This window comes from Pelmatolapia mariae, linkage group LG16_19, assembly GCF_036321145.2.
Source record: "Pelmatolapia mariae isolate MD_Pm_ZW linkage group LG16_19, Pm_UMD_F_2, whole genome shotgun sequence".
In the NCBI taxonomy this organism is placed as follows: domain Eukaryota; kingdom Metazoa; phylum Chordata; class Actinopteri; order Cichliformes; family Cichlidae; genus Pelmatolapia; species Pelmatolapia mariae.
The window spans coordinates 65,195,577-65,253,083 of NC_086241.1; the positions used below are offsets into that span (position 1 = coordinate 65,195,577).

The following is a 57,507-nucleotide window of genomic DNA, read 5'->3' on the forward strand; positions in this document are numbered from 1 at the left end:
TTGTGTTGTTGTCAGGTGAACACATTTGTTCTAGTCTCCCCTGTGTATAGTATTTGTCCTGCTGGTTTCCTCATGTGTCCTGCACTTTCTCTGAGTGTGACTGTAAGTAACAAAAGTCATTAATTTCATGCCAAAATAGTGAACTAGCATGCCTTATTCATTTTCATGCCAAAAGGTAAATAAAAAAATCAAAACAATATCTCTGACTCTCTATTACTAAAATACCTAATTATGAACTGTAATAAGGTTAAATAACCTTGTTCTGCCAAACTTTTTTTAATAGCCCCCGATTTCATCTAAAGATCACCAACTAGCACTTTGTATATATACAATGCAAACAATATGACTGTTTACAATGGTGGTAAAAACATTTAGGCTAAGATTATCTCTAAAGCTATTTAGCAACCGTAGATGACAGTTCAGTCCCTGAAGTTTAATATTTTACTGTTGAAGATGTACAGTAATAAAGTAAATCCCACACTATATAAAACAGTGTCTGTTTGAATATTATGTATTATTTCTACTAAATTGTTAATTTTATATATTTTGCTCTGTTGCTCCAGCTACAAATTGAAACGCAAGCCGATGTCTTTGGAAATATATTAATCATCTCTTTTTCCACTTAGGATATTTTATTTTCCTGATTTAGTGGCATATCCATGTCTTTAGGTTTGGTCCTGTGTTTTCTAAGTTTGCTTTCACAAAGATACTCACCATATAGTCACACACAGGGTTGAAAGCATTTGTCCCACACACAAGCATTTTACTGTCCTCCATTGTGTGCAGCGTCCTGATAAAGTTATCACATTCCTGTTGGAAGACCATACACAAATAAAGGAATGAAGTCCCAAACTGTAAGTTGTGTTTGGGAGTGAAAACCTGCACTTAGAGTAGATGATATTCGCTAACTTTTTACTATACCTCAGCACTCTTGCCCTTCATCTGACAGAGGTCTTCATCTGCAGAGCTCACAGCCCATTTATTCTGGAAGAAAAAACTATTGGTAATGACCAAGACTCTTTCATGTTTGACAAGCTTCTTAGGGTGCTCTGTTTGAGTATTTTGAAACATGCAGATTAATTCTTTCACATTAAAAAGGGGTCACCATTCTGAAATAGAGCACAGCGGTCTACTCAGACAAACAAAGGTCATACCTCGCTGGTCTGTTTGGTGATGTCATCCAAGCTAAGGGTGAGCACTTTCCCTCTGGCACCAAGGACAAGCTGACCAATGTCTTCTCTTACCATCAAAGAGCTCAAACTGTCAAAGCCAGACTCTTTGAACTGTTTCAAGTTTATGTCTAGGGCAGACAGGTGGACAAGGAGCTTGAGGTTATCATTCAAACCCATGCATTTTAATAATGTCCACTTTGATGTGTTATGCTGCATAGTCTATCAAGTTTTCAACAAAAAAATGCATAAATGCCTGTTTTATTATAACTGTGTGCTTTGATTTAGAATATTCTTAATCATATTCAATTAGCTATTTTTTTCTGTATTGTAATATATATGTATGTCAATGCTTTGTCAAAGGTGACCCTACAAATATTTGCCTAAATTAGGTCAAAAAGCTGAAATTTGGCTGCATAATAATGGTTATAATAATAATAATAATAATAAATAATAATAATAATAATAATAATAGTGACATTGCTCCAGAAACGATGGTGTATGCAATAGATCTGAAGGAGAAACAAGAACCCTTGACACCTAAAGTGAGGGGATCCAGTGGCTCTGATATGCTCTGGCATGATGTGGGTGCACTGTTACCAAAAATAAAAGGTCACAGCATAACAATACAGGATTATTCTGTGATAACCTTTCATCATGTGATGAAATATTACAATCCTGCTAGAATTGGTGTCTACCAAGATGACAGCCAGTCTATAGACACAGGGCTTCAGATTATAAAGTGCTGTGGAAAAAGCCCCCTTCCTGATTTCCTGTTTTTTTTGTATGTTTGTCACACTTCAATGTTTTAGACCATCAAACAAATGTAAATATTAGACAAAGATAACACAAGCAAGTTTTTTTAATGAAGGTGTTTATAACAACATCCAAAGAACTGCAGGCCCCACTTGCCTCAGTTAAAGTCAGTCAAGACAAAAACCACTGCTAAGCAAAAGGAACATACGGGTAAAGGCTCATCTCAGTTTTGCCAGAAAACATCCTGATGAGCCCCAAGACTTGGGAAAATACTCTGTGGACTGACCAGACAAAAGTTGAACTTTTAAAAGGTGTGTCTCCAATTACATCTGGAGTAGAAGTAACACAGCGTTTTAGAAAAGGAACATCATACCAACAGTAATATATGGGCTGTTCTGTTGGCTCAGGACTTGGACGACTTGCTGTGATAAATGGAACCATGAATTCTGGTGTCTAGCAAAACATCCTGCAGGAGAATGTCCGGCTATCTGTTCATGACCTCAAGCTGAAGCGTACTTGGGTTCTGCAGCAGGACAATGATCCAAAACAAACCAGCACATCCACCTCTGAATATCTTAAGAAAAACAAAATGAAGAGTGAAGAGTGCCTAGTCAAAGTTCTGACCTTAATCCGATTGAAATGCTGTGGTGTGACCTTAAAAAGGTGGTTCATGATCAAAAGCCCTCCAATGTGAATTATAACAGTTCTGCAAAGATGAGTGGGAAAAAAATTTCCACAGTGCTGTAAGACTCATGGCCAGTTATCACAAACGCTTGATTGAAGTTGTTGCTGTTAAGGGTGGCTCAGTTAGTTTTAAGGTTTAGGGGCCAATCACTATTTCAAACAGGGTTATGTAGGTTTGATTTTTTTCTCCTTAATAATAAACACCTTTATTTTGAAACTGCATTTTGTGTTTATTTGTGTTATCTTTGTCTAATATTTAAATTTTTAAATTAATTTTTAAATGTATTTAAATCTGTGTGACAAACATACAAAAAAAGGAAATCAGGAATGGGAATAACACATTTTTCATACCTACTTATCCGATCACCAAATCTAAACCTGGACTGAAATGTTAGTCAGTGATCTCTGCCACCAACATCTTCTGTTAATATCTTCTAGAAAGATAGTATTCCATCTCTCCAGCAGAGCTCCTTTAGTGTTGAAGTACCAAATGTTTAGGATCAGGATAGCTAAAAAATAAGAACATTTAGCATTTATTTAAAATATTTTATATTCCGCTTAGCTGTAGCTTCAGAGTCCAAATGCTTTGGGGGAGTCACAATATATATATGCTATACATATATATATATATATATATATATAGATAGATAGATAGATATATATATATATATCACTGCATAGTATATAAAATACTTTGCTCTTCATTTAGTCACCGTGTACTGCTGTTAGGCTCTCTTTCAAACCATCATGTAAATAAGATGTCTTACCTTGGAAGGGAACGCTCCTGCGGGGTGTGTTGCTTGATGCAAGCCCTTCACTCATGACGAGGAAGCAGTAAAAGAATGTGATAGGATGTGTCATCGTAACCTATCAGACAGGGAGAATAGCGAAATGGCCATCGAGTTGAAATGACACAGATTAGGTCAAACGTTCAGTGTAATGCATGCTGCTTATTTCCCACTGGCACGGTAGCTCATTTCTGAGAAGAAAATAGTGAGGAAATCACAGTTTCTGTTGTAATACATAGCCATCACAGGCTCACTGCAGTTGCTGGTGTGTGGCAGCCGAACCAGAGGAATCACAAATGCTCCAATACCATAGAGGAATCATTGTAATCACGTATTTGGAACTTATTTTGATTATTTTTTGCGGGTACATGCAATTACTGACATCAATAGTGCAATGCAGAGTGATAATCTAAATGGTATACCAGTGTCAGGGCCTTGGCACCATGTTTGTCCAAATGAAATGATTGGAGAGAGACAAATGACTGACAGAGAACATTAGGTCATTAGTGGCAATAATGAGCATTTAATTAAAGCCATGTGTCGTTTCCTTGTAGCCATCACTCAGGTGCAATGCACAGTCCGAACAGTTATAATTAGAGACTGGGCAGATTTCAAAGTAAATGAAAGATATCAAATTATTATTATTATTAATATCATTATATTGTCTGGGTCTTCAATTAGCAGCGCCCAAACTCTATCAACATTTTCACTGACATTTGTTTTCCTGACCCTTTACTATGTGTTCCTGAGGTTGTCAGTCTCAGGTCTTCTGTCTGTATTTTTACACAGCAATTTTCACTTGTTGCCATTCCAACCTTGTGCCACAAGAGGGGGTAGCTAGACTGTATTTTCAGCAGAAATGATCGCAGTCACAAGGACAGTGAGTCAGAAAGGTGGTTTGATGTTTAACTCGTGATCTTGTAGAATGTGTTCTGAAAGCCTTTAACAGGGCAGTGCAAAGACATGAATCCACAAAGAAATCTGAGAGACTCCAAAAACTTGCACCACCTTTTATCTCATATTAAGTGGATGATTTTTTTAAGACTTGTCAGCATGTTCATGTTTCTATTTGCACACATATGACACAAGCTACAGTTGCATAATTAGTTAAAAATCTGATACGACACATAAGAAGATTGTTGCATATCATTTATCAAGCTCATTAAAGATTTCTCTGCAATTTGTAATTGTGTTTATTAAATCTGGGGCTGCAGTGGAATAATAAGCAGCTTACTTAATGGGAATTTTTGCTCCTGTGCCAACAAACAGAATACGTGCCTGAAGATATGCTGTTCAACCTGAACTCAGACGACTGGGAAGTGTTTTCAGATTTTTCTGTTTGTCACTGTGTGTGATGGACTACAGACAGATGTGACACGTGAAGGAAGGTAAACACGGCCAAGGTTTAAATTAAAGTCTAGTGTTTCTTTCTTTTTTCCGTCAAACACTGAGAGTTTTGTATTGTTTAAAGAATGTGGTGCCATTTGATATCAAACCATCTTGCGCTTGTGACGCCATAATAAGTACTTCCACTAAGGAGGGGATGTTTTTTTCTGGTAGCGTTTGCGTACGTGCATGGGTGCAGGCGTGTCATTCTGTCTGTAAATACAACAGCGTGAGTGGTTTTGAATGAATTCTGATAAAACTTGGTAGTATAAAGTAAGGTCATGTTAACAGACCACTGAAATTTGGCTTACATCCACCAGGGTCTTTAAGGTCAAATCTATGACCTTAAATCTATGATTTATTGGAAGAAAATTGATCCCAAAAAAGTCTTATAACTATAAACTGTGATTTTTACAAGTGCACCGTATAAAGGTTTAAAATATTAGGTCACATTTGACCTCTGACCTCTCCTTCAAGGTCAATAGATTGATTTCAGTGCCAAATTGATATTAAACATATATATACAACTATTTAAAACAGTTTCTTGCATATAGCCATACAGGGAATAATCTGTGGGGATTCTAGTGAAGCTTTCATTAAATGTCTTTTTATCTTCAAGACTATGCTCAAAATTCTACTGCCTTTAAATATCATCTCACATTTCACCTTTGAGTTAACATTTACATCTCACATTGCTTTTCTGTCAAGTTGACCTGGAAAGTATATAGCTATATCTTTAAAGATAACACATAAGATAAGATAAGACTATAGAATAATATTATATCGTTATATCATAACCTCAAGTTATTCATTTCCATTTATTTGCAAATCACTGCCTATTATCTACATAATGTTTATATTCAAAGTGCAGTACTATTTCCAGAAAATGAGGTGCCTTCACGTGTGTGGACTTTATATTAGAATTTGTGTTTTGCGGGGAGTCTAATCATTTCAAATTTGTTGTGAAATATTAACACTTTAAGTTTAGTTTTTAATTGTATATAATTTCTGTTAATCCTCCTGAAACTCATGTACTTATGACTAATTTGTAATATTTTATTTATTTATTTTAAATGACATTAAAAACATCTGTAATGAGTTGTAATCAAATGTACATAATTTAAGCCACGCCTCTCTGTAGACATTATGGCCCCGCCCCCACCAGGACAGGCTTCGGTTTACGTTGGTTTACGGGGCGTTGTTTTCCGGTATTGAGTATCTAGATTTTCAGGTTATACAGGGAGTGGGCTGTGCGTGTGACTGCTGTACGTGGATGTGAGCGTGTCAGGGTGTTGCGTGTGCGTGTGTTTGTAAACGTTCACTGCTCGGATACTGTCACCGCTTTGCACCGCGGGCAGGCTCCGTGTTCCTACATGCAAGTTACTGTGGCAGCTCCACTATTCCTGCCCAGCAATGACCGAAAGCCCCGAGACCAAAGCAGCCGACGACGAAGTGTGTCGGCGGGTGAAGAACGGGCTGAAGCCGGAGAGAAACGGCTTGGCAAAGAGCCTCTACCCCCGCCCCTGCCATGAGCGGCCGCCCAAGAATCGCTGCCACACCGCCGAGGAGGAGGTGAGGCCCGGGATGGGACGGGGCGGATGGGTTGGTGAAGCCGGGGAAAGCATCCACTTTGTGGACTCGTGACACCGAAGGATGCCGTTAAATTCCTGTTATTATGATAAAGTCCTGTGGTGTTCGGGTATGACAGCTGACCGAGTCCTGCTGCTGACAGCAGTCTCACAGCATGCTGTCATCCAGTTCTGATGTTTCCCGGCTCCTGTACAAAGTAAACGCCGAACTCCATTTTTTAAAAGTCCACTTTAAAAAGTTTCAGCTTATTTGTCAGGTTAGATACCTCGTTAGAATGTGAATGCTGTTTTTTCTCAATGACTTACAGCAGCGTTTTAATTCCCCATTATAATATTTGCGCCAAGCAGACTTTTTATTTTTTAAACAAAGTCTAAACTTTGTGAATGGCTCATTGATGCTTTCCAACCCATTTTAAGAGGAGTCCAGGTTTGTGACTTTGATCAGAGGCTCAAACTGGGAATGGAATAACTCCAGACAATGTGAAACAAATCTAAAACTCATCCACTCAATTGATTGTTCTTTAGGGAGATTGTTGTGTTTATTTCGTGCAATATGTCAGCTTTTTCTTTCTGTTTTAGTTTTAAATCTCTTTCTTTGGTTCTGTTCATCTTGGCTGCACTTTTCTCTCACTTGCAAATGTTTGGCAGTAAAAGTCTGGAAACATTTCTCTTTCATGAAGTGGTTGGCTTCTATTTGCAATCCACACTGAAACTGTGATGAGTTAGTGATTAGGGAGACACTGAACCAGTGCACCTGTTCACTTCAAGCTGTCCACTGAGACTTGAGTGCATGCTGCAAAACAGCTCTTCCCAAATAGGCTAATGAAATTTCCACCCTTGGGTGCATCTTCTGTAGCTGGCCCAATTAATGGGCCTCCTCTGACTGATTAGGTGCTGCTACACACATTGGCATTGAAAATACAGAGAATTGTTTTCCCCCTGTTGTTTGAGTCAGATTAATATTTCTTGAGAGGAAAGTAATCCCAGTTTTCTCCAGCGTGTGGTTCTTAAGTAAAATAACGTGAAGCACGTTGCTGTTTATTATCTGATTATTCTAGTCACTAAACAATTTGGTGCAAATTGCACAGAGGGTTTCTGCCACACTTGCTTTTCAGGCTAAGAAACTGAGTGCCTGCTGACTAAACCTCAGCTGATTAGGGTTCATGCAGATGTCAGCGTTGCTATTCTGTAAGGAATTTGAGGGAAAGGCATGACCGGTCACATGCAATGCCTAATAGCCATGAGCGTGATAGGGAAGTGAACTGCACAGTGCCCATTAGGTTTCGTTGTCTATCAGATTACTTATCAAGATGTAGAAGAAAAAAACATTAGAAAGCGAATTCTATCTGCTCAAGTTTATCAACACAACCTTCTCCTCCCTTATTTGGCAGTCAAATCATCGCTCTCCCTGTTTACTTTCCTGAGTACAGAGCTGAACCAGAACTTAATAGTTTGGTCTTATCTTCCTTTTTCATACAGTCTGGCTTTGAATAAGTACCTCTAAGTGAACCATATAAATGTCAGCCAATAAAAACAAAAGTTTTTTGTAAATAAGACAAAGGAAGAGGCGAAGTATATTTTATGCACTATGACATGGAAGTTTATTCCTTTTAAAGTCTTAGTTAGGAAATGTTGTGAATCTCTTTTTAGGCTAGGTTTGCATAAATACAGATAGCAGCGGTTGGGTATCACTAACAAAATCCTGCGTAGTATGGCTTCAGCTACTGACTTTTTTTTTATTTTGAAGTAATCAAAGGATATTTTTCACTCAAAGGTTTCATATAAATTGGAAAATGGTGAAGAAATTGAATAAAATGTAGTTTAGCACCAGATATGACAAAGACAACTATATCTGAAGACCAGCAAATCAAGTTTGTGGATTTTTTTTTTTTTTAATTTTCAGCTCTTTGATGTTACACAGCACAAAATATCAGCCACTGCCATTATTAAGATACTAGCGGGCTAATTTCAGTCAAGAAGGTGGATAAATCGGTGCATCTCTACTCAAAATATATGTTTCATATCAGAGCACTCCCAGGTTAATTTCAGCTAGATCAGCAGATTTGTCAAACATATTGTTGCAGTTTGATTTCCTCATTTCTTTTCACTTTGTTTTTTACTGGCACTTTGGCTTTCAGAGTATCATCAGGTAGACACCATGCAAGCTAGCAACGCTGGTCTCGTATACTAACTGTCAAAAATGTAAGTCTGTTTACCAGCATCCATACAAACTGATGATAAAAAAACACCATTCACAATGAACAACACTGTGCAGAACTGAGTTAAAAAGACTTTCAAAGATAAAATTACAGTGACATGGCAGGGAAAGATGAGCCAATATGACAGGCAAACCTAATTCTGAAATAATTCAGTGGTAATTCTCCATATTAATGCAGACTGATATCTTATCAGTGAGGAAACTGTTCCACCATGGTAGCTAAGAGAAGCAGGGCTTTTTGCAGAAATAACCAATCAAACTGAAATAGGGACTCACTGCTGTCAGAGCTGCTCAGAATTTGTTTGATTTTACGACTTTGAAACACAGAGCGGAGGCTTCAAGCTCAGATCACAGCACATCACAGTGAACAAAAAGAGATGTTATCTCAATGTGGAACACATTATAAACATGCAATGAGAGCAACCTGCTACGTCAGTGACAGAAATGGCTGCATTCAACATTATGGAGTGTTAAAAGTGAAGCGACCTTTCTTTGTACTATAATTACAAAGTGTAGTGTATACGGTACCTGCGCTTTGCTTGTATGAACTCCTCTTGAAAACTGAAGCATTTTAAGCTCTTTTTCCTGCTTGACTCACCTCTGACCACATGCTCCCACTTACATTTAAAGTTGTTATTTTTTAAATGTGCTGTTTGAACGTGACAGATTCAAGTATAAACACAATTTTTCACAGCTTCTTACGCACCCATGCACATTGAAAGATGCTTTTTGCCACAAGATTATTATAATAGATTAAATTGGTTATTTTTATTCAGCAAAGTTTTGAATCAGTTGTCACATTTCATTGCATAACTTGTATGACCAAATGTAAACCATGGATGCTGTGGGCTGCAGTGTGAGCCTTGTTCTTTAGCTTGGACTTAAAAAAAATGTAACAGAACATTTCTTACGCAACGTCCTGTTACATTTACTGACAATAAACTACTTTAGTGAAGAAATTCAAACCGTTTTTTTTGTTTTGTTTTGGGTTTTTTTGCATTGGCTCCAATTATGCACAAGTAGTAGCACAGCGTGATGTGAAACATGCTAGTACTAAATATTGATAAGTCACATTGCTGCCACTTGCAACACAATCATCAGTATGCCAAACTTGTATATATTTTATTTAAAAAGGAATAATTCTACCAAAATTTCAGCATTTTTTTTGCACTTCTTTACCATTTTTCTCTGTTCAGCAATGCAGATGATAATGTTTCATGAGTCTTGAAGTTAATTTAGTGTTGAAAAATTGTTGTGATTGTATTGTTTGGATTGTTTTAAGTTATTTTGTGATTCCTAGTTTGCATAGCAGATATTATTTCATGTCTTTCATTAAAATAAGTAAACCACTTGCTTCAATTCTGTGCATTTTCTGATTTACATAGGTCTATGCAGCGTCATACAAAAGCAGGCTGTACAGCCGGCCCTTCATCGAGTACTTTGAAGAGACCCCCATGATGGTGGCTGTGCTCACATACATGGGCTACGGCATCCTGACCATCTTTGGCTACCTCCGTGACTTCCTTCGTCACTGGAAGATTGAAAGGTGCCACATCGCCAGAGAGAAAGAGGAGCAAAAGGTAAGATGAAAAACAAATGCAACAGTAAATTTGCAGGAACACAAAATCAATTGATCTAAAAGGTGGTAATCAAAGTTATGGCTCATGCTAAGAAATTCCAGATAAAGGCAGCAGTTGAGAAACTTGGTTGCCCTTTACCTAAACGCAGTAGCTGTAGCGTTATGATTGCTTTTGGCAGGGATTCATCTCGCATTTCAGGTGTTGAATGGTTCTTATCTGGGAGACTGAGCTCTAATTACATGTTGCCTGGTGACCAAATTGTTGCAGTGTTCGTGCGGGAACAGTAGTGATAACAAAAGGGGAGGGGAAAAAAAACCTTTTGTAGTTTCATTAATCAAAGTAAGCCAATGTGATATTTGCACACTACAAAGCAAGCATCCATCCCAATCACTAGAATCTGCAATGTAGGTTGTCATATTGCAAACATTTTAATCAGGATTGCTTGAAGCTTGGTGTTTTTTAAAGAAAGCAAGCATCAGTTGTTTGAAATGAACCTGTCAGCTGTAATTATGTCCAGCTATGGGAAACTTTACATAGAAATATTCTTTGTTGCCTTTAATCCAAAATAGTCTAGTGTGCATGCTTAAGATTGTATTTTTGTTAGAGGTGGAACATGTTTAGAATGTCTTCTGTGTCACTCACTTTGTTTCCAACATGTTATGTAATGTGTGAAAGTAAAGCCCATTGTTCTCAGAATTTAGTTATGTCAAGGAAAGGAAGCCTTTCGTGGGGAAATCATTAAATGGGCCAGAAAATATAGGACGGATGTTTTCCTCCATGAAACAAGGAATATCAGCTCCCTTGATCATGTGTGTTCTTTTAAATGTTGTTGTAATGCTTAAACTGGATGAGATTAAATTCTTTCCTTGTGAGCTTTTGAAGAAACTTGAAACTGTGAAGATCTAGATATCGTTACAGGAAATACCAGTGATGTAGGAGAAAATTCCTACATGTTGTGCTGCTTTTTACTTTCCTTTATTATCTACCTTTCCATCCATGTGTAGGATTTTGTACCACTCTACCAGGATTTTGAGAACTTTTACACCAGAAACCTTTATATGCGGATAAGAGACAACTGGAACAGGCCTATATGCAGCATCCCGGGAGCCAAGATGGATCTGATGGAACGAGCCACCTACGACTACAACTGGACTTTTGAGTGAGATTAATGTAGCTTTCATTCAAGAGCGCAAATATTGTTATCATTAAGCTAACCTTAAGGTTTTCAGGCACACAATAGCAATGGGAAGTATGCTTTATAACTACTATGTTACCAACATCACACAAAGTTGGTCAGGTTCCAGACGTCTCTCACTGCACACGGCTTTTTAAAAGCTCCCGCAGGCCTTTCCATTACCCCTGATTAAATAAAACACGAAAACTAATGTACAGTACAATACCACTAGACTGATAAATCAGCCAGGCCCATATCAGGTGACATTTGCTTAATGTATTTGCATAATAGACACGAAACTACCTTAACTGAGTTGTGGAATTCAAAAGATGCTGGAAACCTGCCTTTGAGATTCCTGACTGGTGTTGGCATGGTTTTCATAGAAATATTTCACCTGGACATTAATATTAATACACATCCCCAAAGTCTGATATGATGCGACTGTATGACTATAATAGGAGTTTTGGTTTGTGACTTGGTGCATTAATTCGAAACAGAATTCAAGATTTATAAGACCAGGTTGCTTTTCCTTTGAACTATCCTCTTTTGACAGAGTCTGTGCCCACTCCAGCCTTAGGTTTCTGTTGAATTTCTCTTTTTATCAGCACCAAGTAATAAAAGAAGCTGCTCACTGGAGGTTTGTTACTTGTGTTTTACACTGAAGGCTGTTGTGGTGAAAATCCTGTTTTAGCTGATTGGATAAGTGACTCAGAAGGTGTAGAGTTGTTCCTAATAAAGTTTATTTCTCTAGATCCTAATACAACTAGAGAAATCTTGGACACCTCTTGGACACATTTATTACAGCATTATATTGCATAGAGCAGGTACGATTCTCACCTTGTTTACCTCTGTGTTTAGTATGTAATTTCTATGAACAGACAGCTCCATGAGTACTCAGACAATGTAAACATGAGACAAGACCTTGATACCAGAAGCTTGTTGTTTAGAGTCCATTGACCACTAATCCTTAAGTAGGGTTTGGTTGCATGCACATGAACAGTTAAGGTGGACAGGGAAGGTTGGATTGCATTTTTAATTTGTCTCGTGGTGTGCTTTGGAAATCATCCTGTTGCTGCAAAAGAAAAAAAAATGCTATTTTCTGCTTGTCAGACTGTGTTACCTTTGGCCTTTTTGTAGGTTTAACTAAAGAAATGTGAACAAATTCTGTGGTTTTGCAGCACGGTGCTAATAACAAAGCTACAGTTTAATAGTTTAAAGTTGCCTCTTTGCCAAGTTGTCTCTTTGTGTAGACACTGGCTCATCCAGCGAGTTAGGTGCCTTTTTATGCTTAAGTGTTTATATTTCAGTGTTAAGTGGCTTAACAAAGAAGGCATGTGTCTGAAAATGTTCAGGTACAAAGACTGGACTGAAAATAAAAACCATTTAAAAACCTTCAGGAAGCCTGGAGAATTGTTCCTCAAGACAACTTTAAAAATTGCACGTCATTCTGGTTCCTGGCTGCAAAATATAAAAACATGTTGAATGGCTCTAAGACTTTAGTGCAGAATTGTATATGTAGCCGTTTTGTCTTTTTCTTTAATCTTGCTTATGCATTTCAATGATGCTGTGGTTCAGTCATCCTGCAAGCTAATTCAGATCTAGAATAGAATATTTTCTGATGTAAATGTAGTCTCAGAGGTGTCGGTTTAAATTTATCGAGGTTTGAAATGCAAATCGGGCTAATATTTAACCTCTGATAAACCCAGTGGACCCAAATCTAGTTTCCTTTTTATGTGATTTATGTGACTGATGGTGCGAACAGATAGTTTTTGTTTCTGTATTATATGTATACTTTATATTATGAAGGTGATAACCCCAGAATGAACAGTCATGTAGGCGTTCATCTCATATTAAAATCGGTCCAACTTAGGATCAGTAATGTTTGTGAAGTCAGACAAAACACACAAGTGAGAAGATGTGGGAGAGACAGAGATCAGAAAGATTGGAAAAACAAAGAGCACGCTGATGCTATCCAACCTTCCAGTCTTGTTTTTAATTACTTCTACCAATCATTACTATTAATTATACCAATCTGTTTCCCAAATCATTAGTTTCTTCTCATTGATTGTTTCCTGTGTCTGTTTATCTTCTCCTCTCACCCTCTCTTGCAGATACACGGGTCGGGTAGTGCAGGATGTGATTAACTTGGGCTCGTATAATTACCTCGGCTTCGCTGAGAATACAGGTCCATGTGCTGACTCCGCAGCTGAAGTCACCATGAAGTACGGTGTTGGAGTTGCGAGCACGAGGCAGGAATTTGGTACAAACACATGGCAAAACACAGACACACCCGCTACCTTTGCTATCACTACTGGGTCTTAAATGGCAAGAATGTGCACAGCTGAACTCACCTCGGTAAACAAAGTGTCATAAACCAGTTAGTTTAGTAAATCCGTTGGAATTAGTATGATGATCATCTGTGCGCGGTGTTTGAGCCAATTGCAAATTACTGTGACTTTTCGGTCTTTAATTTATTTGAAAGCATTTCTAAAGTGTCACTGGCCACTTTCTAAAGTACATTTTAGGCATTAGTCTGGTGTTGGAGCACCTTTAACCTTTAGAAAGGTTTTAATTTTTCTTGGCATAGATTCAGCAAGATGCTGGAAACATTCAAACACATCTATGATGCAGATCTCTCCCTTGGTTGTAACGAGTAGTTATTTGAGTTACTGTTGCCTTCTTATCAGCTTGAAGCATGCTCCTCTAACTTCTGACAAACCACAACCAGTGAACTGCTGCTCTCATTGGATATTTCCTCTTGTTGTGTGGGAAAATTCCAGTAAATTAGCAGGTTCTGAAATGCATCGGACACCATGCCACATTCAAAGTCACTGAACTCACCTTTCTTCCCCATTCTAATGCTCATTTTATCTTGACTATGTTTACATGCTTAGGCATGTAAACAACATTAGGACATTATTAACATTAACATTATTAGGCATGTGTTAATGCTGCCATTTAAATAACTGATTTAATATAGTTGAACACATCCCTAATAAAGTGGCTGGTGAGTGTAGATGGCTGTAATGCTTATGTACATTACAGGATTAGATGTCCAACATATTATATTGTTTGTTGAAAAATATTAAGTCATAATTGACCACTTAATTAGAGCTTGGATCTTGGATTTGTACAAATACTGGAAATGGAGCGAAACACAAAATATAACAGTTACTGCTTAATGTTGTAAACATGTTGTATCCTGTTTGTTTAATTCATACAAAAGCAAAGAGACAATATTTTAAGTTTTTGTAACCTCACAGGATGTGAAGAAGTCTGTGCCCCTATGTGGGAAATACTACATGTATCATAATAAAATCCACAACTTGATGTCTTTACACTTGGATGTTATATGAACTGGACAAACAAGATATATCATGTGAACTTTAAGTATCTGAGTATCGGCAAGTTCCCTTTTTTAACTCCCCAGACAGAAGCGCAAATTGATTGGAGCAGAATGTGATCAGTGCAGGTTGTCAGTCAGCACGATTATGCAAAAAATCTCAAGGTGACGATGATTAAACTTGGTGGAGAGGAGAAGCAGGGGCAAAGGAGGAAGCTGTTATACTTGGTGAATATCTATCTCACCATCTTAACCGTGAATTAGGGAATTGGCTTTGGCGGTGGATCCTTGAGTTCTCTTGTTTTATTTAACTTAAACAAAGCTGGGGTAGCTGTTTCCCTCCATTTCCAGTCTTTATGCTTATTTTATTGATCTTCTGTGGTATCATCTCCCAGCGGAAGCAAGTAAATTTTAATACTAAAAAAAATCTGTCAGTTTTAGAACTTCAAGGTATTCAGTGGTATCCGTTTATTTTAAGCTCCCATGTTTTTTGTGGGTTTTTTCTTTTAATTCATGTATTTATTTATTTTTTGTTCCTCAGGTAACCTGGACAGACACGAGGAGATGGAGAAACAGGTGGCTAGGTTCCTGGGTGTGGAATCAGCCATGGCGTTCGGCATGGGATTTGCAACTAACTCAATGAACATACCAGCACTCGTTGGCAAGGTAAGACCCCAAGTGACACATGGGACAAGGCTGAGCTTATTTCCAGCAAGATATCCTGGATGTTCATGGGTCTTTTCTAAGTATGTTTACTTAATAGTACACTATTGTAGGTCACCAGTTACACCAAGCACATTATCTTATATCAGGAAGAAACACTTGCTGGTGACTGGCTGGCTGTGTGTGTTAAAGTGAAAAAGGAACAAACTAAGGAAGTGAAAGCCAACAGTGGTGAGACTGCTAAAGACTTCTGCTCTAATAAAATGATTCAGGCCTGCTGTTATAAAGGCGTAGGGTTAGACTCAGGCAGCGAGGTATGAAACAATGCAGTTCTACAAAGCAAGCTGCATTCTCAGTGTAATTCTCTCAGCAAAGGTCGTTCTGTATAATTGTAAAAAAGGATTCTCCACCCTCTTACAAAACTCACCAGCCAATAAAAACAATGTTGGCTAAAAAACATACCGGTCCATCCAAATCCTATATGTATGAAATATTAATGCTAATTAATCTTCTGCAGGGTTGTCTAATCCTGAGTGATGAGCTGAACCATGCCTCTCTGGTCCTGGGAGCCAGACTATCTGGGTCCACCATCAGAGTCTTTAAACACAACAGTGAGTCTCCTATTGGTTCCTATCCATCTGCCTCCTATTTGCATTTATTCCCATGCATTAGCCATGTCGTGAAACTTCCATTGCTTCTTAAGGTCTGTAATTATAGCACTTTTTATTAGTTTGATTGTCTGATCTAATGTTTGCCAGCTTTAAAACTACGTCATTATACAAGCATTATAATATATCATACAAAGGAAGACCACTGCTAAAACCACAGCTTTCATTTTGAATGTTAACACTTCAGATTTATTTTTTTTCCTGTCAGATATGCAGAGCCTTGAAAAACTGTTGAGAGAAGCCATCGTTCATGGCCAACCCAGGACTCACAGGCCATGGAAGAAGATCCTAATAGTGGTTGAAGGCATTTACAGGTACTGCTTTGATTTCCTGTATATGTCATACATGACTTCATGGGGAAAATAAATATTTAGAACTTTTCAGTCTGTTAGATGTGCGTATTTAATCTATTGGGAGTAAATTTAAATCTTGTCTTTGGTAGGAGAAAGTCTCAGCGCTGACTTTATACAATTTTTGCAACTGTACTGAAAGTGTCTTTGGCCTTATGCAGTAGGAAAAAAAGGAGTTGCCCACTTTTAAAATTCCCTTTATTTTCCTTCCTAGTTTCAAGTTGAGCAAGACCTAAAAACTTTATTGCATAAGCAGCAATTCCATCTGTGGCCAATGCCCCTAGCTGGATTATTAAGAGTGATCGTTGATGTATTTCTGGTGCAAAGACGTACAAGCCATTAAGCACATGCAAGAACAGGTTCAGCTTCCTCTGATGGTTCAGTCAGGTGAGAATGTGTCAGTGCTTAGTTAGCTAACCTGATTCTGTCTGACAGGGTGCTACAAAAAGCATTTGCAACGTGCAAGACAGTTTCTGCTGTCTTTTTTTGTTTTTTAATAAGTTTATCTTTTTTTATTTGAGTCAAAAGTCATTTCAGCTGTTTATTCTATGTTGACAGCTGTTTGATGGATAGTCTCTGGTGCAAAAGCTGAATTTGTTGGGAAAAACAAAGCTGTAACATCTCAGGAGATGTAATGCACCTTCCCCTCTGCCTGTTTCCTCCCTGCAGCATGGAGGGCAGCATAGTGCGCCTGCCAGAAGTGATTGCCTTAAAGAAGCGCTACCGGGCCTACCTTTACTTAGATGAAGCCCACAGTATAGGGGCCCTGGGTCCAAGAGGAAGAGGTGTGGTGGATTACTTTGGCCTCGACCCATGTGACGTGGACGTCATGATGGGCACTTTTACCAAAAGCTTTGGTGCTGCAGGTGGATACATCGCAGGGAAAAGGGTGAGCTTTATCTCTTTGTTTATTTTTTATTTTTTGAAGGAAAAGAAAGGGGGGGAAAAAGAGTGCATTTTCTAGCATAACATCAGTTTAAACTCACTCATAGTTTTTCAAGAGTGCACTGATGCATGGACTCTCTAAGCGTCACTTGTTACAGAAACGAGTGCTAGTCATTACAACAGTGCGTGTTGCATTCTTGACATTTCAGCACGACACCCATCAAAACTTAGCAAAGCTTGCTTATCAAGATGGTTATCAAGATAAGACACTTTGTCTAAATCATCATGTAGTGGCGTCTTAGAACTGCCGAAGCCCTCAAGCAGAACAAAGGAGTCGGAGAAAATTGGTCATGAATCACTTAGGAATGTGTTAACAGGTTACAGGATGTAGCTCACATTATGCTTTTAATGACTTTCATATCCTTCTAAAAATGTAACGGGCAGATTGACAGGTTTGAGAGCGCAAAGCGAAATTCAGTTCTCACTTTGTGCTTATCAGACTGTTGAGGTTTTTAATGTAAATCTGGTGCTTCTAAAAATAAAAAAAACATTTTCACACATTCATGAAAGAGGGAAGCAACAAGCAACGTTTTGAGGGACTGAGACTGCAGCTGTTCATGCGTATCTGCTTATGTCTTCTGTGTGTCTCCTGGGTTTAGGAGCTCATCGAATACCTGCGCTCCCATTCCCACAGTGCGGTCTACGCCACCTCCATGTCTCCTCCTGTGGTGGAGCAAATCATCACTTCTATGAAGTGCATTATGGGAGAGGATGGCACAACAATAGGTAAGCCTCAGTCCAGATTGTTCACTTTTTTATATGTGAGAAAACTGCATTTCAAGATAAAGTGTAAAAATGTTTTGCTTTTAAGATAAGATAAGATGACCTTTATTAGTCCCACAGGTGGGAAATTTGTTTCGTTACAGCAAAAGTGCAAAGTTATGTAGCAGAAATTAGAAAACACTGGAATCCAATAAAATACTATATATATATATATATATATATATATATATATATATATATATATATATATATATATATATATATATATATATATATATATATATATATATATATATATATATATATATATATATATATATATATATATATATATATATATATATATATATATATATATATATATATAAATAAAAAATATGAGTCATTATGTTGGATGTTGAGACAAATCCCACTTTCCACTTACATATAGTGCACTTCACATGCACTGCAGTCCATAGGCACACAAAGATGTTATGTTGAGGTCAGAAAATGTCCTCTACAGATCGATCAAAGAGTGATAAACAACTAAACTCTGCAGCAACGTCAAACTACAAAACATTTTTGGATTAAAATTGTAAATCATGCAGAGTTAAACGGCCAGTTTCAGCAAACTTCAGGCTGTTCTTGCATATTTACTATAGTGCATAATGGTGCAGGTCCTTGGTTATTTGTTTTCTTGCATTGCGTTTATAATTTGGTTACGTCTCCACTTCTGATGATTTTATGTCAGAAATAGTTGTTGTAATTGTTATGATGGGCCACCAGGTGTCACTGCAAAGTTAAGAATCGTAGGACTGGATCCAGCATCTGGTTTTTTTCATCAGATGTTATATAAAGAAAAGGAGTAGAAGGGGAAAAAAGAAGGATGTGCAGTTATAAATATGTATGTATTTTGTTTTTATAATGGTTACTTGATTTAAAGAGGGTAAGGAATATTTTATGATGATCTGTGTTTATAGACAAGAGGCAATTCTATCTCCTCTACATGGATTGTTTAATCTAACCTCAACCATTTTGCTAGAACAGTTCAAGATGTCGCTAAGCGAAATCTAAAGTCCACAGTACACAGTTTGATTCAAATGTAGACGTGCAGAACGTTTCTTTTTCATCTTTGGAAAGCATCATTAAGTGCTCATTTTATTTTTTGCACTTCAGGAAAGTCAGATTTAGTAAAGAATAAACAGCCCTCGGTAAGAGAATCACCTTTGTGTAGTTCTAAAATTGAGTTGCAGTCAGTTGCAACCAGTGACTGACAAAATGTGGATGTAAAGAAAAATTATTAAAAACCCACAAGACAAAATCAATCCAGACGAAAATAAATATGGGTAGTTGATACAAGCATGACACAATTTAAATAATGCAAATGCAGATTTAAACCAAACAAACCCGTTATTATAAACAAATCGTAAAAAAACTTGTTTGGTTACAAACCCAGAACAACGATAAAAACAAAAACATTTAACTGATAAAGCAGTAAATGAAGCCAGGCTTCATTAATGAGTTTGCTATATCCAGTGAGTGTGAGTAACAAATTACACTAAGCAGAGATGAGTGGATATCACAGCCCTCTGTGAATATTCACATATTGTCCATTAACTCATCAGCATGTGATGACTTGTGTGTCTAACACGTTAAAGTGGCAAAGCAAACGGCTGTCATCACACTGCAAAAAACAAAACCTAGATGATTAAATATAGAATATTTTAGAACGCGGGACATCCGTGACATCCGCTTCCTATCAACTCTCATGTCTCCAAATTTCTTCATCATCCTTAGGCAGTGAGCGTGTGCAGCAGCTGGCAGAGAACACGGTCTATTTCCGCAAGAGGCTTCGAGAAATGGGCTTCATCATCTACGGCAACAACGACTCTCCCGTCGTACCCATGATGCTCTACATGCCCGCCAAGATAGGGTGAGCCTCCATCTTTGCTGTTTACTACTGCTCTGATTGCTGGAACTCTTAATTGAAGCCTTTAGATCAATACAGTGTGATCAATTAGATCATTTGTTGATGGGTATTGGGTTTTTTTTCCCCTGAAATATTATTAAGGTAACAAGTTTAAAAACTCTGTTATAGCAGTGGACAGTAGACAGTGTCCCAACGTCACATCACAAGAGCTCATGGTGTTAAACTGACTGCAGAAACTGAGTCTAGGTGCACACATGCTTCTTTAGTATCAGTACAAGGACTGTACCTCTGCAGCTTTAATTAATCCTGCTGTAAATATCAAGCAAAACACTGGGACCAAAGCAGGTTTGGGACCATTCCTTTTTTCTTCTAATGAAGAATTTTTCTGTCTTGGTAAAGCTTCTGCAGACATGTTTTCATAGAAGACTTTACCCATCTTTTTTTGTCTGTCATACTCTTTATTAAACCTCTACGGTTATTTTTGCTATTCAGTTTTTTCAATTCAATTCAGTTTTATTTATACTGCACCAAATCACAACAACAGTCGCCTCAAGGCGCTTTATGTTATATGGTAGACCCTACAATAATACGTGCAGAGAAAAAACCAACAATCATATGACCCCCTATGAGCAAGCACTTTGGCGACAGTGAGAAGGAAAAACTCCCTTTTAACAGGAAGAAACCTCCAGCAGAACCAGGCTCAGGGAGGGGTGGGGCCATCTGCCCTGACCAGTTGGGGTGAGAGAAGGAAGACAGGATAAAGACATGCAGTGGAAGAGAGCCAGTGATTAATAACAAGTATGATTCAGTACACAGAGGTCTATTAACACATAGTGAGTGAGAAAGGTGACTGAAGAAGAAACACTCAATGCTGGGAATCCCCCAGCAGCCTACACCTATTGCAGCATAACTAAGGGAGGATTCAGGGTCACCTGATCCAGCCAGCTTTGTCTCTCCCACCAGAGCGTTTGGCAGGGAGATGCTGAAGAGGAACATTGGCGTCGTGGTCGTGGGTTTCCCTGCTACACCCATCATCGAGTCGCGAGCACGCTTCTGCATCTCTGCCGGCCACTCGAAAAACATGCTCGACCAGGTAAACACACACTTAAAAATATCTTAACATGTGTTTAGTATTCAGCATGTCTAATTTAGCACATTCTAGATACGATATTCTTTTATGGTAATACTGATAGGTAAAAGTCGACAATGATTTCTCAAAATGGGACAATTTCTTTCTTTTTTCGGTCTTTAAGACCAAGAAGAAGAAGCTGTTACACACCACTGTGTGTCATTAAATCCTGCTAAATAATGACCACTAAAAATACTGTTCTGCTCTGTTCTGATGTCTCAAACATGGCAGTTAATTGGATGTAATATTCTGCAGCTTGTACTTAGTATGCAAAAGCTGTCATATTTTTTTTTTCTTTAAAGAAAGACTGCAGCACCTACAGCTGCAGATGTATTGATCTTGACTAGTCTTGCGTATCCACTTCTCACTGTCCACATAGGCAAACGGTCAGGCTGAAGCCATTGCATTTCAGTGAAAAACATTCCCCGAATTCCTCTAATTACTCAGAATTGTTAGACCCGAGTCTCTCTGAACTAAGCTCACTGGTGTTTTGCTAAGTGTACTTCCACAGGGGTTATGGCTAATTACTGGGCCTGCACACAGATCAGGTTTTTGTCAAAGTTTTTCCAGCATGTAGCTTGTTAGCTAGATTTGCCGGCAGGAGTTCACAAGGACGAGAAGGGTGCAATTACTAATAGTCTACCAGTGGCAGGCTTATCTGAGTGGTGCTGGCTGCTACTAGCCAGGCCTGATTTGTTTAGTTATACTCTCTAAAGTTTGTTCATTCCTGTTTCACAGCAGTGTAATGACCTTTGAGCTGTTTGAATCTAAGTGGAGAGATCAAGTTGACATTAAATAAAGTGGAGCAGTCTAACAGGGGCAAACACTGTCTGCAATTTGAGGGACGCTGATATGATCTCTTTTGACCTCAAATGTCTACCTTTGCAGGATGCCTTGAGTAACTTACAGCATGCTGAGTCCCTTGCAGCTTAATGTCTGACATCCCATTGCCAGAAATCCATCAAAGGACAAGAATGCCTCACTGGGATTTAGAGAGTGTCAGGAAAAGTCTCCCAGAAGAGGCTCCATATAAAAATAAAGTGTCAGCCGTATCACTCTGCAGGTTAACGTACTGTTTGTTCCCTGTGTTTTGAGTGTAGACCTCAACATTGCTCTTTGTGTTGGCCTGTGTAAGCGCAGACAGTTCAGCTTTGATTACAACACATCTAAAACCGCCCACTCTTCACAGCGAGGGCTCTTCTGCGTCGCTGAAATGAGCTCACTGCAGACCTGTTTGCTCTTCACTACGGGCCACCGTCTTAGATCCTCCACGGTTCTTTTCTTATTTTGACACTAATGTAAATCATCTCACACAGAGGTTGAGCTTTCTCCTGTGCTTCCTGTCTAATTTGTGTAGCTCAGTTGGCGCAGATACAAACTGTGTCTCCAGGAAGTTTTGTATATCCAGGGTTATGTTATCTCTTCCTATTATTCTCGGTGCACTTCAAAAAATTGAACAAAATAAGCTGAAGACAAGGAGTGGGAGTACTGTACCGTAGTGCTTTTATCTGTCATGGTGTAAAATCTGTCTCCGTTAGCCGTCTTCTCTGTATTATTCTCATGCACTTTGAAGTGTCATCTTGGTTTGTGTGTTTCTTTTATCTGCTGGCGAGCTTTCAGAGTATTATCTTTTCACTCTCTCACACCCACACTTACATCCCGACCTAAATCTTTTTATTGCCATCATTATTTCATTCTACTGACCGCAATAATCTGTCAACCTTAAATGTCAGGTTATAACTAATGTATCTGAAAATGTGGAGACGGTTACAAAATTGTCCACCTAGTGTTGATTTGGAGGAGCTACTTTGACATCTGATGGCTCAAAATGTTAAAAGAATCAGAGGTAGAATAGTGATTGATTCTTCCATGAAATATATATATATATATTTTTTTTTTATTTCATTTTATTTTTTTAGTCTACCTGAAAAGCCTTACTTGATTAAGGAGATGAACCAACTTAATATTTGGCCGAAATGACACAGAAAGATACTTTATTGCAGTCAAATCATGAGTATTGCTGGACAGGCTGGCAATAAAGCATTTCAGTTCCTTTTATACTTTAAGATGTGATACAAAGCCCATCTGTCATCCGCACAAAGCTTTACCATAAACAGAAGGTATATATTGCTTTACTGGCAACCTACACACATTGAAACATTGAAAAACTCCTCAAGCCCCATAGCTATGCTACATAAATAGTCACTTATCCAAAGTTGCATAAGTCCAGGAATTGGTGAATAAACATCTGGTATAACGGGAACAATGTACTCCACGCATGTTGCGCACTGCTGGCACGGTCTCTGCGCACACAAAATCTGCGTTGCGCACAAAAAAATCTAACCTGAATTGAAATTAAAATTAATACTTTAACAATTCTGTTTTTGCAGTGTTAGTCAGTAAGTGACTGGCTGCTCCTGTATGGGATTAGAACGATGCCACCTTATCCCATAGTTCAGCCAATAATGCGTATTGTATTGCATATTATACGTAATACGTAGCCAATCAACGTCGTTGACAGGCTATGTGTGGACGTCATAGCCTGTCATAGCCTGGTATAAAGTCCACAAAAAGTGTGGACTTTATACCAGTTTTTAAATTGTGTTGATAGGCCACGTAAAACCAGAGTTATGATAAAAATATTTGCAATGTTTGGTTTTCTTCCTGAATACTATCCTTGTTTATATTTACTGCGGGAAGAAACGGTAAAAACGGCGTTTTATAAGAAAAAAAACTTGAAAGCACTCTCCGCCTGTGAGCAAAAACAAACCCCCACCCCCTCTCACTTTCCTATTCGTCCAAAAATGTACCATGTCGACCAATCAAAAAATCATACGGCACGTGGCATCTAGTTGTTAAGAAACGGGAGGAAGTTTTAGGAGTGATGGCGGTGCTTTGAGATGTGAGAGATTTGCGATGTTTAGCGCAAATCTTGTGTGGTTAGTGTGTAGTGTAGTCAATAGTTTTGTTGTGTGTGTCAGAACAATGAGGCGACTGCTGAATGTTACAGGTGTTACAGAAGTGATACATCTCCTGTTGTCAGGCCTGCAGGTATCAGGCTGTTGTTCTCCTTTATCTCATAGTGGACAGAAATTATTTTTTGGAGTGGCACAAATAATTTGTGTGGCATCAGATTTGATGCAGAACAGCTGATTGTTCTGTAAATAGTTTGAGATGTTTATTTTAAAAAAAAAAAACGCCTTGGTTGCATTAAAAAAATAGCTGCAAAAAACTTTGTTGTTTGCATAACTTTTTTGAAAACGTAACTATATAATTAATATAATTAATTGCCCAGCATTGGTCATTATATACTGTATTTTGCAGACAGAGAGTTACAGGACTCTCTCCCAGACCACAGACTCATACTCATAATAAGTCAGAGCTTTATAAAAAAAATAAAAATAAACAAAATTTAAAAAAAAAAAAAAAAAAAAAAAAAAAGAAAGTTGGGTTTTCGAAATTGGAGTTCAAGTTATTTTTACTTCCAATAGTGTTAACATACTACACAGGTCAATGACTAGATTTTTTTTTTACATTTTCATTGTAAATGGGCTAAAGCAGTTAATTAAAAGTAGTCTAAAATAAATGTAAACACTGCAATTTGATTATTTTAATAAACCCTGTAACTTGGATGGATTTGATGCTGGCGTGACTGATGTTTAATGTTCATGTTTAATGCGTCTGATGTCGCTCACAGTGGTCCAAGGGATCGCTCAGGGAGTTAGTGTGTTCGCTCAGACACGTGAAAAATTAGAGGGAACATTGCTCCAGAGCTCTAATTTCAGAACAAAAACTCGTTGTATAAGGTTTTGACGCACTGGGAGAAACCTAACTTTACTCTGAATTTTTGGAAATTCTCCGCTCTTTTTTTTTTTTTTTTCCTTGTATTTCTTTTCCAGCCTGTTATTTTATTATTTCCGGTTAATGTCACCAGTGTGAGATGTGAGACGATAAATCTCGTTTCCTATTTCAGAAAAGCAGCTGTGTGCTGCAGGACTGAGGGATTTAACAAATAGCTGGTGAACAAAATGTAGCATTTGCAATCTTGAGAGAGAAATATTAATTTTAAAAAGGAAACTGTAGATTCATAAAAACGGGAGTCCAGATTTATGCCAATTAATCCATTAATGTGCTGTTGAGCTGACAGTATTGAATCTTAAAACTTTTTAAAAGGTTGTTTATTCTGCAGCTTGTTGCTCTGACCTCAAGTGAGCAGAAATCTACTGATGAAGCTTAAAGTTAAAACTGATGAAACAAACATGCATGATGCAACAAAGCAAAACCACATTAAAATTTAAAGACTCATTTCAGCAATATATACTCATCCCTACATTGTGTAATTATTGTCGACCTTACGCTATAACAGCTTGAACTGTAGAGCACTTCAGTTGCATTAACCAGAGCTCATGCACTCAGAGGCTGAATATGTCCCCCTTGGTTGAAGAGCTTTGGATAGAATGAAGATTTGCTGCTGTTTGGAAGACGTGTCTCTATGAACTCATCACTTTGCTCTAACACCCAGGTAATAGAAGTGAAAAATGTAAAAGTTCAAACCAGAGATCTTTCCTGCTTCGGCCCCAGTTTGCAATTTGGTTTTACGAGGCTGGTGTCTCTGCATCTGTAAACGTCCTCGCTCTTCATGTTGGCCTTCAGACTGACAGCATTTTTATGTTCTTCTTCATTGTATAAATGTCTCCACAGGCGCTGAACGTCATCAGTGAGGTTGGAGACCTCCTTCAGCTCAAGTACTCCCGTCACAGACTGCAGCCGTCTTCTGCTCGGCCTTTTGATGATGATGTGTATGAGGACATTGACGACTGATGAATCACTCTGCTGCTTAAGTGGCATGAACCAGAACAACCCCGGAAAATACAGAGCGGGTCGGTCAAGATGGATCACAAGTCTTCCTTAAGGAGCGACATGTGCGTACGTGCCCCCTGCCATCATGTTGCCAACACGTAACCTCCCCAGACGAAAGCAAAACGCTTAAAAATACCCTCAGATTTTACTTTGCCTTACTACACATGCAGAGATTGTGAACATTGAAAATGGCACCTCTGCTTCTTCCTGTGTCTTTTTTCACTTCTTTTTTTTTTTTTTTTAAGATTTTTTGTTTGTTTGGTTGTGTCTTTAGTATTTGTGGTTTTGGCCTTTGTTAAGCTTGTAATTACAGATCCAGTGTGCACGTCATCTTTTTGTTTTTTCTTCTTTTATGACATGAATCTAACATAAATCGAAAATGTAAGGAGACTAATAAGGAGAACATCGTTACCATCTATCAATGAACGGTCCTTTCTTCCACTCCTTTGAAAGGAGCAGTTATTGCCATAAGTAGAAATCACTAGATGCATTTCCACAAGACCTAATTTGTCACCACCAGGAGCCTGTTAGCATGCAAACATGACTTTTTTCTTTTAAAGCCAGTTCCTTCCGTTTTTTTCGAGTACTGTAACAGGGAATCTGTCAGTTTAGAGCTAATTACCTGACAGCTTTCCATTAAAAAAAAAAAAAAAGAAAGAATGTTTTGATCAATTTATTGCTATTATTTAGAAGATTAGATGGACAAAGTCAGCCTCAAGTCTTAAAGCTAGGCTCACCTTTTACTAACTTTCACTTCATATTTTTCCTGCTGCATAGCATAGATCTCCGTATCTGAATTTAAGCAACAAAGCAGATGAGCACATTTCCCAAAATCCCAAATACTGTCTTTTATTTATCTCCAGCAAAGTTAAATATCTGTCTTCAGTAGTAAGATGAAGGTATTGCCATAATTTCGCGTTTAAAAATCACGTTTGGCACTGTTCTACTGACCCAGAGCTGATCTAAGTGGAGGCAAATAAAATTCTCAAAGTGAATAGAACAGATTATCTGTGATGTTTGTATGTGTGAGGAAATGTTCCTGAATGGGCCGCATGGCTCAAAAGAGTAAATGATTAATATCCTGTTCAAGGCTTCAGTAAAAATCACAAGTCAAAATAGAAATCAAAAACTAATTACTCTTCCAAACATTAGATTTTATCTTTTTTTCAGTAATGAAATGATTGCAATGATATTACATGTTGTTTTTCATTTGGTTTTACAGAGGACCTGCTCTCTGTATTGTTACTGTTAAACTCTTATAGAGTAGTTTTGCATTATTCACAGTTCAAAATAATTTTTATTTATGTGATACTGAGCCTTGGAGCCGCCTCTCAATTCATCTCAATTTGTTAGAAAATGACCCATTTTAGCACCCTTTCATTGAAACTGCCTTTCTTCTGATTGGTCACACCTCCCTAAGTGTTTGCTGATAACAAGTGGGCGTGGTTTCTTCACTCAGCGCGACACTAGTGATGATTATAACAAAGACATCTTCTCTAAATGAGACAAGGAGTAGAAAATGCTGTTGATAACTGAACATTCAGAGCAGTCTAACGCTGAGGTTTTGGCTCACAGAGATGACGTTTACATTCACTGACCTTTTTAGTTGAAACTTTGGGTAGAATTATTATAAATATCCACTGCTGTAGCTATTTTATATATACAAAAAAAAGGAAAAGCTTAAACGCGCCGCTTTAAGTGAATAACACTTTTATAATAATCAGGTTTCTGTTGCAAAACTATAAACATGATTTCTTTCATTGACAGAACTACCACTTTCCATTTCAGAAAAAAAAAACATTTAAAAAGCCATGTTGAGATTTAAACACACTCGAGTGCTGCTATTGGGGAAAAAAAAAGAAAAAGAAAAAATGGAAATTTAACCCTAAAACATAATACACATTATACTGTTACAAAGTCAGCGTCTTTTCCCCCCACCAGGACCAGAATTACTGGGACTGTGTTTGTCCCCTGTTTGTTACGGGGTGGTTCCTCTTAAGTCACGTGAGGAGGTTCAAACTGAAGAATATCTATTAGCGCGGGTAAACTAGTGTGGACAGGATCCAGCTCTTTGCTGCTTTGTGCCTGATAATTGTTTTATTGCCTTGAAAAACAAAATGCTTTCTTTGTGCTGGGACTAATGAGTCAATAATGATGTTAACAGTCTTCTTAGGATAGGCGAGTGTGTTTTGCCTTTACGTTCTTCCACATAAACAGCAGCTGTATTTGGAAATGTGGGCATTTACATTGTACTACTGAGCTTTGGGACAGCAGCACTCCTTAGTGAAGGCAGCTCATGTCCCACGTGTATATGCTACCGCTTGCATGTGTGCACACTGACGAGTGCTGTGCAAGCGCTCGTCCTTCATACTAATGCACGCACAGGAAGAATTCATCCCAGAAGCAAAGTGAAACACTGTTGTTGTTTTTTTGTAACCTACTACGTTCTGTCTTCATGTCTTTCTGGGCTTTCTGGGTTGGGGTTTTTTGTTTAGTTTTTTTTTTTTTGGTCCATCTTTGCTGGTCTTCTGATGTGTAGTGTGAGGTAGTTGTGTAACACGTCTTATGTAATCCATTTGGCTTCCTTTCTGCAGAAAATGGATCACAGATGATCGTTCGTGAGCTGAAAGTTTGGTTGCAATGTTGTTCATACAAATACAGAATGTATCTATGTATTTTTAATTATGAACCAAGAGAAGCTGTACCGTTATACTCACAGCAAATATTTAAACATATGTTTACATTATGTAAAGATTTTATGTCCTGACATTTTAATAATGAGTTTCTGAACATTAATTAGATCAGTTTCCCTTCAGTTCATTGGTACTTCTCAGTAGTCCTCTGCAAAGACGGCATCTGGTTTCAACCATAAAATCCACTTTATTTAGAAAAAACTACATAAAAGCAAAATAACCTCTTTGTTTTTATTCTTTGTTTTGGTAAAACGGCATGAAATGCTGTTCTGGATGATGGCTCGCTACAAAGTTTATATTGTTTCATTAAAAATTAGCTGTTGGGACAATTTTGTTTATTATGTAGCAAGCAGGAAGGTGTGTGTGTGTGTGTCGTTACCACACATCAGAGATCGTTGTTCTCTGATATAAAGTAGTGCCTTTGAAGCAGATTTTTTTTCTAAGAATTCTGGTTCTAGTGTCATAACTTCAGTTGTTCATCTTTGAACATCTTAATTGTTCTCTTCAACTACTTAGTCTTCAGCAGTACTCAACTGTATAATTAGCACTGTGTGATATCCATGTTAACTAATTTCTCTGCATTTCATCATAGAAAATGCACTATTTCAACATCGGTAAAATATTAAAACGTAATGTTTCACCCTTGTCAGTTACACGAGTAGATGAATAAAAGAGTTTAAAATATTTGGATTTTTCTTCATTTTTTTTTTATACCCCAATGTAGTGTGTCATGATTGTGTATTAATTTGGAGGGCAGACTTTTTGTTTTTTTTATTTTTTTAAGTGTTTTTGTCAATAGTTCTGCAGGTTTCCTGAAAACCTTTTAAGTTGTTCTTTTGGACACTGGTGGCTTTTTCACTCATTTTCAGTCCTAGTGCTTGACCATTTTCAGAAGAGCATTTTGTTTAAGCCACTTAACCCATTCCAGTTTTTCTTTTTGTCAGATTAGCAAAAAACAATGCCAAAGACAACTGTTTGACAGGCATAACAATAGTATTCTTTGCAGTAACAAAGTGATTACCAATGTGTTTTTAGTCCAAATCCTGGTGTATTTCAGCATGATTTGCAGTGCAAATTTGAGGAAGTTGGTAGTGGCAGGGTTAAAAATGACCTCCAGTCAATGGTGTGTATCTAGAAGTCTGAAAGCAAAGACTGGATACAGGAGCTGATGCATCTGATCCTTCAGTTGATCAATCTGTTATTGACTGAAGCCTTATCAGAAATCGTCTCAGTGGAAGGTTGGCTGTCAAGATGCTAGTCTTAAGGAAGGGAGACAAGTTAGTTTATTAAAACTACCCCATCAGGAGACAAACATCACTGATGAGTTGGTGGCCAGTGAAGTGAAACAGAGATTGAGCAGCCTTTACTGCCTAGAAGTAAGAAGTAAACTGCATCAAGTGCTGATCTTCCTTTGTGAGCAAATCAATAACAGTAGGCTGCAACTAAGAAAGCAGAGCATGCAAGTATTATCTGCGCCAAATAGCAAATCCATTCTTGCAAATGGGGTCAACAGGAAATCATTTGACCTTACAACATCAAGTGAAAGTCAGTGTTGTTACTTAAATGTACACCCGACCTCATCACATGGACTGCAGCAACAAACACACCACACCGCTTTGCAAAATCTCTAGTAGTCAGCAATCAAAAATCAAATTAAAGCATGAGAATCAGCCATAGTAGCATACCAACCAAAACATCCAAGCTGCCAACAAAGAGGGAACCAACCTACAACCAAATTCACGCCAATTCAAAGCTCAGTCAATGTTGTCTACACCAAAGCTGCCAGACCAAACTACCAAATTTAAAACATAATATTATTCAAGTCATACCAGTTACACTTGTGGCACAGTTATGCCACAACCAATTGTGAAAACTCAAGCCATGTGTTTCATAAGGCCACAAACCACAAGAAAATGATTTCAACCACATTTTCTGCCAGACTAAAGAGAAAGCACGCTCCTCTGTTGAGGTCAGCAACTTAAGCCTATTAAAGGGGATGCATGGCTCATGAAGCTAAACTCATCCCAAAATACAGGTGTTTAATGGCCAGGCAAAATGGAGACTATTGTTGTTCTCCTCCAGCATAAACCACAGAACAGCTCAACCTTAATGTAACCAATCCAAATGTTATCTTATGCGGAACTTATTAAGATATTGGTCACAGTGCTGAATACCATACCTTCAGGCTGTACTCAAAAAGCGGAACAGCTTTAAGCTATGTTAGCAAACAAGTTAGCACTGACCCAAACTTTAACCTTACCAATGGATTGAACATCTCCCATTTGTCACAACCTCACTCAAAGTGGGTGACAAAGGGCAATTTCCCATAGTTCACATAAAAACCTGTCATAACATAACCAAGTGGCAATTTGGGTGCTTCCAGGAAGGGTAGAGTAGAGACTGGATAGTACATCTAGACCAGCTTTTATAGCCTGGAAGACCCATGTGAGCTGCATTAGCTGACTATCCTCTCATGCCGGCCAATCACCAATAAAAGCAGGTCAGGACTTTCTTGATAGTGGGAAGGTCATCACAAGTCACACATTAGAAATAACAAAATGACATTAGCTCACAGTAATGTATTTGTTATTTGATTCCTAATGACCAGCTGCTGTTTGTTTCTTCATTCCCCCAGGTGAACAGTTAGAGCCCATATTTACAAAAGGTCCTGTTCAGGTGCAAAAAGAAACTATTTGGAAAACTTTGTGCCAGACCCACAGTATGCTGGTGGGTGAAATGGCCTTTGAATAATGCATTTTGCTTGCAGTTAAACTTCATCATAACCTCATCTTTTTAAGTTACCAGCTGTTTGTGAGGTGATTGTTTCACAACCTTTGGAATACTCTTAAATAGTTGGGGGACATTTTAACAGGGATGATGTCATGGATGACACAGGAGGCACGCAAAAAGCTAAAAGTACGGAATGCTGCTTTTAAGTCTAGTGATGAGGCTGTGTTCAAGACAGTTAGAGCCAGCCTGAACCGTGCATTTATGCTGGAAGGTTCAGTTTCTTCTGTGACCCTATAACACCAGGTGCATGTGGCAGGAGATTCAAGCAATAATAGCTTATAAGGCTACTCCTACACTGTATGACAACAACCCACACCTCCTCAACGACCTCAACAAAATTTTCTGTAGATTTGCAACAGACAAGATCCCTGCAATTAAAGCCAGTCTTCACACAGATGAGAAAGCGCTGAATCTCAATGCGGCTGATGTCTGGAAAACACTGGGGAAAGTGAATGTACGGAAAACATTCCAGGATGGGTACTGTTGGAATTTATTTTTATCTTTAAGGCTAATATCTCATAATTAGTATCACATATTTGTGTTTTGTCCTTTGTTGCACACAGTGTAATGTAAGAGTTTTGGAAGTAGACTTTTACTCTGATACTAACAGAGACAACACTTCCTCACAACCCCCTCACAGGAATGTGGCCTTGATCATAAATCTGCTGTTATGGTATGCACTCTACACCCCTTCTTTAACTCTACGGGCCTGACCGGAGGACAAAACGTGGTTTCATCGTAACAGGAGTGTTGCCTGCAAAAGGGCGTCCCCAAATAAGGAGAAGTCCAGAAAGCTGCAGAGCTGGTGATTGGCCGTGAGCTGGTATCAGACCTAAGGCCACCCTCAGCTCTTTCGACCAATCATGTCAACATTCAGTTTCTGTGACCAGCAGTAAAAAGTGTATACTGCCTGGGTGCGGCAGCCTTTGACTCTGAGCCTGAGAGAGGCGGTCCACAACGCCATGTAAAACTAATTTGAAATTTTAAATGTTTTATTAATTAACTGTGAAAACTTATAATTGGAGCATATTTGTCTTGTCTCTCGTAATAAAAACCCCAACAGTACTCAGGGAATGTGGTAACCAGCTAGCACACGTCCTTAGAGATATCTTTAACAACTCCTTGGAGCAGACTGTGGTTCCATCATGTTTCAAGTCTGCCACCATCATCCCTGTGCCCATCACGGGTGTTAATGACTACAACCCTGCTGCACGAACTCCCATAATGATGAGGAACTTCGAGAAGTTGGTAAAGGACTACATATCTTTAATGCCCCCCATATTTGACCCATTCCAGTTTGCTTACCAGCCAAACCGCTCTCCAGAGGACGCCATTTACTCTGTTCTCCACCTGAGCTTGGTACATCTGGAGTAGAAAACAGTCAGCACTCCCATGGTTAACTGGCTGCTGGACTTCCTCACCAACAGACCTCAGTCAGCGAATGGGAAACAGCATCTCCATCTCCCTCTCCATCGGCTCCACTCAGGTCTGTGTCCTGAGCCCACTGCTGTTCACGCTGTGACACATGACTCCAGCGCTGCATCTGCTTCTAATCACATCATCAAGTATGCGGACGACACAACAGTGGTGGGTCTCATTAGGGACAACAGCGACCTGTCCTATAGAGACAAGGTGAAGCAATCGGTGGACCTGTGCAGTGCTAACAATCTGTTCCGAAACGTCAAGAAGACCAAGGAGATGATCATCGAATTCAGGACAAAACACTCATCAATGACAACAGTGCTGTGGAGGTAGTCAGCAGGGATTTTCTGGGGGTACAGATAACTGACAGCCTGGACTGGTCACTTATTGAGCATCATTTGTTAAACGGACTCAGCAGCGTCTACACTTTTTCTGCTGGATGAGGAGAACACACCTTCCCCCTCACATCCTCTCCACTTTGTACCGTTGAGAGCATGCTGACCAGCTCTATCTCCATCTGGCTTGGAAGCTCCAGGACCTCAGAGAAGAAGTCGCTGCAGAGAGTGTTGAGGACTGCTGAGAAGATCGTTGGGATTACCCATCCACTATCCATCTACCCAGGATGTCGCACACAGACACTGTCTAAGCAGACCCCAAATCATCAAAGACTCCACCCAACCTGTTCTCCCTGCTCCCCTCTGAAAGAGGTTTTGCAGCATCAGGTCCGGGACAGCCGAAATCTGCAACAGTTTTACTCCCCACGCCATCAGACTCTTGAACTCTTCATAACACACAGTTACCTCTCTAAGCTGCAAAGCCACCCTGAGCGCCCCAAACATATTGCACATTATGGGATATTCTATCCTGTTCTAGTTAGGCATTTTTCTTGAACAGCCCAGCTCTTTGTATGTATGGTCGACTTAGTCTGTCATTTCAGCTGCAGGCAACTGCAACCGACAAATAAAGCTTATCCTTATCCTTTAGTGGCTAGAAATTGCCTGGTGAATTGATCTGATTCTGCAAGTGCTGTCCTGAGTTCATGTGTCAAAATAACATTAGCAGAGATGAGTCAACATGGCGTGGTCTCTTTGTACTCTTAATCTTTAACCATATGAACTTGAGAGTTTGTAGCAAGTTTTATTTCAAGGTCTTGAGAAGGATAGTTGATAATTATAAAGTTTATGATGGGAGTTCTCTCAAAGACTTGCATATTGACCGTTATTTATATAAGACTAAAGGGCTGATGCAATGTCTGTAATAATAAATAGAACTGTTACTAAAGTCCAGTTACATTGTACACAAATCCAAAAGTTAACATTTCTAATGTGCCAACTTACTGTTGCGCGTCTGATTGTACAGTTGACTAAGAATTCATCTGTCAAATTTCCAAACTGTGACTGTGAGGCCTGAGTGCCACCTAAATCTTTGTCACCTCCTTGACATACTATATAAAGTTTTTAAAATTATAGAACAATTCAGTGAAATTGCAGTGAATTTGTCATTGTGATGCTTGTTGTTGAGTGTCATAAACTGCGTAATTATAAATAAATGTAAATTTTTATGTCATTCAGCATAAATGACTCACGATGGCCACTCAAACAAAATAACAGAAATACAACGTCAGGTAGCTCTGTAAGTTGTTGTAGTTTTTGATAAGCGCAGCACAAAAGTGAGTTTTTCCATGATTTATTATCATCTGTGTTGACTGTGGGTTGTTTGTGCAAACACAGCAACCTCCATATCTATTCTCCATATGAGTTTAAGCAAGGGAAGAAGAAAAACAGTTTTCAGGTTGCGATCATTGAAAAGTCCCTGCCCATCTGGTGGTTGCATAACTCCCTCTCCAGCTGTAGTATTTTAGCAGCAAGTCCAAGCGAGTTTCTCTGACTCAAGTCCTGCAGCTCCTGTTGCTTTCAACTTTTTTGTGACTCTGTCATAGTTGCAGAAATGTCCACCGCTGGTAAGGTAGGTACACAATTCCACATGGGAAGCCTCATTTACAGCTTTAATGTTTTAATGTGTTTTTTTTGGGGGGGGGGGGGGGGGGGGGGGTTGCTTGTTTGTTTGTTTTTGTTTTGTTGTTTCAACAAATTTTGTTGCAAACCTCACATTAAAATATTGTACTTGGATGAAATGTATTTTGCTGTACCTCTGTATCTAAGTGTGGGTGGGTGTGTCATGAACACTGTAATAGCCAAAAGTGTTACAGATAAGGGTTTCAGGGCAGTTGAGCAGTTGTTAACCTATATCCTTTTACACATGCATGTTTATTCCACTAAGCCCAGCCTGGAGTTACTACTTTGACTGCAATAAAACTGTGATGAAATACATCTGTGAAATATTGCGTTTCCTATTTTGACTTGGAATGCACTTTCAAGCCATCGAGACAGTTTTGTGCAACTGCAAATTTTGGCAAGGATGCTGCTGTGGGAGGCCAAAAGAAAAGTATGGCGCATGCCCAAGAATTTAGTGCAGGGAATTCAAAAATAATGACCAAAAAGCCCCTTTAGTTTTGTAATGTAACAACATGTGATTTAGTGAATGGTTTATTTTGTGTTATTCAATTTCCAGAGTCTACATTTACTACATTTGATAAATGAGACATGGACTTTAGACTGTTCCTTGTCATATGATGTTTGCCCTTCTGCAGGAAAAGCCTTATCTGAACTACTAAAATCACTCTGCTGTTAAACAGTGGCTCTTTTGCACAAACTCTTGCTTGCAGCAGTTGAATAGTATAATTTTAAGATGTTTGAAATTTCTCGAGTTGTGCCAGGCAGGCATTAATGCACTTCAAAAGACAACTGCTACATGAGTAGGTGCTTGGCATAACTCTCCAGAAACCCATCTTGGTATAGTTCAGCAGCACCCCAAAAATGTGACATTTCACGCTGCCACTTTAGGTCATCAAGTGCAAGGCAGCAGTGGCCTGGGAGCCAAACAAGCCTGTGGTGATTGAGGAGATTGAGGTAGCCCCACCTCAGGCCAATGAGGTCCGGATCAAGGTGAGAATCGACACACACACATTCACAGAGATCTCTTAGTGCACTTGTGTTGGTGAATGAAAGTAATCATAATAGTGGGCTCTAATCTAAGCAAAAGTTGCAGGAAACTGTTTCTCATGCTGAAACACAAAAAATGGGTAATAAGGCAAAAGTGAAAAATCTGAAAGATAAAACCTTGGATAACTAAAGAGCAGAATCTCCACTTCTTAGCTAATATTCAATTTGATATTTAAATGTAATTCTTCAGCTGTAACCTGACAAGGACAAAGTGCAGGTGACAAAAAATAGACATAAAAAACATATAGATCAAACAAATAAGACAGTGTTTACTTGCGGACGTATGATATCAGTCAGACCCAGTGAAACTATGCTCTTTTCAAAATGTTGCTCAACATTGTTTAGTGACATGTCAGCACATTTTAGTGTGAAATGCAGTCAGAATACAATCAGATGCTCTGCAGACTGTTTGAAAGAGTAACTCTTAGCTCCTTTTTAGGATCTTAAAGTAATTACAGGCTCATCTTCTCCAAGATTTCATGTCCAGTTGACTGACAAGAGGCACAGAGTTACAGAGATGAGAGCTACATGTCACACAGTATATCTTGCCTTTAACTCTAATAAAGTATACTAACGCAGCTTTTTATCAGCTATCATTAGCTAGCAAATGAGGCTATCATTGTCTCCATTAGTTATCTAAAAACTGAATCTCTGATGGGAGCAGATATGAAAAATATTGTCTTTCAGTAGTACTTGTTGGTTCTATACCATTTAATACTGTTCAAAATGACTTCTAAGGCTAAAAGCTGTAGGAGACAGTGAGCTGTTTTTTTTAACTAGTCATTATGGAATTGCAGTACACTATCCACACAGTATGACAAAAGAAGCTGTGGGATTGGACACCTTTTACCACAAAGAATAACCATGTGTGACCAGGTTTGATGGGGTGTAGCCACTGTATTTAATCCCTAAACGTCCATGAAAAACCAGGACAGCGATGTTAGCCACTGGACTCAGATAAAGACCTAATAACATCCGGGGGAAATTTTAACCTCAGAAATGATCTTATTTAACAAAATGCTTCCTTATTTTGGGTGTATTTCTGGTATGTGTATAGCAAAAGACAGAGTTTTATCCATTCCCTTGCGTTTCTATTTCTTCTTTTACATTCTTGCTATGTCAGGTAAAAAGCTTAGCAAACTGCACAGATAAAACCACAACCCAAACTCTTCAAGTGTCCAAAAGAAACAAGCATCTGTGTTCTCATGCAGATCGTTGCAACTGGAGTGTGCCACACTGACCTGTACCACCTTTTTGAGGGTATGCACAAAGATGGCTTCCCAGCAGTGCTTGGACACGAGGGAGCCGGCATAGTAGAGAGCGTTGGCCCCGGCGTTACTGAATTTCAGCCAGGTCAGTTAAAGCTTTCATTTGTCTGTCTTGTCATGTTCACCAGGTGGTCTCTGTAAGATGCAGCATTCTCAGCCTTGTTTTTGAATTTTAGGAGACAAGGTGATCCCTCTGTTCATCTCCCAGTGTCGGGAATGTCGCTTCTGTAAGAATCCTAAGACCAATCAGTGTGTAAATGGGTGGTGAGTTAATAATTTTCTTAATTTCGCTTAATCGTAGAATTTGTTTTATATGTACCCTCTGCCACAAAGTACTATATTTTTTAACCAATGTTATCTGTACAGGGCTGCTGATAGTCATGATGTGATGGCTTTAGCAGAATCCAGGTTCACCTGTAAGGGGAAGAAGGTGCTGCAGTTTTTGGGGACCAGCACCTTCTCTGAGTACACTGTGATGAACCAGATGGCTGTGGCTAAGATCGACCCTGCTGCTCCTCTGGATAAAGTCTGCCTCCTTGGGTGTGGGGTATGCACTGGATATGGGGCAGCTGTTAATACTGCTAAGGTGTGTATGTAGATTTGACAGCAGGTGAAGATTGATGTTTGTTACTGTACGAAGTCTTAAGAAGTCCAGAGTATCCAAATTGACCGATTTATTTTCCCTGCAGGTTGAGCCGGGCTCCACCTGTGCCGTGTTTGGTCTGGGAGCTGTGGGTTTGGCTGCAGTCATGGGATGCAAGGCTGCAGGAGCCAAAAGGATTATTGCCGTTGACATCAACCCAGACAAGTTTGAGAAGGCCAAAGTGTTTGGAGCCACGGAGTTTGTGAACCCAAAGGATCACAACAAACCCATCAGTGAAGTTTTGGCTGAGATGACAAACGGAGGTGTGGACTACTCCCTGGAATGTGTCGGGAACGTGGCAGTCATGGTGAGGCAGACTGACAAATTCGAATAAAGACTGGATCCATTTGTAAATATGGTCAAGACCCCTATGTTTACAAGTCAGCTGACATTTGGCTGGTTTTATCATGTAGCGCAGTGCCTTGGAGTCTTGTATCAAAGGCTGGGGTGTCAGCGTGCTGGTTGGCTGGACTGATGTCCACGACTTTGCAGCCCGACCCATTCAGCTCATTGCTGGACGTACATGGAAGGGTTCTTTGTTTGGAGGTGAGGCACATGTGATCATCCACACTAACTAATGTAATTTAATTTAACCACCACTGCAACATTACTGAGCACAGCTTCCAGTTTTGGGGGGTGTTTCTGCATCCATATGCAGCTAACTTTCTTCAGCTTTACATCAACACATTCAGTGCAGAACTTTGAAAAGCACCAGGTTCTATTCAGCACATTCAAACATCTGCACATTTTCCATAATTGGTTTCACACACCAAATTACCAAGAACAGTACCACCTGTGCTGTGACAGTGACCAGAAGGCTTCACGTGAGAAAAGACTAATTGATGTTATAATATGCTTTTTATATCTGGGGCTCAGGATTTAAGAGTAAGGATGGCGTCCCTGAGATGGTTAAAGCCTACCTGAACAAGAAGGTGAAGCTGGATGAGTTCATCACTCATAAAATGACTTTGGACCAGGTCAACGATGCCATTGAACTGATGAAGCACGGCAAATGGTACATACTTTCTCAATTATTACTAACTAGATGCAAAAATGAAAAACTAATAGGTGCAAGTCTTCTAATTTGTGCTTTGTATTTGTTTCCCAGCATCCGGACAGTTCTGAGTGTTTCTCCACAGTAAGACCACTTCATTCCTCAGTAATCTGAAGCCATGCTCTACAGTGAACACCATTCAGCAGATTATGTGCAGATTGTGTTTGTAAGAATTATCATCAGTGTTCACACGATCAAAATCTGAGGAGTGTTTGTGCAGCAAAATAAATGGTTTTAACAGATGACTGATTTCCTCACTTCTGATCAGATTTGGTTGTGTTATTTTATAAGTCAGTACAGAGGCTGTAATTCAGTTCACTATTACACTGTTTTTAGTGTGGCACAAGCTTTCTAGACTTGTCTAATCAACTATATGTACTTACGTTGGCAAACAGTGTTGAAATTACACTACTAGCGATGAGATCATGGATTTATTACCACAGCTATTTCTGCCTGTTGCACTACTTTCCTGGTAACTTTAAAAGGAGGAAATATTTCAGTTAAAAGAGATAAAGCTATTAACCTTCTCCTATAACCCCCTTTAAAAAAGCCTTTTATATTTTCTCACTCAGATTCTTGCTTCAAATATTGACAGGGGTTATACACGAATGCACTAAGATGCATTTGTTTGGCTGAATGATGAAGTTTTTCCTTTTATATTGAACTTTTATTTGCAAAAGTACCCATAGAGACAGAATTACTTAGCCTTCTTTTCAGTAACAGTTCCTGGAGATCTAGAGGAAGCACAAAGAGAACATATGCAGAAGGGTCTTCCACAGGTTTGAACCCAGGGCCAACTTCTTGTAGGGTGATTGAGTTAATCACTGAGCCACCATCGTACTGTGCATTCAGAAATACTGTCCTGAGTCACTTTTCTGGGGTTGTTGAATGAAAAAACAAAACAAACAAAACTGTCTTTCACTGTAGATTCATATTAAATTCATATTATATTTCTATATTTCTTTTTTTATTTTGTACTTGATAGATAGCTTAGCTTAGAATAAACTCCCATCAATTATGATGATGGTGATTATTATTATTATTATTATTATTATACATTATTTGCGGTCAAACTTTGAGCCATTTTAACATTCCAGGTCGGCTCATTTAGGCATGCCTCATTAGCCACTTTCCTTATAAGGAAAATGCAGCTGCAAAGCCAATATTGGCCAGCCCTTAATTACCACCCTGCACCTTGGAGCATCAGCTGTTTCCCACCTGTTGCAGACCCGCTGTTTCCTCCAGGTATGTACAAGTTGCTTTCCTTGTGATTATTTTTACAGCTTCGTTCTGCGCTTCCGACCTGAAAAAGCAAAACTTGGCTGAACTTGTTTAACTGATCTCTCCTTCATTGCTGTGTTGTTGTGCATTTCTGAAATGCTGCCAGTAATGTTAGAGGTTTTTTCTCAGCAGTGGGAACTCAGAATCATTGTTTCAACATGGTAACCCAAGCCAGCTCATGTTTCATTATAAACTAGTAAGAGGAGTTGAGTAACTCTGAAATAAGTAAATTTGTTCTAGAAAAGTTGATCAGAGTGAGTTTCAACACCTCTGTGTTCCTCCTGAGTTAAGTGAAGCAAATCCATCATAAGTGAAATGGTATCCTTTTAATGTGGGCTATGTAGCATTTTAACTTAAAGAACAGGAGGGGACAATGGAAAGCTTTTTGTTATTCCTTGTCCTCCCAGTTATAATTTACCCTACTTTAAATTGTATTAACAAATAAAAGAACCATATGATTGGTGATTACATTTGAGTCCAAAGAAATTGAATCAAATTAAATGTAATCAGCTTTAACGTAACTGGGATTAAAGCAACTGTAGGTTGAGTGAAAGCTACAGTTTACTTATGTGTCTGTGGTGTTTAGACCCAGTCAGGCCTCCTCCAACCCCTCAGTGGAAAATCTGAAGCTTTAGACTGATTTGATAACAAAATATTGTACCTCTCCAAATCAACCTGTCTGCACCCTGGATTCAAAACATCTTTGTCTAATTTTAATCTTAAATTAATTTCAATTCATTTGCAGACTGGCCCTCAAATAGTCACGTTATCGCAAAAGATGTTGAGACCAGTGAGTTTAGATTTAACCTTACATTTAAAATTCAGCTTTTCGGTTTAACACCTATATTTCGCCTTTAGATGGAACTGGGTTGCAAATGTTGCAAACATGGTTTGAAGAGTTTTGTTTTTAAATCAACATTTTAAAGTTTGGAACCAAATTATTGACTTCAGCATGGTTTATTTTACAAAACAGAAAATAACATACAGGTTATTTTTAAAGCTTGGATCTCATATGTGGGGAACATATTTGTATTTGTAGCCACATCTGTTTAACCTAACTGGTTTGCTGGTTAATAGTAGTAGTTGGGTAAATGAGTTAAAGTCTAGCTATAAAGAAGCCCCACCCCTCCAGTTTTTAGTTTCATTCAAAAGAACACCCTTCACAACATTTGAAAGCATCACAAGCACTCGGATATGAGAACTCTGCTGGGTTATTGATTGGTTGAATTTTGAACTAACACTGCTAATACAGAGGAAAACTATAAGTTTGTGTCCCCATAAACTGCTGTCACACTCCTTGTAACTACTCAAGTCCATCTCTCCACCTTTTGTTACAGAAATGACCACTGCTGGTAATGTAAGTGTAACATTTCCTTTCTTTTATTTCCTTCTATAATTTTTTTGTTTTTTTCAAAATTAAGACTGAAAAAGGCTAATGGAGTAGAAAGGAAATTATAGTAATTTAATCATGTGCATTAGACTTGGAATTTTTCTTCTTCCTCCAACTTCCCCTTTAGGTCATCAAGTGCAAGGCAGTAGTAGCCTGGGAGCCCCAGCAGCCTGTGGTGATTGAGGAGATAGAGGTAGCACCACCCCAGGCCAATGAGGTCCGCATCAAGGTGAGACGTCCACTTTCAAGACTTGCAGGCCCTCTCATCCTCTGAAATTATCCTGGAGCAATGTGGTACCTCCATAAAGTTCCCATATTACCAGAAAATGCACCAGAAACAACCCAGACTTTGTTGGATTCGATGATTATTCCCTTGGTTACAGATTGTTTCAACATCGCTGTGCCATTCAGACTTGTACTGCCTGTCGAAGGTTGTGGAGAAGGAATTTTTCCCAGTCGTCCTTGGCCATGAGGCGGCTGGCATTGTCGAGAGTGTTGGGCCTGGAGTCACAGAATTTCAGCCAGGTCAGTTTTTAACTTTGAACAAATGACACGTCTCTCTGTGAACAGAAAATTGACCCTGACATCAGCCACAGCTGTTCCCATGGTGTTCAGCTTGGCTTTAGGAAGAGACTTGACTGCCTTTGTCCAAAGGGTGGTTTTAATTGTAAATTGTTGTGTTGAAATTTTTAAATTCTCAATGCTCAAAGTAAATGTGGTCCATCAGCGGGCACTCGGTCAATACGCCAAAGCAGAATGTGTGACCATTTATTTTTCCTCAGGAGACAAGGTGATTCCTCTCTACCTTCCTCAGTGTGGAGAATGTCGCTTCTGTAAGAGCCCTAAAACAAACCAGTGTGACATAATTTGGTGAGTGCAATGTTGCTTTATTCTCACCTCTCATCACCACCATGTGTTGATGTGTACTCTTGAGGAGGTTCATGTTTTCCCTCTATCTTGTTAAGGACTAGATTGGGTTCAAAAGAGATGGCACTGGCAAAGTCCAGGTTTACCTGTAATGGGCAGAAGCTGCGGCAGTTTATGGGAGTCAGCACCTTCTCTGAGTACACTGTGACTCATCAGATGGCTGTGGCTAAGATCGACCCTGATGCTCCTCTGGATAAAGTCTGCCTCCTTGGGTGTGGGGTCTGCACTGGATATGGGGCAGCTGTTAATACTGCTAAGGTGTGTATGTTGCTAGAACTGCAAGTTTGTTTGTTTGGGGGGGGGGGGTGTATAAACACTCTTCAAATGTGTCCCATTTACTGAAATCATCTCCTGCAGGTTGAGCCAGGCTCCACCTGTGCTGTGTTTGGTCTGGGCGCTGTGGGTTTGGCTGCAGTCATGGGCTGTGAGGCTGCAGGAGCCAAAAGGATTATTGTTGTTGACATCAACCCAGACAAGTTTGAGAAAGCCAGGGAGTTTGGCGCTACTGACTTCGTCAATCCCAATGATCACAATAAACCCATCAGCCAAGTGCTGATGGAGATGACTGGTGGAGGTGTAGACTACTCCTTGGAATGTGTTGGTGATGTGGAATGCATGGTAGGGTAATTTTGTCAAATTTAGGTTCTCAATAGAGAGAATTGAATGAAACCATTTCTAGATGTGTAGTTTTTAAAACACAAAGACCTTGAGTCAGCTTAGTCTTTTCAGTGACTTCTATTCTTCTGCGACTTGGTACCTTTTTTCCATCTAGCGCAGTGCTTTGGAGTCCTGTGTGAAAGGCTGGGGCGTCAGTGTGATCGTGGGATTGACAGACATGCAAGACGTAGCCACCCGACCTCTTCAGCTCACCTTAGGACGTACATGGACCGGCTGCCTGTTTGGAGGTAAGACAGATGTGACCATAACCAGTGGTACTAGTGGGCTGGACCAGCGTACAACATTTTCACATGAGTAATTAAATCTGATGAGCAGCTCACAACAAAATGCTGTCAGGCAACATTATTTTGGTGTTCCTTCCAAGTTAATGTCACAAAGCACACATCCTCCCTATGTGTTTATGCAAAGTCACAGTTGTGGAACTGCAACATCTATCTGCCTCTAGTGGTCATCTGGTAGTTTCATATTTAGAAATTATCTTGGGCAAGGTTTTAAAAAATAAAAAAATCCAAAGAGCATACTGGGTAATTTGGTAGACGAAACAATATTTTATTGCGGTGACATTTACATCGAGATATGTTGCATCGGTGCAGGCCAGACTGATATCCATGGTTGCTCAAGGTTCAGTCCTGGGTAGTAGCCCAGACATTGAAAGACATGGCAGTGATTTTTGGGGGGTTAAAATTTTAGCCGTTGTTTGTGGTCTAAGCTGGCATACTTCCCCCAAATTAGGATTCAAGTAGGCTTGAGATGCAGCCCACCTGTTATAAGGCAAGAAGCGGGACACTCCCTGGAGGTCCCCAGTCAGCTGGCCATTATATCACATTCAAATGTGACATTCTTGACACTACATGGTACTTCAGCTAGCCATGTCATTAATTGGACTGAGATCTGCATCATTTCTTGCATCTTCTGTTGTAACAAACTGGTTAGTGCCTTTCTAACTTGTGTGTTTAACTTGTCTTTGGGTGGGGTGAGGATTTAAAAGTAAGGATGCTGTTCCTAAGATGGTGAAAGACTACCTGGAAAAGAAACTGAAGCTGGATGAGTTTATCAGTCACACTATGACTATGGATGAAATCAATGATGCCATTGACCTGATGAAGCAAGGCAAATGGTACGTATGTCCTCTGCTGACATAACTTAATTACTAGATGCACAAAACGAATACCTAATTTGTGTTGTTTATTTCAAAGCATCCGGACAGTTATGAGTGTTTGTCCAGAATGAGGTAAAGCACAGCAAATGGTAGACTTACACTCACCGGCTGACTAAATGACACACATTAATCATTCTTTTTCTTTCTGTATCCAGGTGGTCGTGAGTTTCTCTTCAAACAAAACTCCTGTCCTGATTTCAACAGCCCTAAATTAACCCATCAGTACATTGCACTGGATTTCAAACGGTACACTGTGCATAATGGGAATCAGACATTCATGGATGGTTGAAATCTGTATTGATAAGAAAAACTAAACACTGTTTAAAGAGCAAAATAAATGGTCTAAACCAATCGGTGTGTTTTGTTGTACAATATATTAGGAATGCATTGAATTGTGCCAGATGTAGTGACTCACATTTCATTAAGACTTGTGCAAATGCCTTTTTAAAGTTTATTTTTGTTTAACACTCTTTCAAGACAATTGGTTCAGGCATTGCAGAGTTTGACTATTTAACTGCTGCTCACATTTACACGCAGCCTAATATAAATATGTGCCTAACATAGCAGGGAGTGCTGTCGTCATCCTGCAGTTTTGTCACAGTTATTCCTTGTTAACTTTTACTTTAATGTAATTGCCTAAGGCAGTGAACACAACTTCAGAATTCCAAACAGGAATACAAATAGCGGATCTATCCTCAGATCCTTTTGATCCTGGCTTCACATGCACTTGATTCAATCTTCTGCCATGACCATTCAGTACCAACTGTACACTTAAACTAATAGTTCTAGATTTCTGTACTGAAGACTTGGTTTCTGCTGATCAGGAGCAGATCTGGGCTCTTGGCTTCTGTGTTCTTCAGCCATGGTTCTGTTTGTCATCCTACAAATACGGAAAATTGAAAATTCAGCTCATGTTCACGTTCTAAATTAGTTACTCATGTTGTCACATGTTGCAGTAAACTTGTGAAATTGCCCTTTGACCCTCTTCAACTAGACAAATATTGGGAATGTCCTGAAACGCACGCTGGCTTGCATGCACTGCAAAAATGAAGTGTGATAACAGGACAGCATACTGCATTTGGAAGGTGTGTGTGTGTGTGTGTGGGTTTTTTTTTTTTTTTTTTTTTTTTTTAAGATATACGCACGTTGAAAACTAAAAATATAGTACAACAGTTTGAGCATTACCTCAAGATTTTTGCATTAGGGAATTTTTGTCATATTCTGCAAGTACATGTATAAAGTGCTGATTTCACAATACATAATTTTCTTGGACGTCTAAGGGTTTTTTTTGTTTTGTTTTTTATGGACATACATGTAATTTCCAGATTGTAAATGGTCTCACTAGACTGTTGTAAAATACTTGCGTAACCCTGCAAGATCTTAGTGCTGGGTTAAACTAACCACTTAAGTCCCCGCCTACCAAAACATTTGAGTCATCTCCGGCAGCAGAATTTAAAGTCCATTCTTCTGTCCTGTTTTTCTCATTTGGTTGCAGAAATGGCCACAGCTGGTAAGGTAAGTAAATCATTTAAATTTGTTTCAGTTACTTTTGCAGATTTATTTATTTTATTTATTTATTTTAAAGAAAAGAAAATATCAGATAACACTCAGCACTTATGTCCAGTGAATATAATCTTCTGAATTGTTTACATGTGCTGGGCTTTGCAGTTTGCTTTGCACATTTATATATTTTAGTGAAATCACATTTTCCTGTTTAGAGATTAGTATTGTACTGTTTTTACTACTTATTAAGAATAGAACCACCAGGAGGGGTCACTTTGAGTCATGTGTGGCATTAGCTGCACTGAAATAAAGTCTGCATTGAAACTGTGAAGCAGACATCAGAAACAGATCATCTACCATTTAAAATTGACCTGAAAGCCAACTACAAAAACCCAAACTAATATTGTAAAATAATTATTTAAACTGAACAGAGTTTATCATCTCATCCACATCTGCCTCCGATCACCAAACCTTCAGCCTCCCTGTCAAAATGTGTCTTAACAATTGTGTTGCCAGGCCAACCAGCATGTGGTTGTATATTAATTTCAGTGGGGTGAAAATGACCACCTCGGTGGTCGATGAGCTTTGTTGGATCAAGGACACATCTAAAACCTGCAGGATACCGGCCCTCGAGGCCTGGAGTTGGAGCCCCCTGCGGTAGACCCTCTAAGTCAGGGATGTCGAACTCCAGGCTCCAAGGGCCGGTGTCCTGCAGATTTTAGATGTGTTCTTGATCCAACATAGCTGATTCAAATGGCTAAATTACCTCCTCAACATGTCTTAAAGTTCTCAAGAAGTTTGGTAATGAACTAATCATTTGATTCAGGTGTGTTGACCCAGGGTGATATCTAAAACCTGCAGGACACCGGCCCTTGAGGCCTGGAGTTGGACACCCCTGCTGTAAGTGGTTATAATAAGAGTTAGAAAACTTTTGAAATGGCACTAGTGTTAAGGGGGGTCAGCCACTTATGAATAATTTCCTTTATTGCATATTTAAAGATTTTTATTTAAGTCTCTCCATCTGCTCTGTTAAGTTGGTTTACAGAAATGACCTTGGTGAATAATTTTAATATTGTAACTCTGCCCTTTTAAGGTCATCAAGTGCAAGGCTGCAGTGGCTTGGGAATCCAGCAAGCCTCTGGTGATTGAAGAAATAGAGGTAGCCCCACCCCAGGCCAATGAGGTCCGCATTAAGGTAAGAAGCAGCTGGCTTTGATGCTGTTGTATGCATGTGCATGTTCTTTACACTTTTTTGCAACTAAACTCATGCAGTGTTTCTTTTATCATATTTGCTGCAGATTGTGGCAACATCTCTGTGCCATTCAGACCTGTACTTCCTTTATGAGAGTCTGGACAAATCGCTCTTCCCAACCGTCTTGGGTCATGAGGCAGCTGGCATTGTAGAGAGTGTTGGGCCAGGAGTCAAGGAATTTCAGCCAGGTTTGTTTGAGATTGTTTAACATCCAAAAATATGCTTATTTGCATTTTGTGCAAGAGAGAAATAAGAAGACTCATCTCAACCATGTGTCTAAAGTTTGTAACAAATTTGCAACAAAAATGCAAGCAATTATAAAACAAAAAGGTAATGTTTCATTTAGTATTCTTTTCTGTACAAGAAATGTATATTTTTGAATTCTAAGGATATTTTGTCTTGCAGTGTTTTGAAAACTAATTCATGCTGGAATGGATGGAGTTTAAAAATGTTCAGACTTTGATAATTTGTTCATACACAAGGTCAGAAGCACTTTTAAATTTGTTCATGGAGCATAAACAAGTTAGGTGCTCTATGTGAAATGCTTGTCATCCTCTGTGGATGTGAAATGTTTGACAGGTTACGTATGAATTTGTGTATACATGCTGTAAATGAGGCTCAATGCTTTCTGTCTTCCAGGAGACAAGGTAATTCCTCTTTTCCTACTCGAATGTGGAGAATGTCGCTTCTGTAAGAGTCCGAAGACCAACCGGTGTGAAGTAGGAATGTGAGTGCTCATTTCATGCCATCTTATTCAGTTTTCATGTGCTTTTACACACATTACACATTTTTACAGACTAGATATAAATGTTATGAAAGTATTCCGACTACTCGTCTTTTTATCAACTAGGTAACTTTTGATTTCATTCCTTCTATATTATTCACTGCACCATCTAAAAGGAACAAGAGGAATACATTTAAAAGTTGTTTTGGATTTTTTTTTTTAATTCGTTTTTTTTATATGCACATCAAATATGTCTTGTTTAGGAAAAGGCACGCCCAGAGAAGCACAGAACATTCCAGGCTTACCTGTAAGGGGCAGAAACTGCAGCAATTTATGGGAACTGGGACCTTCTCTGAGTACATTGTGATGAACCAGATGGCTGTGGCTAAAATCGACTCTGCTGCTCCTCTGGATAAAGTCTGCCTCCTTGGGTGTGGGGTCTGCACTGGATATGGGGCAGCTGTTAATACTGCTAAGGTGTGTATGGTGGGCTAATGGAATAGCCATTGGAATTGGACATTTTGCGCTGGGGGCGTTTCATTTAATTTTTATGTCCAGTTTTGATCAGTTTCCTTTCCTGCAGGTTGAGCCAGGCTCCACCTGTGCCGTGTTTGGTCTGGGAGCTGTGGGTTTGGCTGCAGTCATGGGATGCAAGGCTGCAGGAGCCAAAAGGATTATTGCCGTCGACATCAATCCAGACAAGTTTGAGAAAGCCAAAGTGTTTGGTGCTACTGACTTCGTCAATCCCAAGGATCACAATAAACCCATCAGCCAAGTGCTGATGGAGATGACTGGTGGAGGTGTTGACTACTCCCTGGAATGTATTGGGAATGTGGAATGCATGGTGAGGAAGATTTAATCTACTCAGTAGTATCAAATGTCTAGTTTAGTAAAAGTCAACTAAACCTTCTTGCTCTTTTCCAGCAGTGGTTATTTAAGAAGTCCTTCATTAACATATCCTTGTATCCTTCTGCATACAATTCTGCTGCTCCGCTGTTTCTCCATCTAGCGCAGTGCTTTGGAGTCTTGTGTGGCAGGCTGGGGCATTAGTGTGATTGTTGGATGGACAGACTTGCATGACGTAGCCACCCGACCTATTAACCTCATGTTGGGACGTACATGGACTGGGTGCTTGTTTGGAGGTGAGATAAATATGAGGAGCTTACGGTGTCTTTATTAAGCTTATGTTGAGCTTCTTTACATTTTGTCGTTTTGTCTTTTGGGGATCAGGATTTAAGGGTAAGGATGGCGTTCCTAGGATGGTTAAAGCATATCTGGACAAGAAGGTGAAGCTGGACGAGTTCATTACTCACAACATGACTCTGGACCAGGTCAACGACGCCATTGAGCTGTTGAAGAACGGCAAAAGGTAGATTTGCTCTACTATAGTTTCTCCTCCATTATTGAGTCAACAGCAACACAGATTAGTCCAAAACTTTGCTCAAATCTTTTCTCCTTTTTCCCCACAGTATCCGCACAGTCATGAGATTTTCTCCACAATAATGCTGCTGTGCTGCCTTGAATAACACTAAAGTTACTACCAGCCAACACTAATCAGTGTTTGAAGAGTAAAATAAATGGTCTCCCAGATGGATCTGTGTGTGTACTCATTTTTTGGGCTGCATGTTCAGTGTCTTCTGCTATATCCACGATTTCACTACTAAACTATACTTAAAGGGACCTATTAGCTGCCAGCTGCTGGAAAGGTGGGGTGAATAAGTTGCCAGCTTACAGCCAACAGACTTACTTAACCATTCACACCTACAGTAAATTTAGAATCACAAGTTCACCCAACATACATGTCTTTTGACTGTGGGCGGAAGATGGAGTACCCACACAGGCACAAAGAGAACATGTAAGCTCCATTCAAATCCAGGATCTATTTGCTGTGAGGCAACCGTGCTAACCAAATATTAATAGATTTCTATAAAATTAACCCAAAAAACCCACATATGATAACAGATTGGCAGCACCAAATTGTTAGGCATACATTTCCTTCTTTAGCCAATTATTTATGCCAGCTGTTCTACATTCTTGAACAGAATTGGTTTCTTCTGACTGGGACACGATTTAGGCTCTCAGCTGGTCTTGTTTTCATTTCTGCACCTCCATCTGATTTAAATATTGGTCACCCTACTGATCCCAAATATTAATTTATTGCACACTGAATCATTCCAGTTTAACAGTGTACTGCAGTTCTGTAGGTAGGTGGTCACACGAAGTGCTGTTGATGAACTGCATAGGTGGTTCAAATTCAAATAAATGTACTGTCCGTTTCATTACTTTGAAAAGTGACTCCAACAACTTTCATTTTTCATGTAGAATTGTTTGTTGCTTTTTGGTTGTTTGTGGGATACATGTTATAGAAAACTAATTAGTCTTTCAAGATTATAATTACTCCATTTTAATCTTCAGCATGGCAGCTATAAAAATGCAGTGTTGATCTGACTGCTTTGGGACAGAAATGAAATTGTGAGAGTGAATAATACTGGAAAGATTTTGCCAGTTTACTGTAACCAGTCAATCTAACATTCAAAACATTAGCAATTATAGTAAAGTGACCCAGACAATTAATGTGCAACTTTCCCTATGCTCGACAAGCATCCTCGTGGGTGTATTCACCCAGTTATGTTTGTCTGAAATCCCAGTCTAAGAAATGCATCCATTAAGCAATCCTTTTTCTTTTCTTTTCTTTTTCTTTTTTTAAGTGTTCCATGTGTGGGGAAAACATGTGGAATGCAGATACAGGCACTCAGTCTTAGACTGCCTTGCTTCCAGAAATAAGCAGAGCTTTTCTTGCTTTTTCTGAGATGGTGTCTCCTTAGAAAAAGCTTGTGTAGTACATGAAATAAATTAGATTTTCACCTGTGAGCAGTTTGGTAATGGGGGGAAGAAAAGAAAAAAAGGAAGTACCATCTAGAGCCAGAATAATTAAGCTGGAAATAGAAACTTCTTTTTTCTGTTTTTCTTCTTTTTAGATCCTGTCATAATTATGAGCTGTTTGTGGAACTGGGTTTTGAAAGAGTAAATTGACTCGCTGCAGTGTTTGTAAAATTAAAATTAACCCTGCAAAATTTTGTCATGAAGTTAAGCTTTATGTCTTTCATAGTGTTTACTTTTTTTTTTTTAAACACACTAGTGTCTCCTTCCTGTTGGATATGCCCAAAAACCACATCTAAGCGACAGTCACCAAAGAAGCATCCTAGTCAGGTGCCTGAACTACCTCAGCTGGCTCTTTGGGTCACTTCCTACAGCTCTGGCCAAGTCAAAGTTCCAATCTTTTGCTCTTTCCTTCTCATTTGGTTAAACAATTAACTGGTTAGGTTAGTAAACCACATAATATGAGGAGTATTAATTAGCGCAACATGAAAATCACCACTTTAGTTTAGATGTAATTTTAAGTCATGCAGCACATGGCTTGGTTGGGGCTTAAACATGGGCCTCTGCACTGAGCACACCTACTTATGGTGTGTACGCTTTTGTTTTCAATTTTAATTCAATTTTATTTGTATAGTGCCAAATAACAACAACAGTTGCATCAAGGTGCCTTACATTGCAAGGTAAAGACCAGATCATATGACCCTATGAGCAAGCACTATGGCAACAGTGGGAAAGAAAAACTCCCTCGGAACCAGGCTCAGGGAGAGGCGACCATCTGCCACGATTGGTTGGGGTTAGGGGAGCAAGACAGGACAAAGACATACTGTCTTTGCACATGTTTGTTAGGGTTCTTTGTGCGTCCGTTCATTTCCTGCAGCATACTTAGGTCAGGGTTATGGAGGTAACCAGCCAAGAAACATAGTCTCTTCAGCATGCCCTGGGTCCGTCCGATGGTCTTCTCCCAGTTGGATGTGCCAGAGAATAATAATTTCTGCTTTTGGCTTCTGTCCCCTCTGGAGAAACATTGACTGTCCACGGCTAACCTCACAGATTGTCTATCCACACAGTTTTGCACAATTGTTGAAATTGGCAGTGACAAAGTGTTACTGAGATAACTGCAAGCTAATAAATTCACTGTGGTATCCCAGGTCATACTTGCTCTTTTCCAAGAGCAGCTGGGATTATGGTGGAATTAATAAATCACCGTTAAACAGGTGAGTCTAAGCAACACACATCACATACTTTACACACATTTGTAACTCTCTCTTCCATTTAAAACGTAAACAATATAATTTAAAATAATTTAACACATTTTAAACCATTTCGTTTTGTATTTAAATTACTGTTATAGATTTGGAACATTTAAACACATTCGGTCATCATAAAACAAATTATTTTAGCAAGGACTACATGATCAGTGCAAGAAGGGCTTAAAATTTCTCAGCCTACGCAGGTTAAAAAGAGCAGCGGTTAAGTTACAGAAAGAGGTGTGTCATCACAGCGCCTTCAGGAACCCGTGCAGTATATCTGGGTGTACTAGGTAAATACATGTTTTTCTCAGTGCGGGTATCAATGTTTTTGGAGAGAAAAATGACTGATCTAAACAGACAGACTGTACTGTAGCAGTTAAATTCATTATCAATTCATTGTTTTGTGATTATCGATTGTAGCGACATCAGCGTGCCACGCAGATCTGTACTACCTAAAAGTAGCGAAGTAAGGTCTGAAAATCTGTTGACAAGTAAAAGGCCACAGGGAAAGCTAAAGGCTAGGCCTGAAACTCTGATTGTGGGTGACTCTGCCGTAAAGGATGTACATAGGATGTGCGGTAAGAACACTAAAGTCCTCTGCTTTCCTAAGGATAGGGTCAACAACCTGAAGGAGAGAATTCTTCAGATTGCAGATGAATATCCAACTGTGACAAATATTGTTCTGCATACAGGGTGAAACGATGTGTCCAAACAACAGTCGGAGGTTCTGAAACGGGACTTTACTGGATTATTAAATACTGTTAACTCTCTGAATGCAGCTGTATTCATCAGTGGGCCTGTACCGCCCGTCAGAGGAGGAGACGAGAGATTCAGCAGATTGTTTGCACTGAATAAATGGCTTATATCAGCATGTACTGACCACTCAGTGCATTTTATCAACAACTTTAATATTTTTTGGGAATGCAGGCATCTGTTTAAAGCAAATGGATTTAATTTTAACAAGTCAGAGGTGAAACTGTTCACCTCCAACTTGTTTTATTCCATACGTCATCCGTCTGTGCTTGGTGCCAAGGCTGAGATAAACGAGGAGTTATCTCATAAAGAGGAACAAACAGTACTCCAAGAACAGACAAAGCCCAGCAGAAACCTTGAGGAGGAGCTCCATCTGCCCCCACCTGGGAAGAGCCTCAGAAAGGAGAGACATCTGAGGCAAGAAGAGGGGTCCCTATTTGCCTCCAACTCTCTCAACAACACCAACGACCAGGACCAGGGACCACGACCTTCCCCAGTCCCCCAAACCCCTGACAGGCCATCACCCTCCTCCCCCTCCCTTTCTCCCTCCTCCCCACACCTGAAATTCACTGAGGAGATGATGGAGCGGGTCAATGCTGGGCTCAGATCTACCCCCCGGCCCAATCCCTTTTTGTCCCCCATAAACCCCCCACCAGAGCAGCCAAAGGTTCGCCATCGAGCCCCGCCCTCAACAGAGCAATCGAAGTTACATTGCGCAGCCTCGCCCCCCTTAGTTCCTCCTTACCACCTTCATGCTCTGTCTCCACAGTCTGATGTGTGATGTGTGGAGGGTCCGGGCTGCGAGGATTATGGCAGTGGTGACTTTTCCCAGGAGAAGCTGGGACCCTGTTTACTAGAAGGTTTTAAAATTTCTGTACTTTTAGGTGACAGAAGGAGACATGTGGCCTGGTCAAAACACAGAGAGCTGCACTCTAAAAGATCTTTAAATATAGTAAACATAGCTTGTGTGCCACAGACTGCTCCCAAACACGAGGGGGCAAATAATACCTCTAAAACACTTAAGTTGGCTTTATTAAACGTTAGATCTTTAGCTGGGAAAACATTTTTAATTAATGATTTAATCACTGAGCACAGCCTTGATTTTATGTTTTTAACTGAAACTTGGTTGGACCAAAGTAACAGTGGAGCTGTTCTCATCGAGACGACCCCTCCTAACTACAGTTTTATCAGTGAGGCCAGGGTGAGCAGGAGAGGAGGAGGGGTTGCTGTCTTATTTAATGAATCATTTCAATGTAAGCAGCTATCTCCTGGAAGTTTTCAGTCTTTTGAATATGTGGCGTTACAGCTGAAGGCTCCATCCAAAGTTGTGTTTCTTAATGTTTACAGGCCTCCCAAATACTGCACAGACTTTTTTAATGACCTCAGTGAACTGCTGTCTGTGATCTGTGTTGATTTCGACTGTGTAATTATTGTTGGGGATTTTAACATCCATGTGGACAACCCTCAGGACAAAGGGACTAAAGACCTGAGTAATACTCTGGGCAACTTTGGGCTGACTCAGCATGTAACAGAGGCCACACATAATAGAGGACACACTCTTGACCTACTGAGCTCCAAGGGCCTGAGCATTTCAAAGGTTACTGTGTCTGATGTGGGCCTGTCTGATCATTACTGTGTTTTCTTTGAAAGTAAAATCTCAGCCCACACAAATATGTCAACAGCAGTGATCACAAAACGGTGTATAACTGAACACAGTAGTGAGATCTTTAACCAGGTCTTCCCATTAACACCTGACCTGTCCAGAGGTTCAGTCAATGAGCTCGTCAATAGCTTCAATGCTAAAATGTTAAATGTAATGGACACTATTGCTCCCATTAAGGTGAAGGTTATCTCTGGAAGGAAGAAGTCTCCATGGAGAAACTCCACACTGGTGAAAAATGAAAAAAGAGAGTGTAGGAAAGCCGAGCGCAGATGGAGAAAAACAAACCTCCAGGTTCATTATGACATCTATAAAGAGAAACTTCACAATTATAATTTACAACTGAGGAGTGCAAGGAGGTCCTACTTCTCTGACATCATCACCAAAAACAGTCATAATGCTCGGGTCTTATTTTCTACAGTTGACAGGCTAACAAACCCTCCTGTGTCAGTGGCAGCTGAACTTCATTCGACCATGGCCTGCAATGACTTTGCCAAATTCTTCACAGAAAAAATCCAAAAGATTAGACAAGCAATTGGTACATCAACAGCAGATCCAGGACATGTACTGTGTCCACCGAAAAACTGTTTAAACACCATCAAACAGTTTCACCCTATTAACAGCAAAGACCTGGAGGACATCTTAGGTCAACTGAACTCCTCCTCTTGCTGTTTAGATGTCCTGCCAACAAGTTTTTTCAAAAAGGTCTCAAAGACTTTGGAGTCAGACCTGTTACAGATCATAAACTTTTCTTTAACGTCAGGTGTGTTTCCAGAACCACTAAAAACTGCTGTAATTAAACCTATACTGAAAAAGGACAATCTTGACAAGACACAAATGAATAACTACAGGCCGATCTCAAATCTCCCATTTTTAAGTAAGATCATTGAAAAAGCAGTTTCTCAACAGCTCAATTACTTCTTAACACAGAATAACTGCTATGATGCCTTCCAGTCAGGTTTTAGACAGAACCACAGCACTGAAACCGCTCTGACCAAAGTGTTTAATGACATATGTCTGAATACAGACAGTGGAAAAATGTCAGTCTTAGTTTTACTGGATCTCAGTGCAGCATTTGATACAGTTGACCACAACATATTACTCAAACGACTGGAGAACTGGGCAGGTCTTTCAGGAACTGTACTAAACTGGTTCAAAACATACTTAGAAAACAGGAAATACTTTGTATCAATAGGTAACTTCACATCTGAGCAGACAAGTATCACATGTGGAGTTCCCCAAGGTTCCATCTTGGGACCCCTTCTATTTAACATCTACATGCTCCCACTGGCACAGATTATAAAGAACAACAAAATAAACTATCATAGCTACGCAGATGACACACAAATATATATCACAATGTCACCAGGAGACCGAGGCCCTGTACAGGCTCTTGGTAAATGCATTGAGGAAATTAATGACTGGTTGTGCCACAATTTTCTCCAGCTAAACAAAAACAAAACTGAAGTAATAGTCTTTGGAGCCAAAGAAAAATGATTACAGGTCACCAGAGAACTTCAATCTATACACCTAAAAACCACAAACCAGGCGAGAAATTTGGGTGTAGTGATGGATGCAGACCTAAACTTAGAAAAACACATTAAGACAATAACAAAATCAGCTTACTATCACCTCAAGAATATCTCAAGGATAAAAGATCTGATGTCTCAACAGGACCTGGAAAAACTAGTCCATGCATTCATCTTTAGTAGGCTTGATTACTGTAACAGCATCTTTACAGGTCTACCTAAAAAATCAGTCAGACAACTACAGCTCATTCAGAACTCTGCTGCTAGAGTCCTCACTAAGACCAAAAAAGTGGACCACATCAGTCCAGCTCTGAGGTCTTTACACTGGCTGCCTGTCCGTCAGAGGATAGACTTTAAAGTTCTGATGCTGGTCTATAAAGCTCTGAATGGTTTAGGACCAAAATACATCAGTGACCTCCTGACCCAGTATGAACCTTCCAGATCCCTCAGGTCATCTGGATCCGGTCTTTTATCAGTTCCCAGAGTTAGAACCAGACACGGAGAAGCTGCATTCAGCTTTTATGCTCCTTATATCTGGAACAAACTCCCAGAAAGCCTCAGATCAGCTGAAACACTCAGTTTATTTAAATCCAGGTTGAAGACTCACCTGTTCTCAGCTGCTTTTGAATAAAGCACCAAATCCACACTTTTAAGCTTAAATTTCAAAACTTACATTTTAACAACTGATTTTATCTACTGTTCTGATTTTATCTACTGTTTTGATTTTTGATTTTATATACTGTTTTGTTTGTTTGTTTGTTTGTTTGTTTGTTTGTTTGTTTGTTTGTTTGTTTGCTTGTCTTAATCAATTTTAAATCATGCTTTTTATTTGTTTTTGTTTTTAATGTCTCTGTAAAGCACTTTGAATCACCTTGTTGTTGAATTGTGCTCTATAAATAAACTTGCCTTGCCTTACCTATACTGGTTTTTATTATGTTTGGAGTCCTCAGTATTATCTGCCAAAATTGCTCTGTCAAGCTATTTTAATTTCAGTTTAATACTAGCTGAGATTTACACAGACCAGCCTAATAATACCAGTGTTTGCTTAACTTGGCAGGCAGTGTTGTAATTATTCTTCTAGGATGGACTCCAGGATTTGTCCCCAAGCAGTCCTACTGCCACTTTCCTTCTGAAGTTTTGCAAAAAAGAGATGTTATTGCAGAGAAACAGCAGACATACCAAATGAAATTATATCAACCCATAAAACTACATGTGATAACAGATTTATGTGCATGTCCTCTCATTTGACACCTTCAGCTGCACAGCTAATTAATAACTTTGTAGCACTCCTAATCAGGTGTTTATATTTACTGATACCGGCTTTTATTGCAGCAAATAAATGATGACATATACACAGCTTTTGTTCCCGTCATCATCCTCCACAGTAAATTTAGCATTATCTGCTGTACTTTAGTGTTTCTTTAATTGTCGAGGCCTTGCTCCAGTCTTCTGTTCTCCTTCAGTATCCTGCACCATGACACATCGCCTTGGTTTAGTATTTTCTTATTACTTTCAGTATGTACTGTAGCTGTCCATACATTCTACACATTGCTGTGTGTGGTTGGGGGACACTGCTTGATTATACCACTGCAGTTTGAACTTTGACCAGCTTGGCTGCAATGTGACGCTGGTGCCATGGATTGTACAAGACTAGG

At 39.3% G+C, this 57,507-nt stretch overlaps 5 protein-coding genes across 5 annotated transcripts in view; 4 read left to right on the plus strand and 1 right to left on the minus strand.

The window, feature by feature from the left end:
* Positions 1–3,470, minus strand: part of LOC134644726 (semaphorin-4E-like) — a 7,232-nt gene extending 3,762 nt beyond the window's left edge. Inside the window, exons 1-4 of the mRNA XM_063497764.1 lie at positions 3,377–3,470; positions 1,155–1,300; positions 922–984; positions 715–810 (exon numbers count right to left, since the gene is read on the minus strand). Of these exons, the coding sequence (XP_063353834.1) occupies positions 715–810; positions 922–984; positions 1,155–1,300; positions 3,377–3,470 (399 nt within the window). The remainder of the gene's footprint in view (positions 1–714; positions 811–921; positions 985–1,154; positions 1,301–3,376) is intronic.
* A 2,497-nt stretch (positions 3,471–5,967) lies between these two features.
* Positions 5,968–29,294, plus strand: LOC134646034 (serine palmitoyltransferase 2-like). The gene is made up of 12 exons (XM_063499703.1): positions 5,968–6,355; positions 9,976–10,170; positions 11,175–11,329; positions 13,456–13,604; positions 15,229–15,353; positions 15,868–15,961; positions 16,227–16,332; positions 17,038–17,257; positions 17,913–18,039; positions 19,813–19,948; positions 20,909–21,038; positions 25,776–29,294. The coding sequence occupies exons 1-12, from the start codon at positions 6,197–6,199 to the stop codon at positions 25,893–25,895; spliced, it is 1,716 nt and encodes a 571-aa protein (XP_063355773.1). The 5' UTR covers positions 5,968–6,196; the 3' UTR covers positions 25,896–29,294.
* Positions 29,295–34,539: 5,245 nt separating this feature from the next.
* On the plus strand, positions 34,540–39,099 carry LOC134644384 (alcohol dehydrogenase 1). Its single transcript, XM_063497400.1, has 9 exons — positions 34,540–34,804; positions 35,743–35,844; positions 37,113–37,254; positions 37,346–37,433; positions 37,536–37,755; positions 37,859–38,119; positions 38,226–38,358; positions 38,689–38,827; positions 38,921–39,099. Exons 1-9 carry the CDS (start codon positions 34,787–34,789, stop codon positions 38,952–38,954), a joined length of 1,137 nt encoding a protein of 378 aa, XP_063353470.1. The 5' UTR covers positions 34,540–34,786; the 3' UTR covers positions 38,955–39,099.
* A 2,387-nt stretch (positions 39,100–41,486) lies between these two features.
* Positions 41,487–44,372, plus strand: LOC134645366 (alcohol dehydrogenase 1-like). Its single transcript, XM_063498779.1, has 9 exons — positions 41,487–41,504; positions 41,665–41,766; positions 41,921–42,062; positions 42,320–42,394; positions 42,475–42,722; positions 42,822–43,087; positions 43,242–43,369; positions 44,121–44,259; positions 44,339–44,372. The coding sequence occupies exons 1-9, from the start codon at positions 41,487–41,489 to the stop codon at positions 44,370–44,372; spliced, it is 1,152 nt and encodes a 383-aa protein (XP_063354849.1).
* Positions 44,373–45,798: 1,426 nt separating this feature from the next.
* LOC134644385 (alcohol dehydrogenase 1-like) lies at positions 45,799–49,325 on the plus strand. Its single transcript, XM_063497401.1, has 9 exons — positions 45,799–45,816; positions 46,898–46,999; positions 47,103–47,244; positions 47,696–47,783; positions 48,065–48,257; positions 48,364–48,624; positions 48,790–48,922; positions 49,011–49,149; positions 49,250–49,325. The coding sequence occupies exons 1-9, from the start codon at positions 45,799–45,801 to the stop codon at positions 49,281–49,283; spliced, it is 1,110 nt and encodes a 369-aa protein (XP_063353471.1). The 3' UTR covers positions 49,284–49,325.
* Positions 49,326–57,507: the final 8,182 nt, after the last annotated feature.

Excerpts from the sequence above, each read along its gene's own strand:
- LOC134646034 (XM_063499703.1), top strand. The coding sequence starts at position 6,197 with ATGACCGAAAGCCCCGAGACCAAAGCAGCCGACGACGAAGTGTGTCGG. Across the intron at positions 10,171-11,174 it reads GAGAGAAAGAGGAGCAAAAG|GATTTTGTACCACTCTACCA; the intron begins GTAAGATGAAAA and ends ATCCATGTGTAG. Across the intron at positions 21,039-25,775 it reads CGAAAAACATGCTCGACCAG|GCGCTGAACGTCATCAGTGA; the intron begins GTAAACACACAC and ends ATGTCTCCACAG.
- LOC134645366 (XM_063498779.1), top strand. Across the intron at positions 41,767-41,920 it reads CCAATGAGGTCCGCATCAAG|ATTGTTTCAACATCGCTGTG; the intron begins GTGAGACGTCCA and ends CCTTGGTTACAG. Across the intron at positions 42,395-42,474 it reads GAGCCCTAAAACAAACCAGT|GTTCATGTTTTCCCTCTATC; the intron begins GTGACATAATTT and ends ACTCTTGAGGAG.
- LOC134644384 (XM_063497400.1), top strand. Across the intron at positions 37,756-37,858 it reads CAGCTGTTAATACTGCTAAG|GTTGAGCCGGGCTCCACCTG; the intron begins GTGTGTATGTAG and ends TTTTCCCTGCAG. Across the intron at positions 38,120-38,225 it reads TCGGGAACGTGGCAGTCATG|CGCAGTGCCTTGGAGTCTTG; the intron begins GTGAGGCAGACT and ends TTTATCATGTAG.
- LOC134644385 (XM_063497401.1), top strand. Across the intron at positions 47,245-47,695 it reads AGTCAAGGAATTTCAGCCAG|GAGACAAGGTAATTCCTCTT; the intron begins GTTTGTTTGAGA and ends TCTGTCTTCCAG. Across the intron at positions 47,784-48,064 it reads AACCGGTGTGAAGTAGGAAT|CACAGAACATTCCAGGCTTA; the intron begins GTGAGTGCTCAT and ends CGCCCAGAGAAG.